This window comes from Patagioenas fasciata, chromosome Z (genome assembly GCF_037038585.1).
Source record: "Patagioenas fasciata isolate bPatFas1 chromosome Z, bPatFas1.hap1, whole genome shotgun sequence".
NCBI classification, from domain to species: Eukaryota; Metazoa; Chordata; class Aves; order Columbiformes; family Columbidae; genus Patagioenas; species Patagioenas fasciata.
In genome coordinates, this window is record NC_092560.1 from 41471936 (window position 1) to 41543734 (window position 71799).

The following is a 71799-nucleotide window of genomic DNA, read 5'->3' on the forward strand; positions in this document are numbered from 1 at the left end:
CCCGCAGCCCAGGACTGAATGGATACACTAACAAGTGCACCGGTGTGAGCAACCACATATGCAGAAGGACGTCTTTCATCTCACAGAAGCGCGAACGTCTTGGCGTTCAAGCACATGGCAGAAACAAGGTGTGAACAGATGCGCTGCTGCTATTTTCTCCGTTCGGCATGCTTCGTTGTAGCTCTCTTGCCGGTCGCCGGCTTAGCGGCTTGCTTTGCGTGACTAGGTCTGCGGAGAGAAGGAGATAGCGCCGGAAACCTTGCCTTTTGCCTTCTTCGGCGCTGGAACCTGGTTGCTGCGCCTTCTCTTTGTCCATGTGCACACACACGATTCCTCAGCGAAAACCATGCAGAAACCTTACCTCGAGCACCCAGGGATGTGCACCCAGCACCACGTGCACGCACACGCAGCTAGAGAAAAGCACCTACCTTTTCACACACTGATGCCTAAGCAAACGCGTGGCCACACACACGCACACATCCGCAAGCGCGCCTACTCCCATCTATTGAGGGAAAGACGGACGAGCAACGTCCTGACAGGCTTGAGGGGAAAAACGTCCGTTGATGGTTGGCGTACTGCACGCCCGCCTACGGGGCTGCAGGGGAATCCACATTTGGAAGGTACCTGAAGATGTGTGCCTGTTCTTGGAGCTCCGCTAGTAGGGTAGCAAAGACACTCGTAGGCAGTACTGAATGCTGCTCCGTGCTACTTCTCCTCCGCTGGCAAATGCTTCACAGTCACCCGAGGAAAGACGTTTAACAATCGATCTCCAAGAGAAACGAAACACATGATGCCATAAGGCGAAAGAATAGCAGGGCATCTCTTCACAAGCTTGTCCCTGATGTATAGCTGAGGGCAAACACTTGTGTGCTTGTGGGAGAGCCTGTGTCTTTCCTGGAAGCGTTTGGGAGTTTTGCTCAGACGCGTGTTTCCTCAAGTTCAAGAATCAAGATCTAGGATACCTGCAGACAGGTGCCTGTTTGTGTGGAGACAGTCTGTTTGAAACTGTGTTCCTCAGCGCCCGCTCTTTCTCCCCGTCGCTCCACACGCCTGGGAGTCCCTTTCTTTCTCTCCACAAGCACGTGTGTTGACTTCGTCGCACATGTGCATCTGCACAAGCGTTGAGCTCAGCAGAGCGTGTCTCTTGACACTTGATGTGCGTTGGCTGTGTCTGCGTGCTCCAGTGAAGAGAGAAACGGGAAATCATCTTGGTAGAGGCAACAAAGCAAAAGCGAGGCAGGATTGACATCTGCTCAACAGAGACGGATTCCCTGCGCTGACACAGTTCACAGTTACACGAGAAGCAATCTGAGCGGTCCATCGACCGGAGACGTGTTTCCCAAGAGGTCGTTTAGCGAGTGAACAGCAGTGTGCGCGACTTTCAGGAGTGTGCGTGGAAAGTGCCAGAATCACCAGAGCATCTGTGCAAAAGCTGCTGCCTCTGTGACCGCATTGAGGCACGTTCCCGTGTCTGCGAGTATATAGACGGCTCTTTCGCGTTCGCTCCGAGGGAAACGGTCCGCTATTGCTTCTGTGCGTACAGACGCGATTCCCTTGTCTCTTGCGAACACAGGGAACTCTGTGCATCCAAATCTACAGGCTAAGGACGCGTCTGCATATGTTTTGGTGAACAATCGAGTGTGCGTGTTCTGACAGCTGCCTCTATGCAGACGTCTCCACAGAGCCACTTCTGAATGCCCCGCAGCCCAGGACTGAATGGATACACTAACAAGTGCACCGGTGTGAGCAACCACATATGCAGAAGGACGTCTTTCATCTCACAGAAGCGCGAACGTCTTGGCGTTCAAGCACATGGCAGAAACAAGGTGTGAACAGATGCGCTGCTGCTATTTTCTCCGTTCGGCATGCTTCGTTGTAGCTCTCTTGCCGGTCGCCGGCTTAGCGGCTTGCTTTGCGCGACTAGGACTGGGGAGTGAAGGAGATAGCGCCGGAAACCTTGCCTTTTGCCTTCTTCGGCGCTGGAACCTGGTTGCTGCGCCTTCTCTTTGTCCATGTGCACACACACGATTCCTCAGCGAAAACCATGCAGAAACCTTACCTCGAGCACCCAGGGATGTGCACCCAGCACCACGTGCACGCACACGCAGCTAGAGAAAAGCACCTACCTTTTCACACACTGATGCCTAAGCAAACGCGTGGCCACACACACGCACACATCCGCAAGCGCGCCTACTCCCATCTATTGAGGGAAAGACGGACGAGCAACGTCCTGACAGGCTTGAGGGGAAAAACGTCCGTTGATGGTTGGCGTACTGCACGCCCGCCTACGGGGCTGCAGGGGAATCCACATTTGGAAGGTACCTGAAGATGTGTGCCTGTTCTTGGAGCTCCGCTAGTAGGGTAGCAAAGACACTCGTAGGCAGTACTGAATGCTGCTCCGTGCTACTTCTCCTCCGCTGGCAAATGCTTCACAGTCGCCCGAGGAAAGACGTTTAACAATCGATCTCCAAGAGAAACGAAACACATGATGCCATAAGGCGAAAGAATAGCAGGGCATCTCTTCACAAGCTTGTCCCTGATCTATAGCTGAGGGCAAACACTTGTGTGCTTGTGGGAGAGCCTGTGTCTTTCCTGGAAGCGTTTGGGAGTTTTGCTCAGACGCGTGTTTCCTCAAGTTCAAGAATCAAGATCTAGGATACCTGCAGACAGGTGCCTGTTTGTGTGGAGACAGTCTGTTTGAAACTGTGTTCCTCAGCGCCCGCTCTTTCTCCCCGTCGCTCCACACGCCTGGGAGTCCCTTTCTTTCTCTCCACAAGCACGTGTGTTGACTTCGTCGCATATGTGCATCTGCACAAGCGTTGAGCTCAGCAGAGCGTGTCTCTTGACACTTGATGTGCGTTGGCTGTGTCTGCGTGCTCCAGTGAAGAGAGAAACGGGAAATCATCTTGGTAGAGGCAACAAAGCAAAAGCGAGGCAGGATTGACATCTGCTCAACAGAGACGGATTCCCTGCGCTGACACAGTTCACAGTTACACGAGAAGCAATCTGAGCGGTCCATCGACCGGAGACGTGTTTCCCAAGAGGTCGTTTGGCGAGTGAACAGCAGTGTGCGCGACTTTCAGGAGTGTGCGTGGAAAGTGCCAGAATCACCAGAGCATCTGTGCAAAAGCTGCTGCCTCTGTGACCGCATTGAGGCACGTTCCCGTGTCTGCGAGTATATAGACGGCTCTTTCGCGTTCGCTCCGAGGGAAACGGTCCGCTATTGCTTCTGTGCGTACAGACGCGATTCCCTTGTCTCTTGCGAACACAGGGAACTCTGTGCATCCAAATCTACAGGCTAAGGACGCGTCTGCATATGTTTTGGTGAACAATCGAGTGTGCGTGTTCTGACAGCTGCCTCTATGCAGACGTCTCCACAGAGCCACTTCTGAATGCCCCGCAGCCCAGGACTGAATGGATACACTAACAAGTGCACCGGTGTGAGCAACCACATATGCAGAAGGACGTCTTTCATCTCACAGAAGCGCGAACGTCTTGGCGTTCAAGCACATGGCAGAAACAAGGTGTGAACAGATGAGCTGCTGCTATTTTCTCCGTTCGGCATGCTTCGTTGTAGCTCTCTTGCCGGTCGCCGGCTTAGCGGCTTGCTTTGCGCGACTAGGACTGGGGAGTGAAGGAGATAGCGCCGGAAACCTTGCCTTTTGCCTTCTTCGGCGCTGGAACCTGGTTGCTGCGCCTTCTCTTTGTCCATGTGCACACACACGATTCCTCAGCGAAAACCATGCAGAAACCTTACCTCGAGCACCCAGGGATGTGCACCCAGCACCACGTGCACGCACACGCAGCTAGAGAAAAGCACCTACCTTTTCACACACTGATGCCTAAGCAAACGCGTGGCCACACACACGCACACATCCGCAAGCGCGCCTACTCCCATCTATTGAGGGAAAGACGGACGAGCAACGTCCTGACAGGCTTGAGGGGAAAAACGTCCGTTGATGGTTGGCGTACTGCACGCCCGCCTACGGGGCTGCAGGGGAATCCACATTTGGAAGGTACCTGAAGATGTGTGCCTGTTCTTGGAGCTCCGCTAGTAGGGTAGCAAAGACACTCGTAGGCAGTACTGAATGCTGCTCCGTGCTACTTCTCCTCCGCTGGCAAATGCTTCACAGTCGCCCGAGGAAAGACGTTTAACAATCGATCTCCAAGAGAAACGAAACACATGATGCCATAAGGCGAAAGAATAGCAGGGCATCTCTTCACAAGCTTGTCCCTGATCTATAGCTGAGGGCAAACACTTGTGTGCTTGTGGGAGAGCCTGTGTCTTTCCTGGAAGCGTTTGGGAGTTTTGCTCAGACGCGTGTTTCCTCAAGTTCAAGAATCAAGATCTAGGATACCTGCAGACAGGTGCCTGTTTGTGTGGAGACAGTCTGTTTGAAACTGTGTTCCTCAGCGCCTGCTCTTTCTCCCCGTCGCTCCACACGCCTGGGAGTCCCTTTCTTTCTCTCCACAAGCACGTGTGTTGACTTCGTCGCACATGTGCATCTGCACGAGCGTTGAGCTCAGCAGAGCGTGTCTCTTGACACTTGATGTGCGTTGGCTGTGTCTGCGTGCTCCAGTGAAGAGAGAAACGGGAAATCATCTTGGTAGAGGCAACAAAGCAAAAGCGAGGCAGGATTGACATCTGCTCAACAGAGACGGATTCCCTGCGCTGACACAGTTCACAGTTACACGAGAAGCAATCTGAGCGGTCCATCGACCGGAGACGTGTTTCCCAAGAGGTCGTTTAGCGAGTGAACAGCAGTGTGCGCGACTTTCAGGAGTGTGCGTGGAAAGTGCCAGAATCACCAGAGCATCTGTGCAAAAGCTGCTGCCTCTGTGACCGCATTGAGGCACGTTCCCGTGTCTGCGAGTATATAGACGGCTCTTTCGCGTTCGCTCCGAGGGAAACGGTCCGCTATTGCTTCTGTGCGTACAGACGCGATTCCCTTGTCTCTTGAGAACACAGGGAACTCTGTGCATCCAAATCTACAGGCTAAGGACGCGTCTGCATATGTTTTGGTGAACAATCGAGTGTGCGTGTTCTGACAGCTGCCTCTATGCAGACGTCTCCACAGAGCCACTTCTGAATGCCCCGCAGCCCAGGACTGAATGGATACACTAACAAGTGCACCGGTGTGAGCAACCACATATGCAGAAGGACGTCTTTCATCTCACAGAAGCGCGAACGTCTTGGCGTTCAAGCACATGGCAGAAACAAGGTGTGAACAGATGAGCTGCTGCTATTTTCTCCGTTCGGCATGCTTCGTTGTAGCTCTCTTGCCGGTCGCCGGCTTAGCGGCTTGCTTTGCGCGACTAGGACTGGGGAGTGAAGGAGATAGCGCCGGAAACCTTGCCTTTTGCCTTCTTCGGCGCTGGAACCTGGTTGCTGCGCCTTCTCTTTGTCCATGTGCACACACACGATTCCTCAGCGAAAACCATGCAGAAACCTTACCTCGAGCACCCAGGGATGTGCACCCAGCACCACGTGCACGCACACGCAGCTAGAGAAAAGCACCTACCTTTTCACACACTGATGCCTAAGCAAACGCGTGGCCACACACACGCACACATCCGCAAGCGCGCCTACTCCCATCTATTGAGGGAAAGACGGACGAGCAACGTCCTGACAGGCTTGAGGGGAAAAACGTCCGTTGATGGTTGGCGTACTGCACGCCCGCCTACGGGGCTGCAGGGGAATCCACATTTGGAAGGTACCTGAAGATGTGTGCCTGTTCTTGGAGCTCCGCTAGTAGGGTAGCAAAGACACTCGTAGGCAGTACTGAATGCTGCTCCGTGCTACTTCTCCTCCGCTGGCAAATGCTTCACAGTCGCCCGAGGAAAGACGTTTAACAATCGATCTCCAAGAGAAACGAAACACATGATGCCATAAGGCGAAAGAATAGCAGGGCATCTCTTCACAAGCTTGTCCCTGATCTATAGCTGAGGGCAAACACTTGTGTGCTTGTGGGAGAGCCTGTGTCTTTCCTGGAAGCGTTTGGGAGTTTTGCTCAGACGCGTGTTTCCTCAAGTTCAAGAATCAAGATCTAGGATACCTGCAGACAGGTGCCTGTTTGTGTGGAGACAGTCTGTTTGAAACTGTGTTCCTCAGCGCCCGCTCTTTCTCCCCGTCGCTCCACACGCCTGGGAGTCCCTTTCTTTCTCTCCACAAGCACGTGTGTTGACTTCGTCGCACATGTGCATCTGCACGAGCGTTGAGCTCAGCAGAGCGTGTCTCTTGACACTTGATGTGCGTTGGCTGTGTCTGCGTGCTCCAGTGAAGAGAGAAACGGGAAATCATCTTGGTAGAGGCAACAAAGCAAAAGCGAGGCAGGATTGACATCTGCTCAACAGAGACGGATTCCCTGCGCTGACACAGTTCACAGTTACACGAGAAGCAATCTGAGCGGTCCATCGACCGGAGACGTGTTTCCCAAGAGGTCGTTTAGCGAGTGAACAGCAGTGTGCGCGACTTTCAGGAGTGTGCGTGGAAAGTGCCAGAATCACCAGAGCATCTGTGCAAAAGCTGCTGCCTCTGTGACCGCATTGAGGCACGTTCCCGTGTCTGCGAGTATATAGACGGCTCTTTCGCGTTCGCTCCGAGGGAAACGGTCCGCTATTGCTTCTGTGCGTACAGACGCGATTCCCTTGTCTCTTGTGAACACAGGGAACTCTGTGCATCCAAATCTACAGGCTAAGGACGCGTCTGCATATGTTTTGGTGAACAATCGAGTGTGCGTGTTCTGACAGCTGCCTCTATGCAGACGTCTCCACAGAGCCACTTCTGAATGCCCCGCAGCCCAGGACTGAATGGATACACTAACAAGTGCACCGGTGTGAGCAACCACATATGCAGAAGGACGTCTTTCATCTCACAGAAGCGCGAACGTCTTGGCGTTCAAGCACATGGCAGAAACAAGGTGTGAACAGATGAGCTGCTGCTATTTTCTCCGTTCGGCATGCTTCGTTGTAGCTCTCTTGCCGGTCGCCGGCTTAGCGGCTTGCTTTGCGCGACTAGGACTGGGGAGTGAAGGAGATAGCGCCGGAAACCTTGCCTTTTGCCTTCTTCGGCGCTGGAACCTGGTTGCTGCGCCTTCTCTTTGTCCATGTGCACACACACGATTCCTCAGCGAAAACCATGCAGAAACCTTACCTCGAGCACCCAGGGATGTGCACCCAGCACCACGTGCACGCACACGCAGCTAGAGAAAAGCACCTACCTTTTCACACACTGATGCCTAAGCAAACGCGTGGCCACACACACGCACACATCCGCAAGCGCGCCTACTCCCATCTATTGAGGGAAAGACGGACGAGCAACGTCCTGACAGGCTTGAGGGGAAAAACGTCCGTTGATGGTTGGCGTACTGCACGCCCGCCTACGGGGCTGCAGGGGAATCCACATTTGGAAGGTACCTGAAGATGTGTGCCTGTTCTTGGAGCTCCGCTAGTAGGGTAGCAAAGACACTCGTAGGCAGTACTGAATGCTGCTCCGTGCTACTTCTCCTCCGCTGGCAAATGCTTCACAGTCGCCCGAGGAAAGACGTTTAACAATCGATCTCCAAGAGAAACGAAACACATGATGCCATAAGGCGAAAGAATAGCAGGGCATCTCTTCACAAGCTTGTCCCTGATGTATAGCTGAGGGCAAACACTTGTGTGCTTGTGGGAGAGCCTGTGTCTTTCCTGGAAGCGTTTGGGAGTTTTGCTCAGACGCGTGTTTCCTCAAGTTCAAGAATCAAGATCTAGGATACCTGCAGACAGGTGCCTGTTTGTGTGGAGACAGTCTGTTTGAAACTGTGTTCCTCAGCGCCCGCTCTTTCTCCCCGTCGCTCCACACGCCTGGGAGTCCCTTTCTTTCTCTCCACAAGCACGTGTGTTGACTTCGTCGCACATGTGCATCTGCACAAGCGTTGAGCTCAGCAGAGCGTGTCTCTTGACACTTGATGTGCGTTGGCTGTGTCTGCCTGCTCCAGTGAAGAGAGAAACGGGAAATCATCTTGGTAGAGGCAACAAAGCAAAAGCGAGGCAGGATTGACATCTGCTCAACAGAGACGGATTCCCTGCGCTGACACAGTTCACAGTTACACGAGAAGCAATCTGAGCGGTCCATCGACCGGAGACGTGTTTCCCAAGAGGTCGTTTAGCGAGTGAACAGCAGTGTGCGCGACTTTCAGGAGTGTGCGTGGAAAGTGCCAGAATCACCAGAGCATCTGTGCAAAAGCTGCTGCCTCTGTGACCGCATTGAGGCACGTTCCCGTGGCTGCGAGTATATAGACGGCTCTTTCGCGTTCGCTCCGAGGGAAACGGTCCGCTATTGCTTCTGTGCGTACAGACGCGATTCCCTTGTCTCTTGCGAACACAGGGAACTCTGTGCATCCAAATCTACAGGCTAAGGACGCGTCTGCATATGTTTTGGTGAACAATCGAGTGTGCGTGTTCTGACAGCTGCCTCTATGCAGACGTCTCCACAGAGCCACTTCTGAATGCCCCGCAGCCCAGGACTGAATGGATACACTAACAAGTGCACCGGTGTGAGCAACCACATATGCAGAAGGACGTCTTTCATCTCACAGAAGCGCGAACGTCTTGGCGTTCAAGCACATGGCAGAAACAAGGTGTGAACAGATGAGCTGCTGCTATTTTCTCCGTTCGGCATGCTTCGTTGTAGCTCTCTTGCCGGTCGCCGGCTTAGCGGCTTGCTTTGCGCGACTAGGACTGGGGAGTGAAGGAGATAGCGCCGGAAACCTTGCCTTTTGCCTTCTTCGGCGCTGGAACCTGGTTGCTGCGCCTTCTCTTTGTCCATGTGCACACACACGATTCCTCAGCGAAAACCATGCAGAAACCTTACCTCGAGCACCCAGGGATGTGCACCCAGCACCACGTGCACGCACACGCAGCTAGAGAAAAGCACCTACCTTTTCACACACTGATGCCTAAGCAAACGCGTGGCCACACACACGCACACATCCGCAAGCGCGCCTACTCCCATCTATTGAGGGAAAGACGGACGAGCAACGTCCTGACAGGCTTGAGGGGAAAAACGTCCGTTGATGGTTGGCGTACTGCACGCCCGCCTACGGGGCTGCAGGGGAATCCACATTTGGAAGGTACCTGAAGATGTGTGCCTGTTCTTGGAGCTCCGCTAGTAGGGTAGCAAAGACACTCGTAGGCAGTACTGAATGCTGCTCCGTGCTACTTCTCCTCCGCTGGCAAATGCTTCACAGTCGCCCGAGGAAAGACGTTTAACAATCGATCTCCAAGAGAAACGAAGCACATGATGCCATAAGGCGAAAGAATAGCAGGGCATCTCTTCACAAGCTTGTCCCTGATGTATAGCTGAGGGCAAACACTTGTGTGCTTGTGGGAGAGCCTGTGTCTTTCCTGGAAGCGTTTGGGAGTTTTGCTCAGACGCGTGTTTCCTCAAGTTCAAGAATCAAGATCTAGGATACCTGCAGACAGGTGCCTGTTTGTGTGGAGACAGTCTGTTTGAAACTGTGTTCCTCAGCGCCCGCTCTTTCTCCCCGTCGCTCCACACGCCTGGGAGTCCCTTTCTTTCTCTCCACAAGCACGTGTGTTGACTTCGTCGCACATGTGCATCTGCACAAGCGTTGAGCTCAGCAGAGCGTGTCTCTTGACACTTGATGTGCGTTGGCTGTGTCTGCGTGCTCCAGTGAAGAGAGAAACGGGAAATCATCTTGGTAGAGGCAACAAAGCAAAAGCGAGGCAGGATTGACATCTGCTCAACAGAGACGGATTCCCTGCGCTGACACAGTTCACAGTTACACGAGAAGCAATCTGAGCGGTCCATCGACCGGAGACGTGTTTCCCAAGAGGTCGTTTAGCGAGTGAACAGCAGTGTGCGCGACTTTCAGGAGTGTGCCTGGAAAGTGCCAGAATCACCAGAGCATCTGTGCAAAAGCTGCTGCCTCTGTGACCGCATTGAGGCACGTTCCCGTGTCTGCGAGTATATAGACGGCTCTTTCGCGTTCGCTCCGAGGGAAACGGTCCGCTATTGCTTCTGTGCGTACAGACGCGATTCCCTTGTCTCTTGCGAACACAGGGAACTCTGTGCATCCAAATCTACAGGCTAAGGACGCGTCTGCATATGTTTTGGTGAACAATCGAGTGTGCGTGTTCTGACAGCTGCCTCTATGCAGACGTCTCCACAGAGCCACTTCTGAATGCCCCGCAGCCCAGGACTGAATGGATACACTAACAAGTGCACCGGTGTGAGCAACCACATATGCAGAAGGACGTCTTTCATCTCACAGAAGCGCGAACGTCTTGGCGTTCAAGCACATGGCAGAAACAAGGTGTGAACAGATGAGCTGCTGCTATTTTCTCCGTTCGGCATGCTTCGTTGTAGCTCTCTTGCCGGTCGCCGGCTTAGCGGCTTGCTTTGCGCGACTAGGACTGGGGAGTGAAGGAGATAGCGCCGGAAACCTTGCCTTTTGCCTTCTTCGGCGCTGGAACCTGGTTGCTGCGCCTTCTCTTTGTCCATGTGCACACACACGATTCCTCAGCGAAAACCATGCAGAAACCTTACCTCGAGCACCCAGGGATGTGCACCCAGCACCACGTGCACGCACACGCAGCTAGAGAAAAGCACCTACCTTTTCACACACTGATGCCTAAGCAAACGCGTGGCCACACACACGCACACATCCGCAAGCGCGCCTACTCCCATCTATTGAGGGAAAGACGGACGAGCAACGTCCTGACAGGCTTGAGGGGAAAAACGTCCGTTGATGGTTGGCGTACTGCACGCCCGCCTACGGGGCTGCAGGGGAATCCACATTTGGAAGGTACCTGAAGATGTGTGCCTGTTCTTGGAGCTCCGCTAGTAGGGTAGCAAAGACACTCGTAGGCAGTACTGAATGCTGCTCCGTGCTACTTCTCCTCCGCTGGCAAATGCTTCACAGTCGCCCGAGGAAAGACGTTTAACAATCGATCTCCAAGAGAAACGAAGCACATGATGCCATAAGGCGAAAGAATAGCAGGGCATCTCTTCACAAGCTTGTCCCTGATGTATAGCTGAGGGCAAACACTTGTGTGCTTGTGGGAGAGCCTGTGTCTTTCCTGGAAGCGTTTGGGAGTTTTGCTCAGACGCGTGTTTCCTCAAGTTCAAGAATCAAGATCTAGGATACCTGCAGACAGGTGCCTGTTTGTGTGGAGACAGTCTGTTTGAAACTGTGTTCCTCAGCGCCCGCTCTTTCTCCCCGTCGCTCCACACGCCTGGGAGTCCCTTTCTTTCTCTCCACAAGCACGTGTGTTGACTTCGTCGCACATGTGCATCTGCACAAGCGTTGAGCTCAGCAGAGCGTGTCTCTTGACACTTGATGTGCGTTGGCTGTGTCTGCCTGCTCCAGTGAAGAGAGAAACGGGAAATCATCTTGGTAGAGGCAACAAAGCAAAAGCGAGGCAGGATTGACATCTGCTCAACAGAGACGGATTCCCTGCGCTGACACAGTTCACAGTTACACGAGAAGCAATCTGAGCGGTCCATCGACCGGAGACGTGTTTCCCAAGAGGTCGTTTAGCGAGTGAACAGCAGTGTGCGCGACTTTCAGGAGTGTGCGTGGAAAGTGCCAGAATCACCAGAGCATCTGTGCAAAAGCTGCTGCCTCTGTGACCGCATTGAGGCACGTTCCCGTGGCTGCGAGTATATAGACGGCTCTTTCGCGTTCGCTCCGAGGGAAACGGTCCGCTATTGCTTCTGTGCGTACAGACGCGATTCCCTTGTCTCTTGCGAACACAGGGAACTCTGTGCATCCAAATCTACAGGCTAAGGACGCGTCTGCATATGTTTTGGTGAACAATCGAGTGTGCGTGTTCTGACAGCTGCCTCTATGCAGACGTCTCCACAGAGCCACTTCTGAATGCCCCGCAGCCCAGGACTGAATGGATACACTAACAAGTGCACCGGTGTGAGCAACCACATATGCAGAAGGACGTCTTTCATCTCACAGAAGCGCGAACGTCTTGGCGTTCAAGCACATGGCAGAAACAAGGTGTGAACAGATGAGCTGCTGCTATTTTCTCCGTTCGGCATGCTTCGTTGTAGCTCTCTTGCCGGTCGCCGGCTTAGCGGCTTGCTTTGCGCGACTAGGACTGGGGAGTGAAGGAGATAGCGCCGGAAACCTTGCCTTTTGCCTTCTTCGGCGCTGGAACCTGGTTGCTGCGCCTTCTCTTTGTCCATGTGCACACACACGATTCCTCAGCGAAAACCATGCAGAAACCTTACCTCGAGCACCCAGGGATGTGCACCCAGCACCACGTGCACGCACACGCAGCTAGAGAAAAGCACCTACCTTTTCACACACTGATGCCTAAGCAAACGCGTGGCCACACACACGCACACATCCGCAAGCGCGCCTACTCCCATCTATTGAGGGAAAGACGGACGAGCAACGTCCTGACAGGCTTGAGGGGAAAAACGTCCGTTGATGGTTGGCGTACTGCACGCCCGCCTACGGGGCTGCAGGGGAATCCACATTTGGAAGGTACCTGAAGATGTGTGCCTGTTCTTGGAGCTCCGCTAGTAGGGTAGCAAAGACACTCGTAGGCAGTACTGAATGCTGCTCCGTGCTACTTCTCCTCCGCTGGCAAATGCTTCACAGTCGCCCGAGGAAAGACGTTTAACAATCGATCTCCAAGAGAAACGAAGCACATGATGCCATAAGGCGAAAGAATAGCAGGGCATCTCTTCACAAGCTTGTCCCTGATGTATAGCTGAGGGCAAACACTTGTGTGCTTGTGGGAGAGCCTGTGTCTTTCCTGGAAGCGTTTGGGAGTTTTGCTCAGACGCGTGTTTCCTCAAGTTCAAGAATCAAGATCTAGGATACCTGCAGACAGGTGCCTGTTTGTGTGGAGACAGTCTGTTTGAAACTGTGTTCCTCAGCGCCCGCTCTTTCTCCCCGTCGCTCCACACGCCTGGGAGTCCCTTTCTTTCTCTCCACAAGCACGTGTGTTGACTTCGTCGCACATGTGCATCTGCACAAGCGTTGAGCTCAGCAGAGCGTGTCTCTTGACACTTGATGTGCGTTGGCTGTGTCTGCGTGCTCCAGTGAAGAGAGAAACGGGAAATCATCTTGGTAGAGGCAACAAAGCAAAAGCGAGGCAGGATTGACATCTGCTCAACAGAGACGGATTCCCTGCGCTGACACAGTTCACAGTTACACGAGAAGCAATCTGAGCGGTCCATCGACCGGAGACGTGTTTCCCAAGAGGTCGTTTAGCGAGTGAACAGCAGTGTGCGCGACTTTCAGGAGTGTGCCTGGAAAGTGCCAGAATCACCAGAGCATCTGTGCAAAAGCTGCTGCCTCTGTGACCGCATTGAGGCACGTTCCCGTGTCTGCGAGTATATAGACGGCTCTTTCGCGTTCGCTCCGAGGGAAACGGTCCGCTATTGCTTCTGTGCGTACAGACGCGATTCCCTTGTCTCTTGCGAACACAGGGAACTCTGTGCATCCAAATCTACAGGCTAAGGACGCGTCTGCATATGTTTTGGTGAACAATCGAGTGTGCGTGTTCTGACAGCTGCCTCTATGCAGACGTCTCCACAGAGCCACTTCTGAATGCCCCGCAGCCCAGGACTGAATGGATACACTAACAAGTGCACCGGTGTGAGCAACCACATATGCAGAAGGACGTCTTTCATCTCACAGAAGCGCGAACGTCTTGGCGTTCAAGCACATGGCAGAAACAAGGTGTGAACAGATGAGCTGCTGCTATTTTCTCCGTTCGGCATGCTTCGTTGTAGCTCTCTTGCCGGTCGCCGGCTTAGCGGCTTGCTTTGCGCGACTAGGACTGGGGAGTGAAGGAGATAGCGCCGGAAACCTTGCCTTTTGCCTTCTTCGGCGCTGGAACCTGGTTGCTGCGCCTTCTCTTTGTCCATGTGCACACACACGATTCCTCAGCGAAAACCATGCAGAAACCTTACCTCGAGCACCCAGGGATGTGCACCCAGCACCACGTGCACGCACACGCAGCTAGAGAAAAGCACCTACCTTTTCACACACTGATGCCTAAGCAAACGCGTGGCCACACACACGCACACATCCGCAAGCGCGCCTACTCCCATCTATTGAGGGAAAGACGGACGAGCAACGTCCTGACAGGCTTGAGGCGAAAAACGTCCGTTGATGGTTGGCGTACTGCACGCCCGCCTACGGGGCTGCAGGGGAATCCACATTTGGAAGGTACCTGAAGATGTGTGCCTGTTCTTGGAGCTCCGCTAGTAGGGTAGCAAAGACACTCGTAGGCAGTACTGAATGCTGCTCCGTGCTACTTCTCCTCCGCTGGCAAATGCTTCACAGTCGCCCGAGGAAAGACGTTTAACAATCGATCTCCAAGAGAAACGAAGCACATGATGCCATAAGGCGAAAGAATAGCAGGGCATCTCTTCACAAGCTTGTCCCTGATGTATAGCTGAGGGCAAACACTTGTGTGCTTGTGGGAGAGCCTGTGTCTTTCCTGGAAGCGTTTGGGAGTTTTGCTCAGACGCGTGTTTCCTCAAGTTCAAGAATCAAGATCTAGGATACCTGCAGACAGGTGCCTGTTTGTGTGGAGACAGTCTGTTTGAAACTGTGTTCCTCAGCGCACGCTCTTTCTCCCCGTCGCTCCACACGCCTGGGAGTCCCTTTCTTTCTCTCCACAAGCACGTGTGTTGACTTCGTCGCACATGTGCATCTGCACAAGCGTTGAGCTCAGCAGAGCGTGTCTCTTGACACTTGATGTGCGTTGGCTGTGTCTGCGTGCTCCAGTGAAGAGAGAAACGGGAAATCATCTTGGTAGAGGCAACAAAGCAAAAGCGAGGCAGGACTGACATCTGCTCAACAGAGACGGATTCCCTGTGCTGACACAGTTCACAGTTACACGAGAAGCAATCTGAGCGGTCCATCGACCGGAGACGTGTTTCCCAAGAGGTCGTTTAGCGAGTGAACAGCAGTGTGCGCGACTTTCAGGAGTGTGCGTGGAAAGTGCCAGAATCACCAGAGCATCTGTGCAAAACCTGCTGCCTCTGTGACCGCATTGAGGCACGTTCCCGTGTCTGCGAGTATATAGACGGCTCTTCCGCGTTCGCTCCGAGGGAAACGGTCCGCTATTGCTTCTGTGCGTACAGACGCGATTCCCTTGTCTCTTGCGAACACAGGGAACTCTGTGCATCCAAATCTACAGGCTAAGGACGCGTCTGCATATGTTTTGGTGAACAATCGAGTGTGCGTGTTCTGACAGCTGCCTCTATGCAGACGTCTCCACAGAGCCACTTCTGAATGCCCCGCAGCCCAGGACTGAATGGATACACTAACAAGTGCACCGGTGTGAGCAACCACATATGCAGAAGGACGTCTTTCATCTCACAGAAGCGCGAACGTCTTGGCGTTCAAGCACATGGCAGAAACAAGGTGTGAACAGATGAGCTGCTGCTATTTTCTCCGTTCGGCATGCTTCGTTGTAGCTCTCTTGCCGGTCGCCGGCTTAGCGGCTTGCTTTGCGCGACTAGGACTGGGGAGTGAAGGAGATAGCGCCGGAAACCTTGCCTTTTGCCTTCTTCGGCGCTGGAACCTGGTTGCTGCGCCTTCTCTTTGTCCATGTGCACACACACGATTCCTCAGCGAAAACCATGCAGAAACCTTACCTCGAGCACCCAGGGATGTGCACCCAGCACCACGTGCACGCACACGCAGCTAGAGAAAAGCACCTACCTTTTCACACACTGATGCCTAAGCAAACGCGTGGCCACACACACGCACACATCCGCAAGCGCGCCTACTCCCATCTATTGAGGGAAAGACGGACGAGCAACGTCCTGACAGGCTTGAGGGGAAAAACGTCCGTTGATGGTTGGCGTACTGCACGCCCGCCTACGGGGCTGCAGGGGAATCCACATTTGGAAGGTACCTGAAGATGTGTGCCTGTTCTTGGAGCTCCGCTAGTAGGGTAGCAAAGACACTCGTAGGCAGTACTGAATGCTGCTCCGTGCTACTTCTCCTCCGCTGGCAAATGCTTCACAGTCGCCCGAGGAAAGACGTTTAACAATCGATCTCCAAGAGAAACGAAACACATGATGCCATAAGGCGAAAGAATAGCAGGGCATCTCTTCACAAGCTTGTCCCTGATCTATAGCTGAGGGCAAACACTTGTGTGCTTGTGGGAGAGCCTGTGTCTTTCCTGGAAGCGTTTGGGAGTTTTGCTCAGACGCGTGTTTCCTCAAGTTCAAGAATCAAGATCTAGGATACCTGCAGACAGGTGCCTGTTTGTGTGGAGACAGTCTGTTTGAAACTGTGTTCCTCAGCGCCCGCTCTTTCTCCCCGTCGCTCCACACGCCTGGGAGTCCCTTTCTTTCTCTCCACAAGCACGTGTGTTGACTTCGTCGCACATGTGCATCTGCACAAGCGTTGAGCTCAGCAGAGCGTGTCTCTTGACACTTGATGTGCGTTGGCTGTGTCTGCCTGCTCCAGTGAAGAGAGAAACGGGAAATCATCTTGGTAGAGGCAACAAAGCAAAAGCGAGGCAGGATTGACATCTGCTCAACAGAGACGGATTCCCTGCGCTGACACAGTTCACAGTTACACGAGAAGCAATCTGAGCGGTCCATCGACCGGAGACGTGTTTCCCAAGAGGTCGTTTAGCGAGTGAACAGCAGTGTGCGCGACTTTCAGGAGTGTGCGTGGAAAGTGCCAGAATCACCAGAGCATCTGTGCAAAAGCTGCTGCCTCTGTGACCGCATTGAGGCACGTTCCCGTGGCTGCGAGTATATAGACGGCTCTTTCGCGTTCGCTCCGAGGGAAACGGTCCGCTATTGCTTCTGTGCGTACAGACGCGATTCCCTTGTCTCTTGCGAACACAGGGAACTCTGTGCATCCAAATCTACAGGCTAAGGACGCGTCTGCATATGTTTTGGTGAACAATCGAGTGTGCGTGTTCTGACAGCTGCCTCTATGCAGACGTCTCCACAGAGCCACTTCTGAATGCCCCGCAGCCCAGGACTGAATGGATACACTAACAAGTGCACCGGTGTGAGCAACCACATATGCAGAAGGACGTCTTTCATCTCACAGAAGCGCGAACGTCTTGGCGTTCAAGCACATGGCAGAAACAAGGTGTGAACAGATGAGCTGCTGCTATTTTCTCCGTTCGGCATGCTTCGTTGTAGCTCTCTTGCCGGTCGCCGGCTTAGCGGCTTGCTTTGCGCGACTAGGACTGGGGAGTGAAGGAGATAGCGCCGGAAACCTTGCCTTTTGCCTTCTTCGGCGCTGGAACCTGGTTGCTGCGCCTTCTCTTTGTCCATGTGCACACACACGATTCCTCAGCGAAAACCATGCAGAAACCTTACCTCGAGCACCCAGGGATGTGCACCCAGCACCACGTGCACGCACACGCAGCTAGAGAAAAGCACCTACCTTTTCACACACTGATGCCTAAGCAAACGCGTGGCCACACACACGCACACATCCGCAAGCGCGCCTACTCCCATCTATTGAGGGAAAGACGGACGAGCAACGTCCTGACAGGCTTGAGGGGAAAAACGTCCGTTGATGGTTGGCGTACTGCACGCCCGCCTACGGGGCTGCAGGGGAATCCACATTTGGAAGGTACCTGAAGATGTGTGCCTGTTCTTGGAGCTCCGCTAGTAGGGTAGCAAAGACACTCGTAGGCAGTACTGAATGCTGCTCCGTGCTACTTCTCCTCCGCTGGCAAATGCTTCACAGTCGCCCGAGGAAAGACGTTTAACAATCGATCTCCAAGAGAAACGAAGCACATGATGCCATAAGGCGAAAGAATAGCAGGGCATCTCTTCACAAGCTTGTCCCTGATGTATAGCTGAGGGCAAACACTTGTGTGCTTGTGGGAGAGCCTGTGTCTTTCCTGGAAGCGTTTGGGAGTTTTGCTCAGACGCGTGTTTCCTCAAGTTCAAGAATCAAGATCTAGGATACCTGCAGACAGGTGCCTGTTTGTGTGGAGACAGTCTGTTTGAAACTGTGTTCCTCAGCGCCCGCTCTTTCTCCCCGTCGCTCCACACGCCTGGGAGTCCCTTTCTTTCTCTCCACAAGCACGTGTGTTGACTTCGTCGCACATGTGCATCTGCACAAGCGTTGAGCTCAGCAGAGCGTGTCTCTTGACACTTGATGTGCGTTGGCTGTGTCTGCGTGCTCCAGTGAAGAGAGAAACGGGAAATCATCTTGGTAGAGGCAACAAAGCAAAAGCGAGGCAGGATTGACATCTGCTCAACAGAGACGGATTCCCTGCGCTGACACAGTTCACAGTTACACGAGAAGCAATCTGAGCGGTCCATCGACCGGAGACGTGTTTCCCAAGAGGTCGTTTAGCGAGTGAACAGCAGTGTGCGCGACTTTCAGGAGTGTGCCTGGAAAGTGCCAGAATCACCAGAGCATCTGTGCAAAAGCTGCTGCCTCTGTGACCGCATTGAGGCACGTTCCCGTGTCTGCGAGTATATAGACGGCTCTTTCGCGTTCGCTCCGAGGGAAACGGTCCGCTATTGCTTCTGTGCGTACAGACGCGATTCCCTTGTCTCTTGCGAACACAGGGAACTCTGTGCATCCAAATCTACAGGCTAAGGACGCGTCTGCATATGTTTTGGTGAACAATCGAGTGTGCGTGTTCTGACAGCTGCCTCTATGCAGACGTCTCCACAGAGCCACTTCTGAATGCCCCGCAGCCCAGGACTGAATGGATACACTAACAAGTGCACCGGTGTGAGCAACCACATATGCAGAAGGACGTCTTTCATCTCACAGAAGCGCGAACGTCTTGGCGTTCAAGCACATGGCAGAAACAAGGTGTGAACAGATGAGCTGCTGCTATTTTCTCCGTTCGGCATGCTTCGTTGTAGCTCTCTTGCCGGTCGCCGGCTTAGCGGCTTGCTTTGCGCGACTAGGACTGGGGAGTGAAGGAGATAGCGCCGGAAACCTTGCCTTTTGCCTTCTTCGGCGCTGGAACCTGGTTGCTGCGCCTTCTCTTTGTCCATGTGCACACACACGATTCCTCAGCGAAAACCATGCAGAAACCTTACCTCGAGCACCCAGGGATGTGCACCCAGCACCACGTGCACGCACACGCAGCTAGAGAAAAGCACCTACCTTTTCACACACTGATGCCTAAGCAAACGCGTGGCCACACACACGCACACATCCGCAAGCGCGCCTACTCCCATCTATTGAGGGAAAGACGGACGAGCAACGTCCTGACAGGCTTGAGGCGAAAAACGTCCGTTGATGGTTGGCGTACTGCACGCCCGCCTACGGGGCTGCAGGGGAATCCACATTTGGAAGGTACCTGAAGATGTGTGCCTGTTCTTGGAGCTCCGCTAGTAGGGTAGCAAAGACACTCGTAGGCAGTACTGAATGCTGCTCCGTGCTACTTCTCCTCCGCTGGCAAATGCTTCACAGTCGCCCGAGGAAAGACGTTTAACAATCGATCTCCAAGAGAAACGAAGCACATGATGCCATAAGGCGAAAGAATAGCAGGGCATCTCTTCACAAGCTTGTCCCTGATGTATAGCTGAGGGCAAACACTTGTGTGCTTGTGGGAGAGCCTGTGTCTTTCCTGGAAGCGTTTGGGAGTTTTGCTCAGACGCGTGTTTCCTCAAGTTCAAGAATCAAGATCTAGGATACCTGCAGACAGGTGCCTGTTTGTGTGGAGACAGTCTGTTTGAAACTGTGTTCCTCAGCGCACGCTCTTTCTCCCCGTCGCTCCACACGCCTGGGAGTCCCTTTCTTTCTCTCCACAAGCACGTGTGTTGACTTCGTCGCACATGTGCATCTGCACAAGCGTTGAGCTCAGCAGAGCGTGTCTCTTGACACTTGATGTGCGTTGGCTGTGTCTGCGTGCTCCAGTGAAGAGAGAAACGGGAAATCATCTTGGTAGAGGCAACAAAGCAAAAGCGAGGCAGGACTGACATCTGCTCAACAGAGACGGATTCCCTGTGCTGACACAGTTCACAGTTACACGAGAAGCAATCTGAGCGGTCCATCGACCGGAGACGTGTTTCCCAAGAGGTCGTTTAGCGAGTGAACAGCAGTGTGCGCGACTTTCAGGAGTGTGCGTGGAAAGTGCCAGAATCACCAGAGCATCTGTGCAAAACCTGCTGCCTCTGTGACCGCATTGAGGCACGTTCCCGTGTCTGCGAGTATATAGACGGCTCTTCCGCGTTCGCTCCGAGGGAAACGGTCCGCTATTGCTTCTGTGCGTACAGACGCGATTCCCTTGTCTCTTGCGAACACAGGGAACTCTGTGCATCCAAATCTACAGGCTAAGGACGCGTCTGCATATGTTTTGGTGAACAATCGAGTGTGCGTGTTCTGACAGCTGCCTCTATGCAGACGTCTCCACAGAGCCACTTCTGAATGCCCCGCAGCCCAGGACTGAATGGATACACTAACAAGTGCACCGGTGTGAGCAACCACATATGCAGAAGGACGTCTTTCATCTCACAGAAGCGCGAACGTCTTGGCGTTCAAGCACATGGCAGAAACAAGGTGTGAACAGATGAGCTGCTGCTATTTTCTCCGTTCGGCATGCTTCGTTGTAGCTCTCTTGCCGGTCGCCGGCTTAGCGGCTTGCTTTGCGCGACTAGGACTGGGGAGTGAAGGAGATAGCGCCGGAAACCTTGCCTTTTGCCTTCTTCGGCGCTGGAACCTGGTTGCTGCGCCTTCTCTTTGTCCATGTGCACACACACGATTCCTCAGCGAAAACCATGCAGAAACCTTACCTCGAGCACCCAGGGATGTGCACCCAGCACCACGTGCACGCACACGCAGCTAGAGAAAAGCACCTACCTTTTCACACACTGATGCCTAAGCAAACGCGTGGCCACACACACGCACACATCCGCAAGCGCGCCTACTCCCATCTATTGAGGGAAAGACGGACGAGCAACGTCCTGACAGGCTTGAGGGGAAAAACGTCCGTTGATGGTTGGCGTACTGCACGCCCGCCTACGGGGCTGCAGGGGAATCCACATTTGGAAGGTACCTGAAGATGTGTGCCTGTTCTTGGAGCTCCGCTAGTAGGGTAGCAAAGACACTCGTAGGCAGTACTGAATGCTGCTCCGTGCTACTTCTCCTCCGCTGGCAAATGCTTCACAGTCGCCCGAGGAAAGACGTTTAACAATCGATCTCCAAGAGAAACGAAACACATGATGCCATAAGGCGAAAGAATAGCAGGGCATCTCTTCACAAGCTTGTCCCTGATCTATAGCTGAGGGCAAACACTTGTGTGCTTGTGGGAGAGCCTGTGTCTTTCCTGGAAGCGTTTGGGAGTTTTGCTCAGACGCGTGTTTCCTCAAGTTCAAGAATCAAGATCTAGGATACCTGCAGACAGGTGCCTGTTTGTGTGGAGACAGTCTGTTTGAAACTGTGTTCCTCAGCGCCCGCTCTTTCTCCCCGTCGCTCCACACGCCTGGGAGTCCCTTTCTTTCTCTCCACAAGCACGTGTGTTGACTTCGTCGCACATGTGCATCTGCACAAGCGTTGAGCTCAGCAGAGCGTGTCTCTTGACACTTGATGTGCGTTGGCTGTGTCTGCGTGCTCCAGTGAAGAGAGAAACAGGAAATCATCTTGGTAGAGGCAACAAAGCAAAAGCGAGGCAGGATTGACATCTGCTCAACAGAGACGGATTCCCTGCGCTGACACAGTTCACAGTTACACGAGAAGCAATCTGAGCGGTCCATCGACCGGAGACGTGTTTCCCAAGAGGTCGTTTAGCGAGTGAACAGCAGTGTGCGCGACTTTCAGGAGTGTGCCTGGAAAGTGCCAGAATCACCAGAGCATCTGTGCAAAAGCTGCTGCCTCTGTGACCGCATTGAGGCACGTTCCCATGTCTGCGAGTATATAGACGGCTCTTTCGCGTTCGCTCCGAGGGAAACGGTCCGCTATTGCTTCTGTGCGTACAGACGCGATTCCCTTGTCTCTTGCGAACACAGGGAACTCTGTGCATCCAAATCTACAGGCTAAGGACGCGTCTGCATATGTTTTGGTGAACAATCGAGTGTGCGTGTTCTGACAGCTGCCTCTATGCAGACGTCTCCACAGAGCCACTTCTGAATGCCCCGCAGCCCAGGACTGAATGGATACACTAACAAGTGCACCGGTGTGAGCAACCACATATGCAGAAGGACGTCTTTCATCTCACAGAAGCGCGAACGTCTTGGCGTTCAAGCACATGGCAGAAACAAGGTGTGAACAGATGAGCTGCTGCTATTTTCTCCGTTCGGCATGCTTCGTTGTAGCTCTCTTGCCGGTCGCCGGCTTAGCGGCTTGCTTTGCGCGACTAGGACTGGGGAGTGAAGGAGATAGCGCCGGAAACCTTGCCTTTTGCCTTCTTCGGCGCTGGAACCTGGTTGCTGCGCCTTCTCTTTGTCCATGTGCACACACACGATTCCTCAGCGAAAACCATGCAGAAACCTTACCTCGAGCACCCAGGGATGTGCACCCAGCACCACGTGCACGCACACGCAGCTAGAGAAAAGCACCTACCTTTTCACACACTGATGCCTAAGCAAACGCGTGGCCACACACACGCACACATCCGCAAGCGCGCCTACTCCCATCTATTGAGGGAAAGACGGACGAGCAACGTCCTGACAGGCTTGAGGGGAAAAACGTCCGTTGATGGTTGGCGTACTGCACGCCCGCCTACGGGGCTGCAGGGGAATCCACATTTGGAAGGTACCTGAAGATGTGTGCCTGTTCTTGGAGCTCCGCTAGTAGGGTAGCAAAGACACTCGTAGGCAGTACTGAATGCTGCTCCGTGCTACTTCTCCTCCGCTGGCAAATGCTTCACAGTCGCCCGAGGAAAGACGTTTAACAATCGATCTCCAAGAGAAACGAAACACATGATGCCATAAGGCGAAAGAATAGCAGGGCATCTCTTCACAAGCTTGTCCCTGATGTATAGCTGAGGGCAAACACTTGTGCTTGTGGGAGAGCCTGTGTCTTTCCTGGAAGCGTTTGGGAGTTTTGCTCAGACGCGTGTTTCCTCAAGTTCAAGAATCAAGATCTAGGATACCTGCAGACAGGTGCCTGTTTGTGTGGAGACAGTCTGTTTGAAACTGTGTTCCTCAGCGCCCGCTCTTTCTCCCCGTCGCTCCACACGCCTGGGAGTCCCTTTCTTTCTCTCCACAAGCACGTGTGTTGACTTCGTCGCACATGTGCATCTGCACAAGCGTTGAGCTCAGCAGAGCGTGTCTCTTGACACTTGATGTGCGTTGGCTGTGTCTGCCTGCTCCAGTGAAGAGAGAAACGGGAAATCATCTTGGTAGAGGCAACAAAGCAAAAGCGAGGCAGGATTGACATCTGCTCAACAGAGACGGATTCCCTGCGCTGACACAGTTCACAGTTACACGAGAAGCAATCTGAGCGGTCCATCGACCGGAGACGTGTTTCCCAAGAGGTCGTTTAGCGAGTGAACAGCAGTGTGCGCGACTTTCAGGAGTGTGCCTGGAAAGTGCCAGAATCACCAGAGCATCTGTGCAAAAGCTGCTGCCTCTGTGACCGCATTGAGGCACGTTCCCGTGTCTGCGAGTATATAGACGGCTCTTTCGCGTTCGCTCCGAGGGAAACGGTCCGCTATTGCTTCTGTGCGTACAGACGCGATTCCCTTGTCTCTTGCGAACACAGGGAACTCTGTGCATCCAAATCTACAGGCTAAGGACGCGTCTGCATATGTTTTGGTGAACAATCGAGTGTGCGTGTTCTGACAGCTGCCTCTATGCAGACGTCTCCACAGAGCCACTTCTGAATGCCCCGCAGCCCAGGACTGAATGGATACACTAACAAGTGCACCGGTGTGAGCAACCACATATGCAGAAGGACGTCTTTCATCTCACAGAAGCGCGAACGTCTTGGCGTTCAAGCACATGGCAGAAACAAGGTGTGAACAGATGAGCTGCTGCTATTTTCTCCGTTCGGCATGCTTCGTTGTAGCTCTCTTGCCGGTCGCCGGCTTAGCGGCTTGCTTTGCGCGACTAGGACTGGGGAGTGAAGGAGATAGCGCCGGAAACCTTGCCTTTTGCCTTCTTCGGCGCTGGAACCTGGTTGCTGCGCCTTCTCTTTGTCCATGTGCACACACACGATTCCTCAGCGAAAACCATGCAGAAACCTTACCTCGAGCACCCAGGGATGTGCACCCAGCACCACGTGCACGCACACGCAGCTAGAGAAAAGCACCTACCTTTTCACACACTGATGCCTAAGCAAACGCGTGGCCACACACACGCACACATCCGCAAGCGCGCCTACTCCCATCTATTGAGGGAAAGACGGACGAGCAACGTCCTGACAGGCTTGAGGGGAAAAACGTCCGTTGATGGTTGGCGTACTGCACGCCCGCCTACGGGGCTGCAGGGGAATCCACATTTGGAAGGTACCTGAAGATGTGTGCCTGTTCTTGGAGCTCCGCTAGTAGGGTAGCAAAGACACTCGTAGGCAGTACTGAATGCTGCTCCGTGCTACTTCTCCTCCGCTGGCAAATGCTTCACAGTCGCCCGAGGAAAGACGTTTAACAATCGATCTCCAAGAGAAACGAAACACATGATGCCATAAGGCGAAAGAATAGCAGGGCATCTCTTCACAAGCTTGTCCCTGATGTATAGCTGAGGGCAAACACTTGTGCTTGTGGGAGAGCCTGTGTCTTTCCTGGAAGCGTTTGGGAGTTTTGCTCAGACGCGTGTTTCCTCAAGTTCAAGAATCAAGATCTAGGATACCTGCAGACAGGTGCCTGTTTGTGTGGAGACAGTCTGTTTGAAACTGTGTTCCTCAGCGCCCGCTCTTTCTCCCCGTCGCTCCACACGCCTGGGAGTCCCTTTCTTTCTCTCCACAAGCACGTGTGTTGACTTCGTCGCACATGTGCATCTGCACAAGCGTTGAGCTCAGCAGAGTGTGTCTCTTGACACTTGATGTGCGTTGGCTGTGTCTGCGTGCTCCAGTGAAGAGAGAAACGGGAAATCATCTTGGTAGAGGCAACAAAGCAAAAGCGAGGCAGGATTGACATCTGCTCAACAGAGACGGATTCCCTGCGCTGACACAGTTCACAGTTACACGAGAAGCAATCTGAGCGGTCCATCGACCGGAGACGTGTTTCCCAAGAGGTCGTTTAGCGAGTGAACAGCAGTGTGCGCGACTTTCAGGAGTGTGCCTGGAAAGTGCCAGAATCACCAGAGCATCTGTGCAAAAGCTGCTGCCTCTGTGACCGCATTGAGGCACGTTCCCGTGTCTGCGAGTATATAGACGGCTCTTTCGCGTTCGCTCCGAGGGAAACGGTCCGCTATTGCTTCTGTGCGTACAGACGCGATTCCCTTGTCTCTTGCGAACACAGGGAACTCTGTGCATCCAAATCTACAGGCTAAGGACGCGTCTGCATATGTTTTGGTGAACAATCGAGTGTGCGTGTTCTGACAGCTGCCTCTATGCAGACGTCTCCACAGAGCCACTTCTGAATGCCCCGCAGCCCAGGACTGAATGGATACACTAACAAGTGCACCGGTGTGAGCAACCACATATGCAGAAGGACGTCTTTCATCTCACAGAAGCGCGAACGTCTTGGCGTTCAAGCACATGGCAGAAACAAGGTGTGAACAGATGAGCTGCTGCTATTTTCTCCGTTCGGCATGCTTCGTTGTAGCTCTCTTGCCGGTCGCCGGCTTAGCGGCTTGCTTTGCGCGACTAGGACTGGGGAGTGAAGGAGATAGCGCCGGAAACCTTGCCTTTTGCCTTCTTCGGCGCTGGAACCTGGTTGCTGCGCCTTCTCTTTGTCCATGTGCACACACACGATTCCTCAGCGAAAACCATGCAGAAACCTTACCTCGAGCACCCAGGGATGTGCACCCAGCACCACGTGCACGCACACGCAGCTAGAGAAAAGCACCTACCTTTTCACACACTGATGCCTAAGCAAACGCGTGGCCACACACACGCACACATCCGCAAGCGCGCCTACTCCCATCTATTGAGGGAAAGACGGACGAGCAACGTCCTGACAGGCTTGAGGGGAAAAACGTCCGTTGATGGTTGGCGTACTGCACGCCCGCCTACGGGGCTGCAGGGGAATCCACATTTGGAAGGTACCTGAAGATGTGTGCCTGTTCTTGGAGCTCCGCTAGTAGGGTAGCAAAGACACTCGTAGGCAGTACTGAATGCTGCTCCGTGCTACTTCTCCTCCGCTGGCAAATGCTTCACAGTCGCCCGAGGAAAGACGTTTAACAATCGATCTCCAAGAGAAACGAAACACATGATGCCATAAGGCGAAAGAATAGCAGGGCATCTCTTCACAAGCTTGTCCCTGATGTATAGCTGAGGGCAAACACTTGTGCTTGTGGGAGAGCCTGTGTCTTTCCTGGAAGCGTTTGGGAGTTTTGCTCAGACGCGTGTTTCCTCAAGTTCAAGAATCAAGATCTAGGATACCTGCAGACAGGTGCCTGTTTGTGTGGAGACAGTCTGTTTGAAACTGTGTTCCTCAGCGCCCGCTCTTTCTCCCCGTCGCTCCACACGCCTGGGAGTCCCTTTCTTTCTCTCCACAAGCACGTGTGTTGACTTCGTCGCACATGTGCATCTGCACAAGCGTTGAGCTCAGCAGAGTGTGTCTCTTGACACTTGATGTGCGTTGGCTGTGTCTGCGTGCTCCAGTGAAGAGAGAAACGGGAAATCATCTTGGTAGAGGCAACAAAGCAAAAGCGAGGCAGGATTGACATCTGCTCAACAGAGACGGATTCCCTGCGCTGACACAGTTCACAGTTACACGAGAAGCAATCTGAGCGGTCCATCGACCGGAGACGTGTTTCCCAAGAGGTCGTTTAGCGAGTGAACAGCAGTGTGCGCGACTTTCAGGAGTGTGCCTGGAAAGTGCCAGAATCACCAGAGCATCTGTGCAAAAGCTGCTGCCTCTGTGACCGCATTGAGGCACGTTCCCGTGTCTGCGAGTATATAGACGGCTCTTTCGCGTTCGCTCCGAGGGAAACGGTCCGCTATTGCTTCTGTGCGTACAGACGCGATTCCCTTGTCTCTTGCGAACACAGGGAACTCTGTGCATCCAAATCTACAGGCTAAGGACGCGTCTGCATATGTTTTGGTGAACAATCGAGTGTGCGTGTTCTGACAGCTGCCTCTATGCAGACGTCTCCACAGAGCCACTTCTGAATGCCCCGCAGCCCAGGACTGAACGGATACACTAACAAGTGCACCGGTGTGAGCAACCACATATGCAGAAGGACGTCTTTCATCTCACAGAAGCGCGAACGTCTTGGCGTTCAAGCACATGGCAGAAACAAGGTGTGAACAGATGAGCTGCTGCTATTTTCTCCGTTCGGCATGCTTCGTTGTAGCTCTCTTGCCGGTCGCCGGCTTAGCGGCTTGCTTTGCGCGACTAGGACTGGGGAGTGAAGGAGATAGCGCCGGAAACCTTGCCTTTTGCCTTCTTCGGCGCTGGAACCTGGTTGCTGCGCCTTCTCTTTGTCCATGTGCACACACACGATTCCTCAGCGAAAACCATGCAGAAACCTTACCTCGAGCACCCAGGGATGTGCACCCAGCACCACGTGCACGCACACGCAGCTAGAGAAAAGCACCTACCTTTTCACACACTGATGCCTAAGCAAACGCGTGGCCACACACACGCACACATCCGCAAGCGCGCCTACTCCCATCTATTGAGGGAAAGACGGACGAGCAACGTCCTGACAGGCTTGAGGGGAAAAACGTCCGTTGATGGTTGGCGTACTGCACGCCCGCCTACGGGGCTGCAGGGGAATCCACATTTGGAAGGTACCTGAAGATGTGTGCCTGTTCTTGGAGCTCCGCTAGTAGGGTAGCAAAGACACTCGTAGACAGTACTGAATGCTGCTCCGTGCTACTTCTCCTCCGCTGGCAAATGCTTCACAGTCGCCCGAGGAAATACGTTTAACAATCGATCTCCAAGAGAAACGAAACACATGATGCCATAAGGCGAAAGAATAGCAGGGCATCTCTTCACAAGCTTGTCCCTGATCTATAGCTGAGGGCAAACACTTGTGTGCTTGTGGGAGAGCCTGTGTCTTTCCTGGAAGCGTTTGGGAGTTTTGCTCAGACGCGTGTTTCCTCAAGTTCAAGAATCAAGATCTAGGATACCTGCAGACAGGTGCCTGTTTGTGTGGAGACAGTCTGTTTGAAACTGTGTTCCTCAGCGCCCGCTCTTTCTCCCCGTCGCTCCACACGCCTGGGAGTCCCTTTCTTTCTCTCCACAAGCACGTGTGTTGACTTCGTCGCACATGTGCATCTGCACAAGCGTTGAGCTCAGCAGAGCGTGTCTCTTGACACTTGATGTGCGTTGGCTGTGTCTGCGTGCTCCAGTGAAGAGAGAAACGGGAAATCATCTTGGTAGAGGCAACAAAGCAAAAGCGAGGCAGGATTGACATCTGCTCAACAGAGACGGATTCCCTGCGCTGACACAGTTCACAGTTACACGAGAAGCAATCTGAGCGGTCCATCGACCGGAGACGTGTTTCCCAAGAGGTCGTTTAGTGAGTGAACAGCAGTGTGCGCGACTTTCAGGAGTGTGCCTGGAAAGTGCCAGAATCACCAGAGCATCTGTGCAAAAGCTGCTGCCTCTGTGACCGCATTGAGGCACGTTCCCGTGTCTGCGAGTATATAGACGGCTCTTTCGCGTTCGCTCCGAGGGAAACGGTCCGCTATTGCTTCTGTGCGTACAGACGCGATTCCCTTGTCTCTTGCGAACACAGGGAACTCTGTGCATCCAAATCTACAGGCTAAGGACGCGTCTGCATATGTTTTGGTGAACAATCGAGTGTGCGTGTTCTGACAGCTGCCTCTATGCAGACGTCTCCACAGAGCCACTTCTGAATGCCCCGCAGCCCAGGACTGAATGGATACACTAACAAGTGCACCGGTGTGAGCAACCACATATGCAGAAGGACGTCTTTCATCTCACAGAAGCGCGAACGTCTTGGCGTTCAAGCACATGGCAGAAACAAGGTGTGAACAGATGAGCTGCTGCTATTTTCTCCGTTCGGCATGCTTCGTTGTAGCTCTCTTGCCGGTCGCCGGCTTAGCGGCTTGCTTTGCGCGACTAGGACTGGGGAGTGAAGGAGATAGCGCCGGAAACCTTGCCTTTTGCCTTCTTCGGCGCTGGAACCTGGTTGCTGCGCCTTCTCTTTGTCCATGTGCACACACACGATTCCTCAGCGAAAACCATGCAGAAACCTTACCTCGAGCACCCAGGGATGTGCACCCAGCACCACGTGCACGCACACGCAGCTAGAGAAAAGCACCTACCTTTTCACACACTGATGCCTAAGCAAACACGTGGCCACACACACGCACACATCCGCAAGCGCGCCTACTCCCATCTATTGAGGGAAAGATGGACGAGAAACGTCCTGACAGGCTTGAGGGGAAAAACGTCCGTTGATGGTTGGCGTACTGCACGCCCGCCTACGGGGCTGCAGGGGAATCCACATTTGGAAGGTACCTGAAGATGTGTGCCTGTTCTTGGAGCTCCGCTAGTAGGGTAGCAAAGACACTCGTAGGCAGTACTGAATGCTGCTCCGTGCTACTTCTCCTCCGCTGGCAAATGCTTCACAGTCGCCCGAGGAAAGACGTTTAACAATCGATCTCCAAGAGAAACGAAACACATGATGCCATAAGGCGAAAGAATAGCAGGGCATCTCTTCACAAGCTTGTCCCTGATCTATAGCTGAGGGCAAACACTTGTGTGCTTGTGGGAGAGCCTGTGTCTTTCCTGGAAGCGTTTGGGAGTTTTGCTCAGACGCGTGTTTCCTCAGGTTCAAGAATCAAGATCTAGGATACCTGCAGACAGGTGCCTGTTTGTGTGGAGACAGTCTGTTTGAAACTGTGTTCCTCAGCGCCCGCTCTTTCTCCCCGTCGCTCCACACGCCTGGGAGTCCCTTTCTTTCTCTCCACAAGCACGTGTGTTGACTTCGTCGCACATGTGCATCTGCACAAGCGTTGAGCTCAGCAGAGCGTGTCTCTTGACACTTGATGTGCGTTGGCTGTGTCTGCGTGCACCAGTGAAGAGAGAAACGGGAAATCATCTTGGTAGAGGCAACAAAGCAAAAGCGAGGCAGGATTGACATCTGCTCAACAGAGACGGATTCCCTGCGCTGACACAGTTCACAGTTACACGAGAAGCAATCTGAGCGGTCCATTGACCGGAGACGTGTTTCCCAAGAGGTCGTTTAGCGAGTGAACAGCAGTGTGCGCGACTTTCAGGAGTGTGCCTGGAAAGTGCCAGAATCACCAGAGCATCTGTGCAAAAGCTGCTGCCTCTGTGACCGCATTGAGGCACGTTCCCGTGTCTGCGAGTATATAGACGGCTCTTTCGCGTTCGCTCCGAGGGAAACGGTCCGCTATTGCTTCTGTGCGTACAGACGCGATTCCCTTGTCTCTTGCGAACACAGGGAACTCTGTGCATCCAAATCTACAGGCTAAGGACGCGTCTGCATATGTTTTGGTGAACAATCGAGTGTGCGTGTTCTGACAGCTGCCTCTATGCAGACGTCTCCACAGAGCCACTTCTGAATGCCCCGCAGCCCAGGACTGAATGGATACACTAACAAGTGCACCGGTGTGAGCAACCACATATGCAGAAGGACGTCTTTCATCTCACAGAAGCGCGAACGTCTTGGCGTTCAAGCACATGGCAGAAACAAGGTGTGAACAGATGAGCTGCTGCTATTTTCTCCGTTCGGCATGCTTCGTTGTAGCTCTCTTGCCGGTCGCCGGCTTAGCGGCTTGCTGTGCGCGACTAGGACTGGGGAGTGAAGGAGATAGCGCCGGAAACCTTGCCTTTTGCCTTCTTCGGCGCTGGAACCTGGTTGCTGCGCCTTCTCTTTGTCCATGTGCACACACACGATTCCTCAGCGAAAACCATGCAGAAACCTTACCTCGAGCACCCAGGGATGTGCACCCAGCACCACGTGCACGCACACGCAGCTAGAGAAAAGCACCTACCTTTTCACACACTGATGCCTAAGCAAACGCGTGGCCACACACACGCACACATCCGCAAGCGCGCCTACTCCCATCTATTGAGGGAAAGACGGACGAGCAACGTCCTGACAGGCTTGAGGGGAAAAACGTCCGTTGATGGTTGGCGTACTGCACGCCCGCCTACGGGGCTGCAGGGGAATCCACATTTGGAAGGTACCTGAAGATGTGTGCCTGTTCTTGGAGCTCCGCTAGTAGGGTAGCAAAGACACTCGTAGGCAGTACTGAATGCTGCTCCGTGCTACTTCTCCTCCGCTGGCAAATGCTTCACAGTCGCCCGAGGAAAGACGTTTAACAATCGATCTCCAAGAGAAACGAAGCACATGATGCCATAAGGCGAAAGAATAGCAGGGCATCTCTTCACAAGCTTGTCCCTGATGTATAGCTGAGGGCAAACACTTGTGTGCTTGTGGGAGAGCCTGTGTCTTTCCTGGAAGCGTTTGGGAGTTTTGCTCAGACGCGTGTTTCCTCAAGTTCAAGAATCAAGATCTAGGATACCTGCAGACAGGTGCCTGTTTGTGTGGAGACAGTCTGTTTGAAACTGTGTTCCTCAGCGCCCGCTCTTTCTCCCCGTCGCTCCACACGCCTGGGAGTCCCTTTCTTTCTCTCCACAAGCACGTGTGTTGACTTCGTCGCACATGTGCATCTGCACAAGCGTTGAGCTCAGCAGAGCGTGTCTCCTGACACTTGATGTGCGTTGGCTGTGTCTGCCTGCTCCAGTGAAGAGAGAAACGGGAAATCATCTTGGTAGAGGCAACAAAGCAAAAGCGAGGCAGGATTGACATCTGCTCAACAGAGACGGATTCCCTGCGCTGACACAGTTCACAGTTACACGAGAAGCAATCTGAGCGGTCCATCGACCGGAGACGTGTTTCCCAAGAGGTCGTTTAGCGAGTGAACAGCAGTGTGCGCGACTTTCAGGAGTGTGCGTGGAAAGTGCCAGAATCACCAGAGCATCTGTGCAAAAGCTGCTGCCTCTGTGACCGCATTGAGGCACGTTCCCGTGTCTGCGAGTATATAGACGGCTCTTTCGCGTTCGCTCCGAGGGAAACGGTCCGCTATTGCTTCTGTGCGTACAGACGCGATTCCCTTGTCTCTTGCGAACACAGGGAACTCTGTGCATCCAAATCTACAGGCTAAGGACGCGTCTGCATATGTTTTGGTGAACAATCGAGTGTGCGTGTTCTGACAGCTGCCTCTATGCAGACGTCTCCACAGAGCCACTTCTGAATGCCCCGCAGCCCAGGACTGAATGGATACACTAACAAGTGCACCGGTGTGAGCAACCACATATGCAGAAGGACGTCTTTCATCTCACAGAAGCGCGAACGTCTTGGCGTTCAAGCACATGGCAGAAACAAGGTGTGAACAGATGAGCTGCTGCTATTTTCTCCGTTCGGCATGCTTCGTTGTAGCTCTCTTGCCGGTCGCCGGCTTAGCGGCTTGCTGTGCGCGACTAGGACTGGGGAGTGAAGGAGATAGCGCCGGAAACCTTGCCTTTTGCCTTCTTCGGCGCTGGAACCTGGTTGCTGCGCCTTCTCTTTGTCCATGTGCACACACACGATTCCTCAGCGAAAACCATGCAGAAACCTTACCTCGAGCACCCAGGGATGTGCACCCAGCACCACGTGCACGCACACGCAGCTAGAGAAAAGCACCTACCTTTTCACACACTGATGCCTAAGCAAACGCGTGGCCACACACACGCACACATCCGCAAGCGCGCCTACTCCCATCTATTGAGGGAAAGACGGACGAGCAACGTCCTGACAGGCTTGAGGGGAAAAACGTCCGTTGATGGTTGGCGTACTGCACGCCCGCCTACGGGGCTGCAGGGGAATCCACATTTGGAAGGTACCTGAAGATGTGTGCCTGTTCTTGGAGCTCCGCTAGTAGGGTAGCAAAGACACTCGTAGGCAGTACTGAATGCTGCTCCGTGCTACTTCTCCTCCGCTGGCAAATGCTTCACAGTCGCCCGAGGAAAGACGTTTAACAATCGATCTCCAAGAGAAACGAAGCACATGATGCCATAAGGCGAAAGAATAGCAGGGCATCTCTTCACAAGCTTGTCCCTGATGTATAGCTGAGGGCAAACACTTGTGTGCTTGTGGGAGAGCCTGTGTCTTTCCTGGAAGCGTTTGGGAGTTTTGCTCAGACGCGTGTTTCCTCAAGTTCAAGAATCAAGATCTAGGATACCTGCAGACAGGTGCCTGTTTGTGTGGAGACAGTCTGTTTGAAACTGTGTTCCTCAGCGCCCGCTCTTTCTCCCCGTCGCTCCACACGCCTGGGAGTCCCTTTCTTTCTCTCCACAAGCACGTGTGTTGACTTCGTCGCACATGTGCATCTGCACAAGCGTTGAGCTCAGCAGAGCGTGTCTCCTGACACTTGATGTGCGTTGGCTGTGTCTGCCTGCTCCAGTGAAGAGAGAAACGGGAAATCATCTTGGTAGAGGCAACAAAGCAAAAGCGAGGCAGGATTGACATCTGCTCAACAGAGACGGATTCCCTGCGCTGACACAGTTCACAGTTACACGAGAAGCAATCTGAGCGGTCCATCGACCGGAGACGTGTTTCCCAAGAGGTCGTTTAGCGAGTGAACAGCAGTGTGCGCGACTTTCAGGAGTGTGCGTGGAAAGTGCCAGAATCACCAGAGCATCTGTGCAAAAGCTGCTGCCTCTGTGACCGCATTGAGGCACGTTCCCGTGTCTGCGAGTATATAGACGGCTCTTTCGCGTTCGCTCCGAGGGAAACGGTCCGCTATTGCTTCTGTGCGTACAGACGCGATTCCCTTGTCTCTTGCGAACACAGGGAACTCTGTGCATCCAAATCTACAGGCTAAGGACGCGTCTGCATATGTTTTGGTGAACAATCGAGTGTGCGTGTTCTGACAGCTGCCTCTATGCAGACGTCTCCACAGAGCCACTTCTGAATGCCCCGCAGCCCAGGACTGAATGGATACACTAACAAGTGCACCGGTGTGAGCAACCACATATGCAGAAGGACGTCTTTCATCTCACAGAAGCGCGAACGTCTTGGCGTTCAAGCACATGGCAGAAACAAGGTGTGAACAGATGAGCTGCTGCTATTTTCTCCGTTCGGCATGCTTCGTTGTAGCTCTCTTGCCGGTCGCCGGCTTAGCGGCTTGCTTTGCGCGACTAGGACTGGGGAGTGAAGGAGATAGCGCCGGAAACCTTGCCTTTTGCCTTCTTCGGCGCTGGAACCTGGTTGCTGCGCCTTCTCTTTGTCCATGTGCACACACACGATTCCTCAGCGAAAACCATGCAGAAACCTTACCTCGAGCACCCAGGGATGTGCACCCAGCACCACGTGCACGCACACGCAGCTAGAGAAAAGCACCTACCTTTTCACACACTGATGCCTAAGCAAACGCGTGGCCACACACACGCACACATCCGCAAGCGCGCCTACTCCCATCTATTGAGGGAAAGACGGACGAGCAACGTCCTGACAGGCTTGAGGGGAAAAACGTCCGTTGATGGTTGGCGTACTGCACGCCCGCCTACGGGGCTGCAGGGGAATCCACATTTGGAAGGTACCTGAAGATGTGTGCCTGTTCTTGGAGCTCCGCTAGTAGGGTAGCAAAGACACTCGTAGGCAGTACTGAATGCTGCTCCGTGCTACTTCTCCTCCGCTGGCAAATGCTTCACAGTCGCCCGAGGAAAGACGTTTAACAATCGATCTCCAAGAGAAACGAAGCACATGATGCCATAAGGCGAAAGAATAGCAGGGCATCTCTTCACAAGCTTGTCCCTGATGTATAGCTGAGGGCAAACACTTGTGTGCTTGTGGGAGAGCCTGTGTCTTTCCTGGAAGCGTTTGGGAGTTTTGCTCAGACGCGTGTTTCCTCAAGTTCAAGAATCAAGATCTAGGATACCTGCAGACAGGTGCCTGTTTGTGTGGAGACAGTCTGTTTGAAACTGTGTTCCTCAGCGCCCGCTCTTTCTCCCCGTCGCTCCACACGCCTGGGAGTCCCTTTCTTTCTCTCCACAAGCACGTGTGTTGACTTCGTCGCACATGTGCATCTGCACAAGCGTTGAGCTCAGCAGAGCGTGTCTCTTGACACTTGATGTGCGTTGGCTGTGTCTGCGTGCTCCAGTGAAGAGAGAAACGGGAAATCATCTTGGTAGAGGCAACAAAGCAAAAGCGAGGCAGGATTGACATCTGCTCAACAGAGACGGATTCCCTGCGCTGACACAGTTCACAGTTACACGAGAAGCAATCTGAGCGGTCCATCGACCGGAGACGTGTTTCCCAAGAGGTCGTTTAGCGAGTGAACAGCAGTGTGCGCGACTTTCAGGAGTGTGCGTGGAAAGTGCCAGAATCACCAGAGCATCTGTGCAAAAGCTGCTGCCTCTGTGACCGCATTGAGGCACGTTCCCGTGTCTGCGAGTATATAGACGGCTCTTTCGCGTTCGCTCCGAGGGAAACGGTCCGCTATTGCTTCTGTGCGTACAGACGCGATTCCCTTGTCTCTTGCGAACACAGGGAACTCTGTGCATCCAAATCTACAGGCTAAGGACGCGTCTGCATATGTTTTGGTGAACAATCGAGTGTGCGTGTTCTGACAGCTGCCTCTATGCAGACGTCTCCACAGAGCCACTTCTGAATGCCCCGCAGCCCAGGACTGAATGGATACACTAACAAGTGCACCGGTGTGAGCAACCACATATGCAGAAGGACGTCTTTCATCTCACAGAAGCGCGAACGTCTTGGCGTTCAAGCACATGGCAGAAACAAGGTGTGAACAGATGAGCTGCTGCTATTTTCTCCGTTCGGCATGCTTCGTTGTAGCTCTCTTGCCGGTCGCCGGCTTAGCGGCTTGCTGTGCGCGACTAGGACTGGGGAGTGAAGGAGATAGCGCCGGAAACCTTGCCTTTTGCCTTCTTCGGCGCTGGAACCTGGTTGCTGCGCCTTCTCTTTGTCCATGTGCACACACACGATTCCTCAGCGAAAACCATGCAGAAACCTTACCTCGAGCACCCAGGGATGTGCACCCAGCACCACGTGCACGCACACGCAGCTAGAGAAAAGCACCTACCTTTTCACACACTGATGCCTAAGCAAACGCGTGGCCACACACACGCACACATCCGCAAGCGCGCCTACTCCCATCTATTGAGGGAAAGACGGACGAGCAACGTCCTGACAGGCTTGAGGGGAAAAACGTCCGTTGATGGTTGGCGTACTGCACGCCCGCCTACGGGGCTGCAGGGGAATCCACATTTGGAAGGTACCTGAAGATGTGTGCCTGTTCTTGGAGCTCCGCTAGTAGGGTAGCAAAGACACTCGTAGGCAGTACTGAATGCTGCTCCGTGCTACTTCTCCTCCGCTGGCAAATGCTTCACAGTCGCCCGAGGAAAGACGTTTAACAATCGATCTCCAAGAGAAACGAAGCACATGATGCCATAAGGCGAAAGAATAGCAGGGCATCTCTTCACAAGCTTGTCCCTGATGTATAGCTGAGGGCAAACACTTGTGTGCTTGTGGGAGAGCCTGTGTCTTTCCTGGAAGCGTTTGGGAGTTTTGCTCAGACGCGTGTTTCCTCAAGTTCAAGAATCAAGATCTAGGATACCTGCAGACAGGTGCCTGTTTGTGTGGAGACAGTCTGTTTGAAACTGTGTTCCTCAGCGCCCACTCTTTCTCCCCGTCGCTCCACACGCCTGGGAGTCCCTTTCTTTCTCTCCACAAGCACGTGTGTTGACTTCGTCGCACATGTGCATCTGCACAAGCGTTGAGCTCAGCAGAGCGTGTCTCTTGACACTTGATGTGCGTTGGCTGTGTCTGCCTGCTCCAGTGAAGAGAGAAACGGGAAATCATCTTGGTAGAGGCAACAAAGCAAAAGCGAGGCAGGATTGACATCTGCTCAACAGAGACGGATTCCCTGCGCTGACACAGTTCACAGTTACACGAGAAGCAATCTGAGCGGTCCATCGACCGGAGACGTGTTTCCCAAGAGGTCGTTTAGCGAGTGAACAGCAGTGTGCGCGACTTTCAGGAGTGTGCGTGGAAAGTGCCAGAATCACCAGAGCATCTGTGCAAAAGCTGCTGCCTCTGTGACCGCATTGAGGCACGTTCCCGTGTCTGCGAGTATATAGACGGCTCTTTCGCGTTCGCTCCGAGGGAAACGGTCCGCTATTGCTTCTGTGCGTACAGACGCGATTCCCTTGTCTCTTGCGAACACAGGGAACTCTGTGCATCCAAATCTACAGGCTAAGGACGCGTCTGCATATGTTTTGGTGAACAATCGAGTGTGCGTGTTCTGACAGCTGCCTCTATGCAGACGTCTCCACAGAGCCACTTCTGAATGCCCCGCAGCCCAGGACTGAATGGATACACTAACAAGTGCACCGGTGTGAGCAACCACATATGCAGAAGGACGTCTTTCATCTCACAGAAGCGCGAACGTCTTGGCGTTCAAGCACATGGCAGAAACAAGGTGTGAACAGATGAGCTGCTGCTATTTTCTCCGTTCGGCATGCTTCGTTGTAGCTCTCTTGCCGGTCGCCGGCTTAGCGGCTTGCTGTGCGCGACTAGGACTGGGGAGTGAAGGAGATAGCGCCGGAAACCTTGCCTTTTGCCTTCTTCGGCGCTGGAACCTGGTTGCTGCGCCTTCTCTTTGTCCATGTGCACACACACGATTCCTCAGCGAAAACCATGCAGAAACCTTACCTCGAGCACCCAGGGATGTGCACCCAGCACCACGTGCACGCACACGCAGCTAGAGAAAAGCACCTACCTTTTCACACACTGATGCCTAAGCAAACGCGTGGCCACACACACGCACACATCCGCAAGCGCGCCTACTCCCATCTATTGAGGGAAAGACGGACGAGCAACGTCCTGACAGGCTTGAGGGGAAAAACGTCCGTTGATGGTTGGCGTACTGCACGCCCGCCTACGGGGCTGCAGGGGAATCCACATTTGGAAGGTACCTGAAGATGTGTGCCTGTTCTTGGAGCTCCGCTAGTAGGGTAGCAAAGACACTCGTAGGCAGTACTGAATGCTGCTCCGTGCTACTTCTCCTCCGCTGGCAAATGCTTCACAGTCGCCCGAGGAAAGACGTTTAACAATCGATCTCCAAGAGAAACGAAGCACATGATGCCATAAGGCGAAAGAATAGCAGGGCATCTCTTCACAAGCTTGTCCCTGATGTATAGCTGAGGGCAAACACTTGTGTGCTTGTGGGAGAGCCTGTGTCTTTCCTGGAAGCGTTTGGGAGTTTTGCTCAGACGCGTGTTTCCTCAAGTTCAAGAATCAAGATCTAGGATACCTGCAGACAGGTGCCTGTTTGTGTGGAGACAGTCTGTTTGAAACTGTGTTCCTCAGCGCCCGCTCTTTCTCCCCGTCGCTCCACACGCCTGGGAGTCCCTTTCTTTCTCTCCACAAGCACGTGTGTTGACTTCGTCGCACATGTGCATCTGCACAAGCGTTGAGCTCAGCAGAGCGTGTCTCTTGACACTTGATGTGCGTTGGCTGTGTCTGCCTGCTCCAGTGAAGAGAGAAACGGGAAATCATCTTGGTAGAGGCAACAAAGCAAAAGCGAGGCAGGATTGACATCTGCTCAACAGAGACGGATTCCCTGCGCTGACACAGTTCACAGTTACACGAGAAGCAATCTGAGCGGTCCATCGACCGGAGACGTGTTTCCCAAGAGGTCGTTTAGCGAGTGAACAGCAGTGTGCGCGACTTTCAGGAGTGTGCGTGGAAAGTGCCAGAATCACCAGAGCATCTGTGCAAAAGCTGCTGCCTCTGTGACCGCATTGAGGCACGTTCCCGTGTCTGCGAGTATATAGACGGCTCTTTCGCGTTCGCTCCGAGGGAAACGGTCCGCTATTGCTTCTGTGCGTACAGACGCGATTCCCTTGTCTCTTGCGAACACAGGGAACTCTGTGCATCCAAATCTACAGGCTAAGGACGCGTCTGCATATGTTTTGGTGAACAATCGAGTGTGCGTGTTCTGACAGCTGCCTCTATGCAGACGTCTCCACAGAGCCACTTCTGAATGCCCCGCAGCCCAGGACTGAATGGATACACTAACAAGTGCACCGGTGTGAGCAACCACATATGCAGAAGGACGTCTTTAATCTCACAGAAGCGCGAACGTCTTGGCGTTCAAGCACATGGCAGAAACAAGGTGTGAACAGATGAGCTGCTGCTATTTTCTCCGTTCGGCATGCTTCGTTGTAGCTCTCTTGCCGGTCGCCGGCTTAGCGGCTTGCTGTGCGCGACTAGGACTGGGGAGTGAAGGAGATAGCGCCGGAAACCTTGCCTTTTGCCTTCTTCGGCGCTGGAACCTGGTTGCTGCGCCTTCTCTTTGTCCATGTGCACACACACGATTCCTCAGCGAAAACCATGCAGAAACCTTACCTCGAGCACCCAGGGATGTGCACCCAGCACCACGTGCACGCACACGCAGCTAGAGAAAAGCACCTACCTTTTCACACACTGATGCCTAAGCAAACGCGTGGCCACACACACGCACACATCCGCAAGCGCGCCTACTCCCATCTATTGAGGGAAAGACGGACGAGCAACGTCCTGACAGGCTTGAGGGGAAAAACGTCCGTTGATGGTTGGCGTACTGCACGCCCGCCTACGGGGCTGCAGGGGAATCCACATTTGGAAGGTACCTGAAGATGTGTGCCTGTTCTTGGAGCTCCGCTAGTAGGGTAGCAAAGACACTCGTAGGCAGTACTGAATGCTGCTCCGTGCTACTTCTCCTCCGCTGGCAAATGCTTCACAGTCGCCCGAGGAAAGACGTTTAACAATCGATCTCCAAGAGAAACGAAGCACATGATGCCATAAGGCGAAAGAATAGCAGGGCATCTCTTCACAAGCTTGTCCCTGATGTATAGCTGAGGGCAAACACTTGTGTGCTTGTGGGAGAGCCTGTGTCTTTCCTGGAAGCGTTTGGGAGTTTTGCTCAGACGCGTGTTTCCTCAAGTTCAAGAATCAAGATCTAGGATACCTGCAGACAGGTGCCTGTTTGTGTGGAGACAGTCTGTTTGAAACTGTGTTCCTCAGCGCCCGCTCTTTCTCCCCGTCGCTCCACACGCCTGGGAGTCCCTTTCTTTCTCTCCACAAGCACGTGTGTTGACTTCGTCGCACATGTGCATCTGCACAAGCGTTGAGCTCAGCAGAGCGTGTCTCCTGACACTTGATGTGCGTTGGCTGTGTCTGCCTGCTCCAGTGAAGAGAGAAACGGGAAATCATCTTGGTAGAGGCAACAAAGCAAAAGCGAGGCAGGATTGACATCTGCTCAACAGAGACGGATTCCCTGCGCTGACACAGTTCACAGTTACACGAGAAGCAATCTGAGCGGTCCATCGACCGGAGACGTGTTTCCCAAGAGGTCGTTTAGCGAGTGAACAGCAGTGTGCGCGACTTTCAGGAGTGTGCGTGGAAAGTGCCAGAATCACCAGAGCATCTGTGCAAAAGCTGCTGCCTCTGTGACCGCATTGAGGCACGTTCCCGTGTCTGCGAGTATATAGACGGCTCTTTCGCGTTCGCTCCGAGGGAAACGGTCCGCTATTGCTTCTGTGCGTACAGACGCGATTCCCTTGTCTCTTGCGAACACAGGGAACTCTGTGCATCCAAATCTACAGGCTAAGGACGCGTCTGCATATGTTTTGGTGAACAATCGAGTGTGCGTGTTCTGACAGCTGCCTCTATGCAGACGTCTCCACAGAGCCACTTCTGAATGCCCCGCAGCCCAGGACTGAATGGATACACTAACAAGTGCACCGGTGTGAGCAACCACATATGCAGAAGGACGTCTTTCATCTCACAGAAGCGCGAACGTCTTGGCGTTCAAGCACATGGCAGAAACAAGGTGTGAACAGATGAGCTGCTGCTATTTTCTCCGTTCGGCATGCTTCGTTGTAGCTCTCTTGCCGGTCGCCGGCTTAGCGGCTTGCTGTGCGCGACTAGGACTGGGGAGTGAAGGAGATAGCGCCGGAAACCTTGCCTTTTGCCTTCTTCGGCGCTGGAACCTGGTTGCTGCGCCTTCTCTTTGTCCATGTGCACACACACGATTCCTCAGCGAAAACCATGCAGAAACCTTACCTCGAGCACCCAGGGATGTGCACCCAGCACCACGTGCACGCACACGCAGCTAGAGAAAAGCACCTACCTTTTCACACACTGATGCCTAAGCAAACGCGTGGCCACACACACGCACACATCCGCAAGCGCGCCTACTCCCATCTATTGAGGGAAAGACGGACGAGCAACGTCCTGACAGGCTTGAGGGGAAAAACGTCCGTTGATGGTTGGCGTACTGCACGCCCGCCTACGGGGCTGCAGGGGAATCCACATTTGGAAGGTACCTGAAGATGTGTGCCTGTTCTTGGAGCTCCGCTAGTAGGGTAGCAAAGACACTCGTAGGCAGTACTGAATGCTGCTCCGTGCTACTTCTCCTCCGCTGGCAAATGCTTCACAGTCGCCCGAGGAAAGACGTTTAACAATCGATCTCCAAGAGAAACGAAGCACATGATGCCATAAGGCGAAAGAATAGCAGGGCATCTCTTCACAAGCTTGTCCCTGATGTATAGCTGAGGGCAAACACTTGTGTGCTTGTGGGAGAGCCTGTGTCTTTCCTGGAAGCGTTTGGGAGTTTTGCTCAGACGCGTGTTTCCTCAAGTTCAAGAATCAAGATCTAGGATACCTGCAGACAGGTGCCTGTTTGTGTGGAGACAGTCTGTTTGAAACTGTGTTCCTCAGCGCCCGCTCTTTCTCCCCGTCGCTCCACACGCCTGGGAGTCCCTTTCTTTCTCTCCACAAGCACGTGTGTTGACTTCGTCGCACATGTGCATCTGCACAAGCGTTGAGCTCAGCAGAGCGTGTCTCTTGACACTTGATGTGCGTTGGCTGTGTCTGCGTGCTCCAGTGAAGAGAGAAACGGGAAATCATCTTGGTAGAGGCAACAAAGCAAAAGCGAGGCAGGATTGACATCTGCTCAACAGAGAGGGATTCCCTGCGCTGACACAGTTCACAGTTACACGAGAAGCAATCTGAGCGGTCCATCGACCGGAGACGTGTTTCCCAAGAGGTCGTTTAGCGAGTGAACAGCAGTGTGCGCGACTTTCAGGAGTGTGCCTGGAAAGTGCCAGAATCACCAGAGCATCTGTGCAAAAGCTGCTGCCTCTGTGACCGCATTGAGGCACGTTCCCGTGTCTGCGAGTATATAGACGGCTCTTTCGCGTTCGCTCCGAGGGAAACGGTCCGCTATTGCTTCTGTGCGTACAGACGCGATTCCCTTGTCTCTTGCGAACACAGGGAACTCTGTGCATCCAAATCTACAGGCTAAGGACGCGTCTGCATATGTTTTGGTGAACAATCGAGTGTGCGTGTTCTGACAGCTGCCTCTATGCAGACGTCTCCACAGAGCCACTTCTGAATGCCCCGCAGCCCAGGACTGAATGGATACACTAACAAGTGCACCGGTGTGAGCAACCACATATGCAGAAGGACGTCTTTCATCTCACAGAAGCGCGAACGTCTTGGCGTTCAAGCACATGGCAGAAACAAGGTGTGAACAGATGAGCTGCTGCTATTTTCTCCGTTCGGCATGCTTCGTTGTAGCTCTCTTGCCGGTCGCCGGCTTAGCGGCTTGCTTTGCGCGACTAGGACTGGGGAGTGAAGGAGATAGCGCCGGAAACCTTGCCTTTTGCCTTCTTCGGCGCTGGAACCTGGTTGCTGCGCCTTCTCTTTGTCCATGTGCACACACACGATTCCTCAGCGAAAACCATGCAGAAACCTTACCTCGAGCACCCAGGGATGTGCACCCAGCACCACGTGCACGCACACGCAGCTAGAGAAAAGCACCTACCTTTTCACACACTGATGCCTAAGCAAACGCGTGGCCACACACACGCACACATCCGCAAGCGCGCCTACTCCCATCTATTGAGGGAAAGACGGACGAGCAACGTCCTGACAGGCTTGAGGGGAAAAACGTCCGTTGATGGTTGGCGTACTGCACGCCCGCCTACGGGGCTGCAGGGGAATCCACATTTGGAAGGTACCTGAAGATGTGTGCCTGTTCTTGGAGCTCCGCTAGTAGGGTAGCAAAGACACTCGTAGGCAGTACTGAATGCTGCTCCGTGCTACTTCTCCTCCGCTGGCAAATGCTTCACAGTCGCCCGAGGAAAGACGTTTAACAATCGATCTCCAAGAGAAACGAAACACATGATGCCATAAGGCGAAAGAATAGCAGGGCATCTCTTCACAAGCTTGTCCCTGATCTATAGCTGAGGGCAAACACTTGTGTGCTTGTGGGAGAGCCTGTGTCTTTCCTGGAAGCGTTTGGGAGTTTTGCTCAGACGCGTGTTTCCTCAGGTTCAAGAATCAAGATCTAGGATACCTGCAGACAGGTGCCTGTTTGTGTGGAGACAGTCTGTTTGAAACTGTGTTCCTCAGCGCCCGCTCTTTCTCCCCGTCGCTCCACACGCCTGGGAGTCCCTTTCTTTCTCTCCACAAGCACGTGTGTTGACTTCGTCGCACATGTGCATCTGCACAAGCGTTGAGCTCAGCAGAGTGTGTCTCTTGACACTTGATGTGCGTTGGCTGTGTCTGCGTGCTCCAGTGAAGAGAGAAACGGGAAATCATCTTGGTAGAGGCAACAAAGCAAAAGCGAGGCAGGATTGACATCTGCTCAACAGAGACGGATTCCCTGCGCTGACACAGTTCACAGTTACACGAGAAGCAATCTGAGCGGTCCATCGACCGGAGACGTGTTTCCCAAGAGGTCGTTTAGCGAGTGAACAGCAGTGTGCGCGACTTTCAGGAGTGTGCGTGGAAAGTGCCAGAATCACCAGAGCATCTGTGCAAAAGCTGCTGCCTCTGTGACCGCATTGAGGCACGTTCCCGTGTCTGCGAGTATATAGACGGCTCTTTCGCGTTCGCTCCGAGGGAAACGGTCCGCTATTGCTTCTGTGCGTACAGACGCGATTCCCTTGTCTCTTGCGAACACAGGGAACTCTGTGCATCCAAATCTACAGGCTAAGGACGCGTCTGCATATGTTTTGGTGAACAATCGAGTGTGCGTGTTCTGACAGCTGCCTCTATGCAGACGTCTCCACAGAGCCACTTCTGAATGCCCCGCAGCCCAGGACTGAATGGATACACTAACAAGTGCACCGGTGTGAGCAACCACATATGCAGAAGGACGTCTTTCATCTCACAGAAGCGCGAACGTCTTGGCGTTCAAGCACATGGCAGAAACAAGGTGTGAACAGATGAGCTGCTGCTATTTTCTCCGTTCGGCATGCTTCGTTGTAGCTCTCTTGCCGGTCGCCGGCTTAGCGGCTTGCTTTGCGCGACTAGGACTGGGGAGTGAAGGAGATAGCGCCGGAAACCTTGCCTTTTGCCTTCTTCGGCGCTGGAACCTGGTTGCTGCGCCTTCTCTTTGTCCATGTGCACACACACGATTCCTCAGCGAAAACCATGCAGAAACCTTACCTCGAGCACCCAGGGATGTGCACCCAGCACCACGTGCACGCACACGCAGCTAGAGAAAAGCACCTACCTTTTCACACACTGATGCCTAAGCAAACGCGTGGCCACACACACGCACACATCCGCAAGCGCGCCTACTCCCATCTATTGAGGGAAAGACGGACGAGCAACGTCCTGACAGGCTTGAGGGGAAAAACGTCCGTTGATGGTTGGCGTACTGCACGCCCGCCTACGGGGCTGCAGGGGAATCCACATTTGGAAGGTACCTGAAGATGTGTGCCTGTTCTTGGAGCTCCGCTAGTAGGGTAGCAAAGACACTCGTAGGCAGTACTGAATGCTGCTCCGTGCTACTTCTCCTCCGCTGGCAAATGCTTCACAGTCGCCCGAGGAAAGACGTTTAACAATCGATCTCCAAGAGAAACGAAGCACATGATGCCATAAGGCGAAAGAATAGCAGGGCATCTCTTCACAAGCTTGTCCCTGATCTATAGCTGAGGGCAAACACTTGTGTGCTTGTGGGAGAGCCTGTGTCTTTCCTGGAAGCGTTTGGGAGTTTTGCTCAGACGCGTGTTTCCTCAAGTTCAAGAATCAAGATCTAGGATACCTGCAGACAGGTGCCTGTTTGTGTGGAGACAGTCTGTTTGAAACTGTGTTCCTCAGCGCCCGCTCTTTCTCCCCGTCGCTCCACATGCCTGGGAGTCCCTTTCTTTCTCTCCACAAGCACGTGTGTTGACTTCGTCGCACATGTGCATCTGCACAAGCGTTGAGCTCAGCAGAGCGTGTCTCTTGACACTTGATGTGCGTTGGCTGTGTCTGCGTCCTCCAGTGAAGAGAGAAACGGGAAATCATCTTGGTAGAGGCAACAAAGCAAAAGCGAGGCAGGATTGACATCTGCTCAACAGAGAGGGATTCCCTGCGCTGACACAGTTCACAGTTACACGAGAAGCAATCTGAGCGGTCCATCGACCGGAGACGTGTTTCCCAAGAGGTCGTTTAGCGAGTGAACAGCAGTGTGCGCGACTTTCAGGAGTGTGCCTGGAAAGTGCCAGAATCACCAGAGCATCTGTGCAAAAGCTGCTGCCTCTGTGACCGCATTGAGGCACGTTCCCGTGTCTGCGAGTATATAGACGGCTCTTTCGCGTTCGCTCCGAGGGAAACGGTCCGCTATTGCTTCTGTGCGTACAGACGCGATTCCCTTGTCTCTTGCGAACACAGGGAACTCTGTGCATCCAAATCTACAGGCTAAGGACGCGTCTGCATATGTTTTGGTGAACAATCGAGTGTGCGTGTTCTGACAGCTGCCTCTATGCAGACGTCTCCACAGAGCCACTTCTGAATGCCCCGCAGCCCAGGACTGAATGGATACACTAACAAGTGCACCGGTGTGAGCAACCACATATGCAGAAGGACGTCTTTCATCTCACAGAAGCGCGAACGTCTTGGCGTTCAAGCACATGGCAGAAACAAGGTGTGAACAGATGAGCTGCTGCTATTTTCTCCGTTCGGCATGCTTCGTTGTAGCTCTCTTGCCGGTCGCCGGCTTAGCGGCTTGCTTTGCGCGACTAGGACTGGGGAGTGAAGGAGATAGCGCCGGAAACCTTGCCTTTTGCCTTCTTCGGCGCTGGAACCTGGTTGCTGCGCCTTCTCTTTGTCCATGTGCACACACACGATTCCTCAGCGAAAACCATGCAGAAACCTTACCTCGAGCACCCAGGGATGTGCACCCAGCACCACGTGCACGCACACGCAGCTAGAGAAAAGCACCTACCTTTTCACACACTGATGCCTAAGCAAACGCGTGGCCACACACACGCACACATCCGCAAGCGCGCCTACTCCCATCTATTGAGGGAAAGACGGACGAGCAACGTCCTGACAGGCTTGAGGGGAAAAACGTCCGTTGATGGTTGGCGTACTGCACGCCCGCCTACGGGGCTGCAGGGGAATCCACATTTGGAAGGTACCTGAAGATGTGTGCCTGTTCTTGGAGCTCCGCTAGTAGGGTAGCAAAGACACTCGTAGGCAGTACTGAATGCTGCTCCGTGCTACTTCTCCTCCGCTGGCAAATGCTTCACAGTCGCCCGAGGAAAGACGTTTAACAATCGATCTCCAAGAGAAACGAAACACATGATGCCATAAGGCGAAAGAATAGCAGGGCATCTCTTCACAAGCTTGTCCCTGATGTATAGCTGAGGGCAAACACTTGTGTGCTTGTGGGAGAGCCTGTGTCTTTCCTGGAAGCGTTTGGGAGTTTTGCTCAGACGCGTGTTTCCTCAAGTTCAAGAATCAAGATCTAGGATACCTGCAGACAGGTGCCTGTTTGTGTGGAGACAGTCTGTTTGAAACTGTGTTCCTCAGCGCCCGCTCTTTCTCCCCGTCGCTCCACACGCCTGGGAGTCCCTTTCTTTCTCTCCACAAGCACGTGTGTTGACTTCGTCGCACATGTGCATCTGCACAAGCGTTGAGCTCAGCAGAGCGTGTCTCTTGACACTTGATGTGCGTTGGCTGTGTCTGCGTGCTCCAGTGAAGAGAGAAACGGGAAATCATCTTGGTAGAGGCAACAAAGCAAAAGCGAGGCAGGATTGACATCTGCTCAACAGAGACGGATTCCCTGCGCTGACACAGTTCACAGTTACACGAGAAGCAATCTGAGCGGTCCATCGACCGGAGACGTGTTTCCCAAGAGGTCGTTTAGCGAGTGAACAGCAGTGTGCGCGACTTTCAGGAGTGTGCGTGGAAAGTGCCAGAATCACCAGAGCATCTGTGCAAAAGCTGCTGCCTCTGTGACCGCATTGAGGCACGTTCCCGTGTCTGCGAGTATATAGACGGCTCTTTCGCGTTCGCTCCGAGGGAAACGGTCCGCTATTGCTTCTGTGCGTACAGACGCGATTCCCTTGTCTCTTGCGAACACAGGGAACTCTGTGCATCCAAATCTACAGGCTAAGGACGCGTCTGCATATGTTTTGGTGAACAATCGAGTGTGCGTGTTCTGACAGCTGCCTCTATGCAGACGTCTCCACAGAGCCACTTCTGAATGCCCCGCAGCCCAGGACTGAATGGATACACTAACAAGTGCACCGGTGTGAGCAACCACATATGCAGAAGGACGTCTTTCATCTCACAGAAGCGCGAACGTCTTGGCGTTCAAGCACATGGCAGAAACAAGGTGTGAACAGATGAGCTGCTGCTATTTTCTCCGTTCGGCATGCTTCGTTGTAGCTCTCTTGCCGGTCGCCGGCTTAGCGGCTTGCTTTGCGCGACTAGGACTGGGGAGTGAAGGAGATAGCGCCGGAAACCTTGCCTTTTGCCTTCTTCGGCGCTGGAACCTGGTTGCTGCGCCTTCTCTTTGTCCATGTGCACACACACGATTCCTCAGCGAAAACCATGCAGAAACCTTACCTCGAGCACCCAGGGATGTGCACCCAGCACCACGTGCACGCACACGCAGCTAGAGAAAAGCACCTACCTTTTCACACACTGATGCCTAAGCAAACGCGTGGCCACACACACGCACACATCCGCAAGCGCGCCTACTCCCATCTATTGAGGGAAAGACGGACGAGCAACGTCCTGACAGGCTTGAGGGGAAAAACGTCCGTTGATGGTTGGCGTACTGCACGCCCGCCTACGGGGCTGCAGGGGAATCCACATTTGGAAGGTACCTGAAGATGTGTGCCTGTTCTTGGAGCTCCGCTAGTAGGGTAGCAAAGACACTCGTAGGCAGTACTGAATGCTGCTCCGTGCTACTTCTCCTCCGCTGGCAAATGCTTCACAGTCGCCCGAGGAAAGACGTTTAACAATCGATCTCCAAGAGAAACGAAGCACATGATGCCATAAGGCGAAAGAATAGCAGGGCATCTCTTCACAAGCTTGTCCCTGATGTATAGCTGAGGGCAAACACTTGTGTGCTTGTGGGAGAGCCTGTGTCTTTCCTGGAAGCGTTTGGGAGTTTTGCTCAGACGCGTGTTTCCTCAAGTTCAAGAATCAAGATCTAGGATACCTGCAGACAGGTGCCTGTTTGTGTGGAGACAGTCTGTTTGAAACTGTGTTCCTCAGCGCCCGCTCTTTCTCCCCGTCGCTCCACACGCCTGGGAGTCCCTTTCTTTCTCTCCACAAGCACGTGTGTTGACTTCGTCGCACATGTGCATCTGCACAAGCGTTGAGCTCAGCAGAGCGTGTCTCTTGACACTTGATGTGCGTTGGCTGTGTCTGCGTGCTCCAGTGAAGAGAGAAACGGGAAATCATCTTGGTAGAGGCAACAAAGCAAAAGCGAGGCAGGATTGACATCTGCTCAACAGAGACGGATTCCCTGCGCTGACACAGTTCACAGTTACACGAGAAGCAATCTGAGCGGTCCATCGACCGGAGACGTGTTTCCCAAGAGGTCGTTTAGCGAGTGAACAGCAGTGTGCGCGACTTTCAGGAGTGTGCCTGGAAAGTGCCAGAATCACCAGAGCATCTGTGCAAAAGCTGCTGCCTCTGTGACCGCATTGAGGCACGTTCCCGTGTCTGCGAGTATATAGACGGCTCTTTCGCGTTCGCTCCGAGGGAAACGGTCCGCTATTGCTTCTGTGCGTACAGACGCGATTCCCTTGTCTCTTGCGAACACAGGGAACTCTGTGCATCCAAATCTACAGGCTAAGGACGCGTCTGCATATGTTTTGGTGAACAATCGAGTGTGCGTGTTCTGACAGCTGCCTCTATGCAGACGTCTCCACAGAGCCACTTCTGAATGCCCCGCAGCCCAGGACTGAATGGATACACTAACAAGTGCACCGGTGTGAGCAACCACATATGCAGAAGGACGTCTTTCATCTCACAGAAGCGCGAACGTCTTGGCGTTCAAGCACATGGCAGAAACAAGGTGTGAACAGATGAGCTGCTGCTATTTTCTCCGTTCGGCATGCTTCGTTGTAGCTCTCTTGCCGGTCGCCGGCTTAGCGGCTTGCTTTGCGCGACTAGGACTGGGGAGTGAAGGAGATAGCGCCGGAAACCTTGCCTTTTGCCTTCTTCGGCGCTGGAACCTGGTTGCTGCGCCTTCTCTTTGTCCATGTGCACACACACGATTCCTCAGCGAAAACCATGCAGAAACCTTACCTCGAGCACCCAGGGATGTGCACCCAGCACCACGTGCACGCACACGCAGCTAGAGAAAAGCACCTACCTTTTCACACACTGATGCCTAAGCAAACGCGTGGCCACACACACGCACACATCCGCAAGCGCGCCTACTCCCATCTATTGAGGGAAAGACGGACGAGCAACGTCCTGACAGGCTTGAGGGGAAAAACGTCCGTTGATGGTTGGCGTACTGCACGCCCGCCTACGGGGCTGCAGGGGAATCCACATTTGGAAGGTACCTGAAGATGTGTGCCTGTTCTTGGAGCTCCGCTAGTAGGGTAGCAAAGACACTCGTAGGCAGTACTGAATGCTGCTCCGTGCTACTTCTCCTCCGCTGGCAAATGCTTCACAGTCGCCCGAGGAAAGACGTTTAACAATCGATCTCCAAGAGAAACGAAACACATGATGCCATAAGGCGAAAGAATAGCAGGGCATCTCTTCACAAGCTTGTCCCTGATGTATAGCTGAGGGCAAACACTTGTGTGCTTGTGGGAGAGCCTGTGTCTTTCCTGGAAGCGTTTGGGAGTTTTGCTCAGACGCGTGTTTCCTCAAGTTCAAGAATCAAGATCTAGGATACCTGCAGACAGGTGCCTGTTTGTGTGGAGACAGTCTGTTTGAAACTGTGTTCCTCAGCGCCCGCTCTTTCTCCCCGTCGCTCCACACGCCTGGGAGTCCCTTTCTTTCTCTCCACAAGCACGTGTGTTGACTTCGTCGCACATGTGCATCTGCACAAGCGTTGAGCTCAGCAGAGCGTGTCTCTTGACACTTGATGTGCGTTGGCTGTGTCTGCGTGCTCCAGTGAAGAGAGAAACGGGAAATCATCTTGGTAGAGGCAACAAAGCAAAAGCGAGGCAGGATTGACATCTGCTCAACAGAGACGGATTCCCTGCGCTGACACAGTTCACAGTTACACGAGAAGCAATCTGAGCGGTCCATCGACCGGAGACGTGTTTCCCAAGAGGTCGTTTAGCGAGTGAACAGCAGTGTGCGCGACTTTCAGGAGTGTGCCTGGAAAGTGCCAGAATCACCAGAGCATCTGTGCAAAAGCTGCTGCCTCTGTGACCGCATTGAGGCACGTTCCCGTGTCTGCGAGTATATAGACGGCTCTTTCGCGTTCGCTCCGAGGGAAACGGTCCGCTATTGCTTCTGTGCGTACAGACGCGATTCCCTTGTCTCTTGCGAACACAGGGAACTCTGTGCATCCAAATCTACAGGCTAAGGACGCGTCTGCATATGTTTTGGTGAACAATCGAGTGTGCGTGTTCTGACAGCTGCCTCTATGCAGACGTCTCCACAGAGCCACTTCTGAATGCCCCGCAGCCCAGGACTGAATGGATACACTAACAAGTGCACCGGTGTGAGCAACCACATATGCAGAAGGACGTCTTTCATCTCACAGAAGCGCGAACGTCTTGGCGTTCAAGCACATGGCAGAAACAAGGTGTGAACAGATGAGCTGCTGCTATTTTCTCCGTTCGGCATGCTTCGTTGTAGCTCTCTTGCCGGTCGCCGGCTTAGCGGCTTGCTTTGCGCGACTAGGACTGGGGAGTGAAGGAGATAGCGCCGGAAACCTTGCCTTTTGCCTTCTTCGGCGCTGGAACCTGGTTGCTGCGCCTTCTCTTTGTCCATGTGCACACACACGATTCCTCAGCGAAAACCATGCAGAAACCTTACCTCGAGCACCCAGGGATGTGCACCCAGCACCACGTGCACGCACACGCAGCTAGAGAAAAGCACCTACCTTTTCACACACTGATGCCTAAGCAAACGCGTGGCCACACACACGCACACATCCGCAAGCGCGCCTACTCCCATCTATTGAGGGAAAGACGGACGAGCAACGTCCTGACAGGCTTGAGGGGAAAAACGTCCGTTGATGGTTGGCGTACTGCACGCCCGCCTACGGGGCTGCAGGGGAATCCACATTTGGAAGGTACCTGAAGATGTGTGCCTGTTCTTGGAGCTCCGCTAGTAGGGTAGCAAAGACACTCGTAGGCAGTACTGAATGCTGCTCCGTGCTACTTCTCCTCCGCTGGCAAATGCTTCACAGTCGCCCGAGGAAAGACGTTTAACAATCGATCTCCAAGAGAAACGAAACACATGATGCCATAAGGCGAAAGAATAGCAGGGCATCTCTTCACAAGCTTGTCCCTGATCTATAGCTGAGGGCAAACACTTGTGTGCTTGTGGGAGAGCCTGTGTCTTTCCTGGAAGCGTTTGGGAGTTTTGCTCAGACGCGTGTTTCCTCAAGTTCAAGAATCAAGATCTAGGATACCTGCAGACAGGTGCCTGTTTGTGTGGAGACAGTCTGTTTGAAACTGTGTTCCTCAGCGCCCGCTCTTTCTCCCCGTCGCTCCACACGCCTGGGAGTCCCTTTCTTTCTCTCCACAAGCACGTGTGTTGACTTCGTCGCACATGTGCATCTGCACAAGCGTTGAGCTCAGCAGAGCGTGTCTCTTGACACTTGATGTGCGTTGGCTGTGTCTGCGTGCTCCAGTGAAGAGAGAAACGGGAAATCATCTTGGTAGAGGCAACAAAGCAAAAGCGAGGCAGGATTGACATCTGCTCAACAGAGACGGATTCCCTGCGCTGACACAGTTCACAGTTACACGAGAAGCAATCTGAGCGGTCCATCGACCGGAGACGTGTTTCCCAAGAGGTCGTTTAGCGAGTGAACAGCAGTGTGCGCGACTTTCAGGAGTGTGCCTGGAAAGTGCCAGAATCACCAGAGCATCTGTGCAAAAGCTGCTGCCTCTGTGACCGCATTGAGGCACGTTCCGGTGTCTCCGAGTACCTAAACGGCTCTTCCGCTTTCGCTCCGAGGGAAACGGTCCGCTATTGCTTCTGTGCGTACAGACGCGATTCCCTTGTCTCTTGCGAACACAGGGAACTCTGTGCATCCAAATCTACAGGCTAAGGACGCGTCTGCATATGTTTTGGTGAACAATCGAGTGTGCGTGTTCTGACAGCTGCCTCTATGCAGACGTCTCCACAGAGCCACTTCTGAATGCCCCGCAGCCCAGGACTGAATGGATACACTAACAAGTGCACCGGTGTGAGCAACCACATATGCAGAAGGACGTCTTTCATCTCACAGAAGCGCGAACGTCTTGGCGTTCAAGCACATGGCAGAAACAAGGTGTGAACAGATGAGCTGCTGCTATTTTCTCCGTTCGGCATGCTTCGTTGTAGCTCTCTTGCCGGTCGCCGGCTTAGCGGCTTGCTTTGCGCGACTAGGACTGGGGAGTGAAGGAGATAGCGCCGGAAACCTTGCCTTTTGCCTTCTTCGGCGCTGGAACCTGGTTGCTGCGCCTTCTCTTTGTCCATGTGCACACACACGATTCCTCAGCGAAAACCATGCAGAAACCTTACCTCGAGCACCCAGGGATGTGCACCCAGCACCACGTGCACGCACACGCAGCTAGAGAAAAGCACCTACCTTTTCACACACTGATGCCTAAGCAAACGCGTGGCCACACACACGCACACATCCGCAAGCGCGCCTACTCCCATCTATTGAGGGAAAGACGGACGAGCAACGTCCTGACAGGCTTGAGGGGAAAAACGTCCGTTGATGGTTGGCGTACTGCACGCCCGCCTACGGGGCTGCAGGGGAATCCACATTTGGAAGGTACCTGAAGATGTGTGCCTGTTCTTGGAGCTCCGCTAGTAGGGTAGCAAAGACACTCGTAGGCAGTACTGAATGCTGCTCCGTGCTACTTCTCCTCCGCTGGCAAATGCTTCACAGTCGCCCGAGGAAAGACGTTTAACAATCGATCTCCAAGAGAAACGAAACACATGATGCCATAAGGCGAAAGAATAGCAGGGCATCTCTTCACAAGCTTGTCCCTGATCTATAGCTGAGGGCAAACACTTGTGTGCTTGTGGGAGAGCCTGTGTCTTTCCTGGAAGCGTTTGGGAGTTTTGCTCAGACGCGTGTTTCCTCAAGTTCAAGAATCAAGATCTAGGATACCTGCAGACAGGTGCCTGTTTGTGTGGAGACAGTCTGTTTGAAACTGTGTTCCTCAGCGCCCGCTCTTTCTCCCCGTCGCTCCACACGCCTGGGAGTCCCTTTCTTTCTCTCCACAAGCACGTGTGTTGACTTCGTCGCACATGTGCATCTGCACAAGCGTTGAGCTCAGCAGAGCGTGTCTCTTGACACTTGATGTGCGTTGGCTGTGTCTGCGTGCTCCAGTGAAGAGAGAAACGGGAAATCATCTTGGTAGAGGCAACAAAGCAAAAGCGAGGCAGGATTGACATCTGCTCAACAGAGACGGATTCCCTGCGCTGACACAGTTCACAGTTACACGAGAAGCAATCTGAGCGGTCCATCGACCGGAGACGTGTTTCCCAAGAGGTCGTTTAGCGAGTGAACAGCAGTGTGCGCGACTTTCAGGAGTGTGCCTGGAAAGTGCCAGAATCACCAGAGCATCTGTGCAAAAGCTGCTGCCTCTGTGACCGCATTGAGGCACGTTCCCGTGTCTGCGAGTATATAGACGGCTCTTTCGCGTTCGCTCCGAGGGAAACGGTCCGCTATTGCTTCTGTGCGTACAGACGCGATTCCCTTGTCTCTTGCGAACACAGGGAACTCTGTGCATCCAAATCTACAGGCTAAGGACGCGTCTGCATATGTTTTGGTGAACAATCGAGTGTGCGTGTTCTGACAGCTGCCTCTATGCAGACGTCTCCACAGAGCCACTTCTGAATGCCCCGCAGCCCAGGACTGAATGGATACACTAACAAGTGCACCGGTGTGAGCAACCACATATGCAGAAGGACGTCTTTCATCTCACAGAAGCGCGAACGTCTTGGCGTTCAAGCACATGGCAGAAACAAGGTGTGAACAGATGAGCTGCTGCTATTTTCTCCGTTCGGCATGCTTCGTTGTAGCTCTCTTGCCGGTCGCCGGCTTAGCGGCTTGCTTTGCGCGACTAGGACTGGGGAGTGAAGGAGATAGCGCCGGAAACCTTGCCTTTTGCCTTCTTCGGCGCTGGAACCTGGTTGCTGCGCCTTCTCTTTGTCCATGTGCACACACACGATTCCTCAGCGAAAACCATGCAGAAACCTTACCTCGAGCACCCAGGGATGTGCACCCAGCACCACGTGCACGCACACGCAGCTAGAGAAAAGCACCTACCTTTTCACACACTGATGCCTAAGCAAACGCGTGGCCACACACACGCACACATCCGCAAGCGCGCCTACTCCCATCTATTGAGGGAAAGACGGACGAGCAACGTCCTGACAGGCTTGAGGGGAAAAACGTCCGTTGATGGTTGGCGTACTGCACGCCCGCCTACGGGGCTGCAGGGGAATCCACATTTGGAAGGTACCTGAAGATGTGTGCCTGTTCTTGGAGCTCCGCTAGTAGGGTAGCAAAGACACTCGTAGGCAGTACTGAATGCTGCTCCGTGCTACTTCTCCTCCGCTGGCAAATGCTTCACAGTCGCCCGAGGAAAGACGTTTAACAATCGATCTCCAAGAGAAACGAAACACATGATGCCATAAGGCGAAAGAATAGCAGGGCATCTCTTCACAAGCTTGTCCCTGATGTATAGCTGAGGGCAAACACTTGTGTGCTTGTGGGAGAGCCTGTGTCTTTCCTGGAAGCGTTTGGGAGTTTTGCTCAGACGCGTGTTTCCTCAAGTTCAAGAATCAAGATCTAGGATACCTGCAGACAGGTGCCTGTTTGTGTGGAGACAGTCTGTTTGAAACTGTGTTCCTCAGCGCCCGCTCTTTCTCCCCGTCGCTCCACACGCCTGGGAGTCCCTTTCTTTCTCTCCACAAGCACGTGTGTTGACTTCGTCGCACATGTGCATCTGCACAAGCGTTGAGCTCAGCAGAGCGTGTCTCTTGACACTTGATGTGCGTTGGCTGTGTCTGCGTGCTCCAGTGAAGAGAGAAACGGGAAATCATCTTGGTAGAGGCAACAAAGCAAAAGCGAGGCAGGATTGACATCTGCTCAACAGAGACGGATTCCCTGCGCTGACACAGTTCACAGTTACACGAGAAGCAATCTGAGCGGTCCATCGACCGGAGACGTGTTTCCCAAGAGGTCGTTTAGCGAGTGAACAGCAGTGTGCGCGACTTTCAGGAGTGTGCGTGGAAAGTGCCAGAATCACCAGAGCATCTGTGCAAAAGCTGCTGCCTCTGTGACCGCATTGAGGCACGTTCCCGTGTCTGCGAGTATATAGACGGCTCTTTCGCGTTCGCTCCGAGGGAAACGGTCCGCTATTGCTTCTGTGCGTACAGACGCGATTCCCTTGTCTCTTGCGAACACAGGGAACTCTGTGCATCCAAATCTACAGGCTAAGGACGCGTCTGCATATGTTTTGGTGAACAATCGAGTGTGCGTGTTCTGACAGCTGCCTCTATGCAGACGTCTCCACAGAGCCACTTCTGAATGCCCCGCAGCCCAGGACTGAATGGATACACTAACAAGTGCACCGGTGTGAGCAACCACATATGCAGAAGGACGTCTTTCATCTCACAGAAGCGCGAACGTCTTGGCGTTCAAGCACATGGCAGAAACAAGGTGTGAACAGATGAGCTGCTGCTATTTTCTCCGTTCGGCATGCTTCGTTGTAGCTCTCTTGCCGGTCGCCGGCTTAGCGGCTTGCTTTGCGCGATTAGGACTGGGGAGTGAAGGAGATAGCGCCGGAAACCTTGCCTTTTGCCTTCTTCGGTGCTGGAACCTGGTTGCTGCGCCTTCTCTTTGTCCATGTGCACACACACGATTCCTCAGCGAAAACCATGCAGAAACCTTACCTCGAGCACCCAGGGATGTGCACCCAGCACCACGTGCACGCACACGCAGCTAGAGAAAAGCACCTACCTTTTCACACACTGATGCCTAAGCAAACGCGTGGCCACACACACGCACACATCCGCAAGCGCGCCTACTCCCATCTATTGAGGGAAAGACGGACGAGCAACGTCCTGACAGGCTTGAGGGGAAAAACGTCCGTTGATGGTTGGCGTACTGCACGCCCGCCTACGGGGCTGCAGGGGAATCCACATTTGGAAGGTACCTGAAGATGTGTGCCTGTTCTTGGAGCTCCGCTAGTAGGGTAGCAAAGACACTCGTAGGCAGTACTGAATGCTGCTCCGTGCTACTTCTCCTCCGCTGGCAAATGCTTCACAGTCGCCCGAGGAAAGACGTTTAACAATCGATCTCCAAGAGAAACGAAACACATGATGCCATAAGGCGAAAGAATAGCAGGGCATCTCTTCACAAGCTTGTCCCTGATCTATAGCTGAGGGCAAACACTTGTGTGCTTGTGGGAGAGCCTGTGTCTTTCCTGGAAGCGTTTGGGAGTTTTGCTCAGACGCGTGTTTCCTCAAGTTCAAGAATCAAGATCTAGGATACCTGCAGACAGGTGCCTGTTTGTGTGGAGACAGTCTGTTTGAAACTGTGTTCCTCAGCGCCCGCTCTTTCTCCCCGTCGCTCCACACGCCTGGGAGTCCCTTTCTTTCTCTCCACAAGCACGTGTGTTGACTTCGTCGCACATGTGCATCTGCACAAGCGTTGAGCTCAGCAGAGCGTGTCTCTTGACACTTGATGTGCGTTGGCTGTGTCTGCGTGCTCCAGTGAAGAGAGAAACGGGAAATCATCTTGGTAGAGGCAACAAAGCAAAAGCGAGGCAGGATTGACATCTGCTCAACAGAGAGGGATTCCCTGCGCTGACACAGTTCACAGTTACACGAGAAGCAATCTGAGCGGTCCATCGACCGGAGACGTGTTTCCCAAGAGGTCGTTTAGCGAGTGAACAGCAGTGTGCGCGACTTTCAGGAGTGTGCCTGGAAAGTGCCAGAATCACCAGAGCATCTGTGCAAAAGCTGCTGCCTCTGTGACCGCATTGAGGCACGTTCCCGTGTCTGCGAGTATATAGACGGCTCTTTCGCGTTCGCTCCGAGGGAAACGGTCCGCTATTGCTTCTGTGCGTACAGACGCGATTCCCTTGTCTCTTGCGAACACAGGGAACTCTGTGCATCCAAATCTACAGGCTAAGGACGCGTCTGCATATGTTTTGGTGAACAATCGAGTGTGCGTGTTCTGACAGCTGCCTCTATGCAGACGTCTCCACAGAGCCACTTCTGAATGCCCCGCAGCCCAGGACTGAATGGATACACTAACAAGTGCACCGGTGTGAGCAACCACATATGCAGAAGGACGTCTTTCATCTCACAGAAGCGCGAACGTCTTGGCGTTCAAGCACATGGCAGAAACAAGGTGTGAACAGATGAGCTGCTGCTATTTTCTCCGTTCGGCATGCTTCGTTGTAGCTCTCTTGCCGGTCGCCGGCTTAGCGGCTTGCTTTGCGCGACTAGGACTGGGGAGTGAAGGAGATAGCGCCGGAAACCTTGCCTTTTGCCTTCTTCGGCGCTGGAACCTGGTTGCTGCGCCTTCTCTTTGTCCATGTGCACACACACGATTCCTCAGCGAAAACCATGCAGAAACCTTACCTCGAGCACCCAGGGATGTGCACCCAGCACCACGTGCACGCACACGCAGCTAGAGAAAAGCACCTACCTTTTCACACACTGATGCCTAAGCAAACGCGTGGCCACACACACGCACACATCCGCAAGCGCGCCTACTCCCATCTATTGAGGGAAAGACGGACGAGCAACGTCCTGACAGGCTTGAGGGGAAAAACGTCCGTTGATGGTTGGCGTACTGCACGCCCGCCTACGGGGCTGCAGGGGAATCCACATTTGGAAGGTACCTGAAGATGTGTGCCTGTTCTTGGAGCTCCGCTAGTAGGGTAGCAAAGACACTCGTAGGCAGTACTGAATGCTGCTCCGTGCTACTTCTCCTCCGCTGGCAAATGCTTCACAGTCGCCCGAGGAAAGACGTTTAACAATCGATCTCCAAGAGAAACGAAACACATGATGCCATAAGGCGAAAGAATAGCAGGGCATCTCTTCACAAGCTTGTCCCTGATCTATAGCTGAGGGCAAACACTTGTGTGCTTGTGGGAGAGCCTGTGTCTTTCCTGGAAGCGTTTGGGAGTTTTGCTCAGACGCGTGTTTCCTCAAGTTCAAGAATCAAGATCTAGGATACCTGCAGACAGGTGCCTGTTTGTGTGGAGACAGTCTGTTTGAAACTGTGTTCCTCAGCGCCCGCTCTTTCTCCCCGTCGCTCCACATGCCTGGGAGTCCCTTTCTTTCTCTCCAGAAGCACGTGTGTTGACTTCGTCGCACATGTGCATCTGCACAAGCGTTGAGCTCAGCAGAGCGTGTCTCTTGACACTTGATGTGCGTTGGCTGTGTCTGCCTGCTCCAGTGAAGAGAGAAATGGGAAATCATCTTGGTAGAGGCAACAAAGCAAAAGCGAGGCAGGATTGACATCTGCTCAACAGAGACGGATTCCCTGCGCTGACACAGTTCACAGTTACACGAGAAGCAATCTGAGCGGTCCATCGACCGGAGACGTGTTTCCCAAGAGGTCGTTTAGCGAGTGAACAGCAGTGTGCGCGACTTTCAGGAGTGTGCGTGGAAAGTGCCAGAATCACCAGAGCATCTGTGCAAAAGCTGCTGCCTCTGTGACCGCATTGAGGCACGTTCCCGTGTCTGCGAGTATATAGACGGCTCTTTCGCGTTCGCTCCGAGGGAAACGGTCCGCTATTGCTTCTGTGCGTACAGACGCGATTCCCTTGTCTCTTGCGAACACAGGGAACTCTGTGCATCCAAATCTACAGGCTAAGGACGCGTCTGCATATGTTTTGGTGAACAATCGAGTGTGCGTGTTCTGACAGCTGCCTCTATGCAGACGTCTCCACAGAGCCACTTCTGAATGCCCCGCAGCCCAGGACTGAATGGATACACTAACAAGTGCACCGGTGTGAGCAACCACATATGCAGAAGGACGTCTTTCATCTCACAGAAGCGCGAACGTCTTGGCGTTCAAGCACATGGCAGAAACAAGGTGTGAACAGATGAGCTGCTGCTATTTTCTCCGTTCGGCATGCTTCGTTGTAGCTCTCTTGCCGGTCGCCGGCTTAGCGGCTTGCTTTGCGCGACTAGGACTGGGGAGTGAAGGAGATAGCGCCGGAAACCTTGCCTTTTGCCTTCTTCGGCGCTGGAACCTGGTTGCTGCGCCTTCTCTTTGTCCATGTGCACACACACGATTCCTCAGCGAAAACCATGCAGAAACCTTACCTCGAGCACCCAGGGATGTGCACCCAGCACCACGTGCACGCACACGCAGCTAGAGAAAAGCACCTACCTTTTCACACACTGATGCCTAAGCAAACGCGTGGCCACACACACGCACACATCCGCAAGCGCGCCTACTCCCATCTATTGAGGGAAAGACGGACGAGCAACGTCCTGACAGGCTTGAGGGGAAAAACGTCCGTTGATGGTTGGCGTACTGCACGCCCGCCTACGGGGCTGCAGGGGAATCCACATTTGGAAGGTACCTGAAGATGTGTGCCTGTTCTTGGAGCTCCGCTAGTAGGGTAGCAAAGACACTCGTAGGCAGTACTGAATGCTGCTCCGTGCTACTTCTCCTCCGCTGGCAAATGCTTCACAGTCGCCCGAGGAAAGACGTTTAACAATCGATCTCCAAGAGAAACGAAACACATGATGCCATAAGGCGAAAGAATAGCAGGGCATCTCTTCACAAGCTTGTCCCTGATGTATAGCTGAGGGCAAACACTTGTGTGCTTGTGGGAGAGCCTGTGTCTTTCCTGGAAGCGTTTGGGAGTTTTGCTCAGACGCGTGTTTCCTCAAGTTCAAGAATCAAGATCTAGGATACCTGCAGACAGGTGCCTGTTTGTGTGGAGACAGTCTGTTTGAAACTGTGTTCCTCAGCGCCCGCTCTTTCTCCCCGTCGCTCCACACGCCTGGGAGTCCCTTTCTTTCTCTCCACAAGCACGTGTGTTGACTTCGTCGCACATGTGCATCTGCACAAGCGTTGAGCTCAGCAGAGTGTGTCTCTTGACACTTGATGTGCGTTGGCTGTGTCTGCGTGCTCCAGTGAAGAGAGAAACGGGAAATCATCTTGGTAGAGGCAACAAAGCAAAAGCGAGGCAGGATTGACATCTGCTCAACAGAGACGGATTCCCTGCGCTGACACAGTTCACAGTTACACGAGAAGCAATCTGAGCGGTCCATCGACCGGAGACGTGTTTCCCAAGAGGTCGTTTAGCGAGTGAACAGCAGTGTGCGCGACTTTCAGGAGTGTGCGTGGAAAGTGCCAGAATCACCAGAGCATCTGTGCAAAAGCTGCTGCCTCTGTGACCGCATTGAGGCACGTTCCGGTGTCTCCGAGTACCTAAACGGCTCTTCCGCTTTCGCTCCGAGGGAAACGGTCCGCTATTGCTTCTGTGCGTACAGACGCGATTCCCTTGTCTCTTGCGAACACAGGGAACTCTGTGCATCCAAATCTACAGGCTAAGGACGCGTCTGCATATGTTTTGGTGAACAATCGAGTGTGCGTGTTCTGACAGCTGCCTCTATGCAGACGTCTCCACAGAGCCACTTCTGAATGCCCCGCAGCCCAGGACTGAATGGATACACTAACAAGTGCACCGGTGTGAGCAACCACATATGCAGAAGGACGTCTTTCATCTCACAGAAGCGCGAACGTCTTGGCGTTCAAGCACATGGCAGAAACAAGGTGTGAACAGATGAGCTGCTGCTATTTTCTCCGTTCGGCATGCTTCGTTGTAGCTCTCTTGCCGGTCGCCGGCTTAGCGGCTTGCTTTGCGCGACTAGGACTGGGGAGTGAAGGAGATAGCGCCGGAAACCTTGCCTTTTGCCTTCTTCGGCGCTGGAACCTGGTTGCTGCGCCTTCTCTTTGTCCATGTGCACACACACGATTCCTCAGCGAAAACCATGCAGAAACCTTACCTCGAGCACCCAGGGATGTGCACCCAGCACCACGTGCACGCACACGCAGCTAGAGAAAAGCACCTACCTTTTCACACACTGATGCCTAAGCAAACGCGTGGCCACACACACGCACACATCCGCAAGCGCGCCTACTCCCATCTATTGAGGGAAAGACGGACGAGCAACGTCCTGACAGGCTTGAGGGGAAAAACGTCCGTTGATGGTTGGCGTACTGCACGCCCGCCTACGGGGCTGCAGGGGAATCCACATTTGGAAGGTACCTGAAGATGTGTGCCTGTTCTTGGAGCTCCGCTAGTAGGGTAGCAAAGACACTCGTAGGCAGTACTGAATGCTGCTCCGTGCTACTTCTCCTCCGCTGGCAAATGCTTCACAGTCGCCCGAGGAAAGACGTTTAACAATCGATCTCCAAGAGAAACGAAACACATGATGCCATAAGGCGAAAGAATAGCAGGGCATCTCTTCACAAGCTTGTCCCTGATCTATAGCTGAGGGCAAACACTTGTGTGCTTGTGGGAGAGCCTGTGTCTTTCCTGGAAGCGTTTGGGAGTTTTGCTCAGACGCGTGTTTCCTCAAGTTCAAGAATCAAGATCTAGGATACCTGCAGACAGGTGCCTGTTTGTGTGGAGACAGTCTGTTTGAAACTGTGTTCCTCAGCGCCCGCTCTTTCTCCCCGTCGCTCCACACGCCTGGGAGTCCCTTTCTTTCTCTCCACAAGCACGTGTGTTGACTTCGTCGCACATGTGCATCTGCACAAGCGTTGAGCTCAGCAGAGCGTGTCTCTTGACACTTGATGTGCGTTGGCTGTGTCTGCGTGCTCCAGTGAAGAGAGAAACGGGAAATCATCTTGGTAGAGGCAACAAAGCAAAAGCGAGGCAGGATTGACATCTGCTCAACAGAGACGGATTCCCTGCGCTGACACAGTTCACAGTTACACGAGAAGCAATCTGAGCGGTCCATCGACCGGAGACGTGTTTCCCAAGAGGTCGTTTAGCGAGTGAACAGCAGTGTGCGCGACTTTCAGGAGTGTGCCTGGAAAGTGCCAGAATCACCAGAGCATCTGTGCAAAAGCTGCTGCCTCTGTGACCGCATTGAGGCACGTTCCCGTGTCTGCGAGTATATAGACGGCTCTTTCGCGTTCGCTCCGAGGGAAACGGTCCGCTATTGCTTCTGTGCGTACAGACGCGATTCCCTTGTCTCTTGCGAACACAGGGAACTCTGTGCATCCAAATCTACAGGCTAAGGACGCGTCTGCATATGTTTTGGTGAACAATCGAGTGTGCGTGTTCTGACAGCTGCCTCTATGCAGACGTCTCCACAGAGCCACTTCTGAATGCCCCGCAGCCCAGGACTGAATGGATACACTAACAAGTGCACCGGTGTGAGCAACCACATATGCAGAAGGACGTCTTTCATCTCACAGAAGCGCGAACGTCTTGGCGTTCAAGCACATGGCAGAAACAAGGTGTGAACAGATGAGCTGCTGCTATTTTCTCCGTTCGGCATGCTTCGTTGTAGCTCTCTTGCCGGTCGCCGGCTTAGCGGCTTGCTTTGCGCGACTAGGACTGGGGAGTGAAGGAGATAGCGCCGGAAACCTTGCCTTTTGCCTTCTTCGGCGCTGGAACCTGGTTGCTGCGCCTTCTCTTTGTCCATGTGCACACACACGATTCCTCAGCGAAAACCATGCAGAAACCTTACCTCGAGCACCCAGGGATGTGCACCCAGCACCACGTGCACGCACACGCAGCTAGAGAAAAGCACCTACCTTTTCACACACTGATGCCTAAGCAAACGCGTGGCCACACACACGCACACATCCGCAAGCGCGCCTACTCCCATCTATTGAGGGAAAGACGGACGAGCAACGTCCTGACAGGCTTGAGGGGAAAAACGTCCGTTGATGGTTGGCGTACTGCACGCCCGCCTACGGGGCTGCAGGGGAATCCACATTTGGAAGGTACCTGAAGATGTGTGCCTGTTCTTGGAGCTCCGCTAGTAGGGTAGCAAAGACACTCGTAGGCAGTACTGAATGCTGCTCCGTGCTACTTCTCCTCCGCTGGCAAATGCTTCACAGTCGCCCGAGGAAAGACGTTTAACAATCGATCTCCAAGAGAAACGAAACACATGATGCCATAAGGCGAAAGAATAGCAGGGCATCTCTTCACAAGCTTGTCCCTGATGTATAGCTGAGGGCAAACACTTGTGTGCTTGTGGGAGAGCCTGTGTCTTTCCTGGAAGCGTTTGGGAGTTTTGCTCAGACGCGTGTTTCCTCAAGTTCAAGAATCAAGATCTAGGATACCTGCAGACAGGTGCCTGTTTGTGTGGAGACAGTCTGTTTGAAACTGTGTTCCTCAGCGCCCGCTCTTTCTCCCCGTCGCTCCACACGCCTGGGAGTCCCTTTCTTTCTCTCCACAAGCACGTGTGTTGACTTCGTCGCACATGTGCATCTGCACAAGCGTTGAGCTCAGCAGAGCGTGTCTCTTGACACTTGATGTGCGTTGGCTGTGTCTGCGTGCTCCAGTGAAGAGAGAAACGGGAAATCATCTTGGTAGAGGCAACAAAGCAAAAGCGAGGCAGGATTGACATCTGCTCAACAGAGACGGATTCCCTGCGCTGACACAGTTCACAGTTACACGAGAAGCAATCTGAGCGGTCCATCGACCGGAGACGTGTTTCCCAAGAGGTCGTTTAGCGAGTGAACAGCAGTGTGCGCGACTTTCAGGAGTGTGCGTGGAAAGTGCCAGAATCACCAGAGCATCTGTGCAAAAGCTGCTGCCTCTGTGACCGCATTGAGGCACGTTCCCGTGTCTGCGAGTATATAGACGGCTCTTTCGCGTTCGCTCCGAGGGAAACGGTCCGCTATTGCTTCTGTGCGTACAGACGCGATTCCCTTGTCTCTTGCGAACACAGGGAACTCTGTGCATCCAAATCTACAGGCTAAGGACGCGTCTGCATATGTTTTGGTGAACAATCGAGTGTGCGTGTTCTGACAGCTGCCTCTATGCAGACGTCTCCACAGAGCCACTTCTGAATGCCCCGCAGCCCAGGACTGAATGGATACACTAACAAGTGCACCGGTGTGAGCAACCACATATGCAGAAGGACGTCTTTCATCTCACAGAAGCGCGAACGTCTTGGCGTTCAAGCACATGGCAGAAACAAGGTGTGAACAGATGAGCTGCTGCTATTTTCTCCGTTCGGCATGCTTCGTTGTAGCTCTCTTGCCGGTCGCCGGCTTAGCGGCTTGCTTTGCGCGACTAGGACTGGGGAGTGAAGGAGATAGCGCCGGAAACCTTGCCTTTTGCCTTCTTCGGTGCTGGAACCTGGTTGCTGCGCCTTCTCTTTGTCCATGTGCACACACACGATTCCTCAGCGAAAACCATGCAGAAACCTTACCTCGAGCACCCAGGGATGTGCACCCAGCACCACGTGCACGCACACGCAGCTAGAGAAAAGCACCTACCTTTTCACACACTGATGCCTAAGCAAACGCGTGGCCACACACACGCACACATCCGCAAGCGCGCCTACTCCCATCTATTGAGGGAAAGACGGACGAGCAACGTCCTGACAGGCTTGAGGGGAAAAACGTCCGTTGATGGTTGGCGTACTGCACGCCCGCCTACGGGGCTGCAGGGGAATCCACATTTGGAAGGTACCTGAAGATGTGTGCCTGTTCTTGGAGCTCCGCTAGTAGGGTAGCAAAGACACTCGTAGGCAGTACTGAATGCTGCTCCGTGCTACTTCTCCTCCGCTGGCAAATGCTTCACAGTCGCCCGAGGAAAGACGTTTAACAATCGATCTCCAAGAGAAACGAAACACATGATGCCATAAGGCGAAAGAATAGCAGGGCATCTCTTCACAAGCTTGTCCCTGATCTATAGCTGAGGGCAAACACTTGTGTGCTTGTGGGAGAGCCTGTGTCTTTCCTGGAAGCGTTTGGGAGTTTTGCTCAGACGCGTGTTTCCTCAAGTTCAAGAATCAAGATCTAGGATACCTGCAGACAGGTGCCTGTTTGTGTGGAGACAGTCTGTTTGAAACTGTGTTCCTCAGCGCCCGCTCTTTCTCCCCGTCGCTCCACACGCCTGGGAGTCCCTTTCTTTCTCTCCACAAGCACGTGTGTTGACTTCGTCGCACATGTGCATCTGCACAAGCGTTGAGCTCAGCAGAGCGTGTCTCTTGACACTTGATGTGCGTTGGCTGTGTCTGCGTGCTCCAGTGAAGAGAGAAACGGGAAATCATCTTGGTAGAGGCAACAAAGCAAAAGCGAGGCAGGATTGACATCTGCTCAACAGAGAGGGATTCCCTGCGCTGACACAGTTCACAGTTACACGAGAAGCAATCTGAGCGGTCCATCGACCGGAGACGTGTTTCCCAAGAGGTCGTTTAGCGAGTGAACAGCAGTGTGCGCGACTTTCAGGAGTGTGCCTGGAAAGTGCCAGAATCACCAGAGCATCTGTGCAAAAGCTGCTGCCTCTGTGACCGCATTGAGGCACGTTCCCGTGTCTGCGAGTATATAGACGGCTCTTTCGCGTTCGCTCCGAGGGAAACGGTCCGCTATTGCTTCTGTGCGTACAGACGCGATTCCCTTGTCTCTTGCGAACACAGGGAACTCTGTGCATCCAAATCTACAGGCTAAGGACGCGTCTGCATATGTTTTGGTGAACAATCGAGTGTGCGTGTTCTGACAGCTGCCTCTATGCAGACGTCTCCACAGAGCCACTTCTGAATGCCCCGCAGCCCAGGACTGAATGGATACACTAACAAGTGCACCGGTGTGAGCAACCACATATGCAGAAGGACGTCTTTCATCTCACAGAAGCGCGAACGTCTTGGCGTTCAAGCACATGGCAGAAACAAGGTGTGAACAGATGAGCTGCTGCTATTTTCTCCGTTCGGCATGCTTCGTTGTAGCTCTCTTGCCGGTCGCCGGCTTAGCGGCTTGCTTTGCGCGACTAGGACTGGGGAGTGAAGGAGATAGCGCCGGAAACCTTGCCTTTTGCCTTCTTCGGCGCTGGAACCTGGTTGCTGCGCCTTCTCTTTGTCCATGTGCACACACACGATTCCTCAGCGAAAACCATGCAGAAACCTTACCTCGAGCACCCAGGGATGTGCACCCAGCACCACGTGCACGCACACGCAGCTAGAGAAAAGCACCTACCTTTTCACACACTGATGCCTAAGCAAACGCGTGGCCACACACACGCACACATCCGCAAGCGCGCCTACTCCCATCTATTGAGGGAAAGACGGACGAGCAACGTCCTGACAGGCTTGAGGGGAAAAACGTCCGTTGATGGTTGGCGTACTGCACGCCCGCCTACGGGGCTGCAGGGGAATCCACATTTGGAAGGTACCTGAAGATGTGTGCCTGTTCTTGGAGCTCCGCTAGTAGGGTAGCAAAGACACTCGTAGGCAGTACTGAATGCTGCTCCGTGCTACTTCTCCTCCGCTGGCAAATGCTTCACAGTCGCCCGAGGAAAGACGTTTAACAATCGATCTCCAAGAGAAACGAAACACATGATGCCATAAGGCGAAAGAATAGCAGGGCATCTCTTCACAAGCTTGTCCCTGATCTATAGCTGAGGGCAAACACTTGTGTGCTTGTGGGAGAGCCTGTGTCTTTCCTGGAAGCGTTTGGGAGTTTTGCTCAGACGCGTGTTTCCTCAAGTTCAAGAATCAAGATCTAGGATACCTGCAGACAGGTGCCTGTTTGTGTGGAGACAGTCTGTTTGAAACTGTGTTCCTCAGCGCCCGCTCTTTCTCCCCGTCGCTCCACATGCCTGGGAGTCCCTTTCTTTCTCTCCAGAAGCACGTGTGTTGACTTCGTCGCACATGTGCATCTGCACAAGCGTTGAGCTCAGCAGAGCGTGTCTCTTGACACTTGATGTGCGTTGGCTGTGTCTGCCTGCTCCAGTGAAGAGAGAAATGGGAAATCATCTTGGTAGAGGCAACAAAGCAAAAGCGAGGCAGGATTGACATCTGCTCAACAGAGACGGATTCCCTGCGCTGACACAGTTCACAGTTACACGAGAAGCAATCTGAGCGGTCCATCGACCGGAGACGTGTTTCCCAAGAGGTCGTTTAGCGAGTGAACAGCAGTGTGCGCGACTTTCAGGAGTGTGCGTGGAAAGTGCCAGAATCACCAGAGCATCTGTGCAAAAGCTGCTGCCTCTGTGACCGCATTGAGGCACGTTCCCGTGTCTGCGAGTATATAGACGGCTCTTTCGCGTTCGCTCCGAGGGAAACGGTCCGCTATTGCTTCTGTGCGTACAGACGCGATTCCCTTGTCTCTTGCGAACACAGGGAACTCTGTGCATCCAAATCTACAGGCTAAGGACGCGTCTGCATATGTTTTGGTGAACAATCGAGTGTGCGTGTTCTGACAGCTGCCTCTATGCAGACGTCTCCACAGAGCCACTTCTGAATGCCCCGCAGCCCAGGACTGAATGGATACACTAACAAGTGCACCGGTGTGAGCAACCACATATGCAGAAGGACGTCTTTCATCTCACAGAAGCGCGAACGTCTTGGCGTTCAAGCACATGGCAGAAACAAGGTGTGAACAGATGAGCTGCTGCTATTTTCTCCGTTCGGCATGCTTCGTTGTAGCTCTCTTGCCGGTCGCCGGCTTAGCGGCTTGCTTTGCGCGACTAGGACTGGGGAGTGAAGGAGATAGCGCCGGAAACCTTGCCTTTTGCCTTCTTCGGCGCTGGAACCTGGTTGCTGCGCCTTCTCTTTGTCCATGTGCACACACACGATTCCTCAGCGAAAACCATGCAGAAACCTTACCTCGAGCACCCAGGGATGTGCACCCAGCACCACGTGCACGCACACGCAGCTAGAGAAAAGCACCTACCTTTTCACACACTGATGCCTAAGCAAACGCGTGGCCACACACACGCACACATCCGCAAGCGCGCCTACTCCCATCTATTGAGGGAAAGACGGACGAGCAACGTCCTGACAGGCTTGAGGGGAAAAACGTCCGTTGATGGTTGGCGTACTGCACGCCCGCCTACGGGGCTGCAGGGGAATCCACATTTGGAAGGTACCTGAAGATGTGTGCCTGTTCTTGGAGCTCCGCTAGTAGGGTAGCAAAGACACTCGTAGGCAGTACTGAATGCTGCTCCGTGCTACTTCTCCTCCGCTGGCAAATGCTTCACAGTCGCCCGAGGAAAGACGTTTAACAATCGATCTCCAAGAGAAACGAAACACATGATGCCATAAGGCGAAAGAATAGCAGGGCATCTCTTCACAAGCTTGTCCCTGATGTATAGCTGAGGGCAAACACTTGTGTGCTTGTGGGAGAGCCTGTGTCTTTCCTGGAAGCGTTTGGGAGTTTTGCTCAGACGCGTGTTTCCTCAAGTTCAAGAATCAAGATCTAGGATACCTGCAGACAGGTGCCTGTTTGTGTGGAGACAGTCTGTTTGAAACTGTGTTCCTCAGCGCCCGCTCTTTCTCCCCGTCGCTCCACACGCCTGGGAGTCCCTTTCTTTCTCTCCACAAGCACGTGTGTTGACTTCGTCGCACATGTGCATCTGCACAAGCGTTGAGCTCAGCAGAGCGTGTCTCTTGACACTTGATGTGCGTTGGCTGTGTCTGCGTGCTCCAGTGAAGAGAGAAACGGGAAATCATCTTGGTAGAGGCAACAAAGCAAAAGCGAGGCAGGATTGACATCTGCTCAACAGAGACGGATTCCCTGCGCTGACACAGTTCACAGTTACACGAGAAGCAATCTGAGCGGTCCATCGACCGGAGACGTGTTTCCCAAGAGGTCGTTTAGCGAGTGAACAGCAGTGTGCGCGACTTTCAGGAGTGTGCGTGGAAAGTGCCAGAATCACCAGAGCATCTGTGCAAAAGCTGCTGCCTCTGTGACCGCATTGAGGCACGTTCCCGTGTCTGCGAGTATATAGACGGCTCTTTCGCGTTCGCTCCGAGGGAAATGGTCCGCTATTGCTTCTGTGCGTACAGACGCGATTCCCTTGTCTCTTGCGAACACAGGGAACTCTGTGCATCCAAATCTACAGGCTAAGGACGCGTCTGCATATGTTTTGGTGAACAATCGAGTGTGCGTGTTCTGACAGCTGCCTCTATGCAGACGTCTCCACAGAGCCACTTCTGAATGCCCCGCAGCCCAGGACTGAATGGATACACTAACAAGTGCACCGGTGTGAGCAACCACATATGCAGAAGGACGTCTTTCATCTCACAGAAGCGCGAACGTCTTGGCGTTCAAGCACATGGCAGAAACAAGGTGTGAACAGATGAGCTGCTGCTATTTTCTCCGTTCGGCATGCTTCGTTGTAGCTCTCTTGCCGGTCGCCGGCTTAGCGGCTTGCTTTGCGCGACTAGGACTGGGGAGTGAAGGAGATAGCGCCGGAAACCTTGCCTTTTGCCTTCTTCGGCGCTGGAACCTGGTTGCTGCGCCTTCTCTTTGTCCATGTGCACACACACGATTCCTCAGCGAAAACCATGCAGAAACCTTACCTCGAGCACCCAGGGATGTGCACCCAGCACCACGTGCACGCACACGCAGCTAGAGAAAAGCACCTACCTTTTCACACACTGATGCCTAAGCAAACGCGTGGCCACACACACGCACACATCCGCAAGCGCGCCTACTCCCATCTATTGAGGGAAAGACGGACGAGCAACGTCCTGACAGGCTTGAGGGGAAAAACGTCCGTTGATGGTTGGCGTACTGCACGCCCGCCTACGGGGCTGCAGGGGAATCCACATTTGGAAGGTACCTGAAGATGTGTGCCTGTTCTTGGAGCTCCGCTAGTAGGGTAGCAAAGACACTCGTAGGCAGTACTGAATGCTGCTCCGTGCTACTTCTCCTCCGCTGGCAAATGCTTCACAGTCGCCCGAGGAAAGACGTTTAACAATCGATCTCCAAGAGAAACGAAACACATGATGCCATAAGGCGAAAGAATAGCAGGGCATCTCTTCACAAGCTTGTCCCTGATCTATAGCTGAGGGCAAACACTTGTGTGCTTGTGGGAGAGCCTGTGTCTTTCCTGGAAGCGTTTGGGAGTTTTGCTCAGACGCGTGTTTCCTCAAGTTCAAGAATCAAGATCTAGGATACCTGCAGACAGGTGCCTGTTTGTGTGGAGACAGTCTGTTTGAAACTGTGTTCCTCAGCGCCCGCTCTTTCTCCCCGTCGCTCCACACGCCTGGGAGTCCCTTTCTTTCTCTCCACAAGCACGTGTGTTGACTTCGTCGCACATGTGCATCTGCACAAGCGTTGAGCTCAGCAGAGCGTGTCTCTTGACACTTGATGTGCGTTGGCTGTGTCTGCGTGCTCCAGTGAAGAGAGAAACGGGAAATCATCTTGGTAGAGGCAACAAAGCAAAAGCGAGGCAGGATTGACATCTGCTCAACAGAGAGGGATTCCCTGCGCTGACACAGTTCACAGTTACACGAGAAGCAATCTGAGCGGTCCATCGACCGGAGACGTGTTTCCCAAGAGGTCGTTTAGCGAGTGAACAGCAGTGTGCGCGACTTTCAGGAGTGTGCCTGGAAAGTGCCAGAATCACCAGAGCATCTGTGCAAAAGCTGCTGCCTCTGTGACCGCATTGAGGCACGTTCCCGTGTCTGCGAGTATATAGACGGCTCTTTCGCGTTCGCTCCGAGGGAAACGGTCCGCTATTGCTTCTGTGCGTACAGACGCGATTCCCTTGTCTCTTGCGAACACAGGGAACTCTGTGCATCCAAATCTACAGGCTAAGGACGCGTCTGCATATGTTTTGGTGAACAATCGAGTGTGCGTGTTCTGACAGCTGCCTCTATGCAGACGTCTCCACAGAGCCACTTCTGAATGCCCCGCAGCCCAGGACTGAATGGATACACTAACAAGTGCACCGGTGTGAGCAACCACATATGCAGAAGGACGTCTTTCATCTCACAGAAGCGCGAACGTCTTGGCGTTCAAGCACATGGCAGAAACAAGGTGTGAACAGATGAGCTGCTGCTATTTTCTCCGTTCGGCATGCTTCGTTGTAGCTCTCTTGCCGGTCGCCGGCTTAGCGGCTTGCTTTGCGCGACTAGGACTGGGGAGTGAAGGAGATAGCGCCGGAAACCTTGCCTTTTGCCTTCTTCGGCGCTGGAACCTGGTTGCTGCGCCTTCTCTTTGTCCATGTGCACACACACGATTCCTCAGCGAAAACCATGCAGAAACCTTACCTCGAGCACCCAGGGATGTGCACCCAGCACCACGTGCACGCACACGCAGCTAGAGAAAAGCACCTACCTTTTCACACACTGATGCCTAAGCAAACGCGTGGCCACACACACGCACACATCCGCAAGCG